The sequence below is a fragment of the Aegilops tauschii genome, chromosome 4 (assembly GCF_002575655.3).
Source record: "Aegilops tauschii subsp. strangulata cultivar AL8/78 chromosome 4, Aet v6.0, whole genome shotgun sequence".
NCBI classification, from domain to species: Eukaryota; Viridiplantae; Streptophyta; class Magnoliopsida; order Poales; family Poaceae; genus Aegilops; species Aegilops tauschii.
Genome location: NC_053038.3, coordinates 477,390,649 through 477,445,850, shown reverse-complemented (window position 1 = coordinate 477,445,850; position 55,202 = coordinate 477,390,649). Strand labels below are relative to the sequence as shown.

Here is a 55,202-nt window from a genome sequence, read left to right as displayed (position 1 = left end):
ATTTAATAAAACTGGATGTGGTCACCTTCTAATGGAGAGGTCAGGGACCCCGAGGTGTAAGGGTTTGTAGCAAGCACAATTTTTCTTAAGTGGCCTCAAGGTTTATCAAACCAACAAGAGCTTATTAACATAGCCAATGATCAGCACTTGCACACACACAGATGCAAAAGTACCTTGGCTCCCAACAAAACTAGCGAGGCTGTCAACCTCACTAGCTTTTCTACTTACGAGGATTTAAAGCACAAGTGTATGAAAGATTTTATTGTAACAAGAAAGTAAAAGCAAGGAACTGAAAAGAGCGTTTGATTTATATTGGAAGGTTATAAGATGAAGATGGACCGGGATCCATAGGTTGGCTAGTGGTTTCTCTGCATATGAAAGCATGGTGTGGTGAACTAATTCTATTTGAGTATCGATTAAATTGCAATATTTATGACTATGACTATTCATGTCATAATTAACATATGAGCATCACGTCACAATATCTAGTAGACTGTTATCCAACTACATCTATAGTTAATACTCCACACAAGACCGTTATCCAACAAGCATAAGTGATAAATAGATCAGAAAGCATATATGGATAATAATCATGTACCAAAGAAACCAAATAGATCTAAAAAAGATTGATGGATAAATCTGATCATAAGTGATAAATTCACCACAACATAACAAACACACAAACATATTATATCAGATGGATTCAACCACGTAAGAAAGCTCATGTGATCATTGTATTGAGAAACATGGGAGAGAAAACCAACTAGCTACTATTATGGACCCATAATCCAAAAGAAACTACTCACGGGTGCCCATGATAGCCTGCAAGTTGATGGAGATGACTACCATGAAGAATCCTCCACTGCAGCGGAGCTCCAGAAAAGGCCTCCAATTTGGAGTCTTCATGGAACAGAGAGGTATGGCGGTGAAAAAATAAATTTAAAATTCCAGGGCTATTTTCAGGTATATATATATTGTAGGCATCGAGAGGACGTGGAATGGAGGTCCATGGGCCCCAGGCGGCCCCACAAAGCCCATGGCCGCGTGGTGGGGATGCGTGGGGCTATAGCCCCCCTCTGCTGCTTCTTGACTCCTTCGGAAGCTTCCCAATGCAAAATGTCATCTTGTTTTTTTTTGGAATTTTTTGGGGCCTATAAAATTGGTTTTTCTGAAAATCCAAAAATATGCAGAAAACAACAACTAACACTGGACACTAAGTTAATAGGTTAGTCCAGAAAAATCATAAAAGTTGATGCCAAAGCAGAAAACAACTACGACAGCTAGTCAGCATGCTCGCGGCTGCGGCTAGCATGCACACGCGGCGGTTGCGTGAGGTCGTTAGTCGCCTACCCCGCCATCGTCCATGCCGTCATCAGTAGCCTCCTCTACCCACCCTGTCGCTCCCACAAGGCACCACCTCCTCTGTCGGCATTGTTGCATGCTCCACCCGAGAGAGAGAGATGATAGAGGAACAAGGGTTGGGTGGCTACAGGTGGGACCATGTGGATGGCTATGACGTGAAGCGGGGTGTTCGGGCGCGTCCGGCTGCCCTTATATTGCCCCCCAGCTTTGGTCTCGGTTTGAGGTACGTCGGCCAGTTTAGATGTTTAGGGAGGAAGTGTGGGGTTTGGTTAGGTCACCTATTTCTTTTGACCGGACACTGACCGGGGCAAATGTTTCGGACGTTTAGGAAGGAAACAAGGGCTAAGATGTAGATGTTCTTAGGGCATAATGTTATTAGGGCATCTCCCCACAAATTTGCTTTGGCATCTGTCCACGGACAGGGTAGGCCAATCCATGGACACTGATGCCGGAGACCGCCATCTAACGCTGCCCGCATACATTTCAACAATTAATTGAACTAACCAGACGAAATTCACGCAAACTTGGGCGGATTTCATTCAAGTTTTGATATAATTACATAAATGGGCGATCTTTCAACTGTTTTACTAAATACTATAAAAAACTAAACCCTATATCAGACGACCACCTCGTAAGTGTGGCTACCCTGTCCTGCTGCACCGTCGTCGTCGTCGCTGTCGTCCTCTAGCGGTGCAAGGATGCCGGAGGGCCGCCACAACCTTATCCAGCGGCTGCATGCCGCTTGCGGTCGAGCCGCTCCACCTCTTGTTACGCGGTGTGGAGAGCTGCGTTGGCAACTACCGACGATGCCGGCGGAGCTCTGGCAGCGGCCTTGCCCCTGTCGGCGTTGGCGGAGCAGTTGCTAAGCAACCACTACTTGCCGATCTTGGCGAACTCGCCATCAAGGTGGTGGCGGCACTTGGCGGATGTCACCGCGGTGGTGATGGAGCGGTCGAGCGCCCACGCGGCGACGAGGTCAGAGTCCTTGTGGACCCATTCCGGTGCCACGTCCGCCTTGGCGAATGTCGAGTGGTGACCTACACTGTGCCGGTCGTACCTCACCTACTGCCATGCCACGCGCTCCGCCTCGGATACCATGGCCCGAGAGCCGGAGGCACCACCGTAACTGCATCCTCCGAGGTAGTGGAGGATGCGGCCATGCGCCTTCGCGAACGCGGGCGGCAGCTCCTCATTTATCGGGCGGCGGTGGCGTTGTGGTGGCGACAAGGGCCCGTCGATCTGCGCGTAGCGACTTTGCGGCCGGGTCGATGTCGGCTCGTCCATCACGCGGCGGTGGCGTTGGGGAGACGCCGTCTCCTTCGTCATGTGGCCATCGATGTGGAGGCCGCGGTTGCTCGGCGAGGACGCCGACTCGCCCTTCACCTGCCGGAGTGGGGATGTCGTCTCCTGTTAGGGAACGTAGTAATTTCAAAAATTTCCTACGCACACGCAAGATCATGGTGATGCATAGCAACGAGAGGGGAGAGTGTTGTCCACGTACCCTCGTAGACCGAAAGCGTAAGCGTTAGCACAACGCGGTTGATGTAGTCGTACGTCTTCATGATCCGACCGATCAAGTACCGAACGCACGGCACCTCCGAGTTCAGCACACGTTCAGCCGAATGACGTCCCTCGAACTTCCGATCCAGCCGAATGTTGAGGGAGAGTTTCGTCAGCACGACGGCATGGTGACGATGATGATGTTCTACCAACGCAGGGCTTCGCCTAAGCACCGATACAGTATTATCAAGGTGGACTATGGTGGAAGGGGGCACCACACACGGCTAAAAGATCAAACGATCAATTGTTGTGTCTCTAGGGTGCCCCCCTGCCCCCGTATATAAAGGAGCAAGGGGGGAGGTGCGGCTGGCCAGGAGGGCGCGCGCCAGGAGGAGTCCTACTCCCACCGGGAGTAGGACTCCCTCCCTTTTCCTTGTTGGATTAGGAGTGGAGGGGGAAAGAGGAGGGAGAGAGGAAGGAAAGGGGGGCGCCGCCCCCTTCTCCTTGTCCTATTCGGACTAGGGGGGAGGGGCGCGCGGCCCTGCCCTGGCCGCCTCTCCTCTTCTCCACAAAGGCCCACTATGGCCCATTAAGCCCCCGGGGGGTTCCGGTAACCCCTCCGGTACTCCGGTAAAATCCCGATTTCACCCGGAACACTTCCGATATCCAAATATAGGCTTCCAATATATCAATCTTCATGTCTCGGCCATCTCGAGACTCCTCGTCATGTCCATGATCACATCCGGGACTCCGAACAACCTTCGGTACATCAAAACATATAAACTCATAACATAACCGTCATTGAAACTTTAAGCGTGCGGACCCTACGGGTTCGAGAACTATGTAGACATGACCGAGACATGTCTCCGGTCAATAACCAATAGCGGAACCTGGATGCTCATATTGGCTCCCACATATTCTACGAAGATCTTTATCGGTCAGACCGCATAACAACATACGTTGTTCCCTTTGTCATCGGTATGTTACTTGGCCGAGATTCGATCGTCGGTATCTCAATACCTAGTTCAATCTCGTTACCGGCAAGTCTCTTTACTCGTTCTGTAATACATCATCCCGCAACTAACTCATTAGTTGCAATGCTTGCAAGACTTTAAGTGATGTGCATTACCAAGTGGGCCCAGAGATACCTCTCCGACAATCGGAGTAACAAATCCTAATCTCGAAATACGCCAACCCAACAAGTACCTTCGGAGACACCTGTAGAGCACCTTTATAATCACCCAGTTACGTTGTGACGTTTGGTAGCACACAAAGTGTTCCTCTGGTAAACGGGAGTTGCATAATCTCATAGTCATAGGAACATGTATAAGTCATGAAGAAAGCAATAGCAACATACTAAACGATCGAGTGCTAAGCTAACGGAATGGGTCAAGTCAATCACATCATTCTCCTAATGATGTGATCCCGTTAATCAAATGACAACTCATGTCCATGGCTAGGAAACTTAACCATCTTTGATTCAACGAGCTAGTCAAGTAGAGGCATACTAGTGACACTATGTTTGTCTATGTATTCACACATGTATCAAGTTTCCGGTTAATACAATTCTAGCATGAATAATAAACATTTATCATGAAATAAGGAAATAAATAATAACTTTATTATTGCCTCTAGGGCATATTTCCTTCAGTCTCCCACTTGCACTAGAGTCAATAATCTAGTTCACATAGCCATGTGATTTAACACCAATAGTTCACATCACCATGTGATTAACACCCATAGTTCACATCGTCATGTGACCAATACCCAAAGGGTTTACTAGAGTCAATAATCTAGTTCACATCGCTATGTGATTAACACCCAAAGAGTACTGAGGTGTGATCATGTTTTGCTTGTGAGAGAAGTTTAGTCTATGGATCTGTCACATTCAGATCCGTATGTATTTTGCAAATTCCTATGTCAACAATGCTCTGCACGGAGCTACTCTAGCTAATTGCTCCCACTTTCAATATGTATCCGGATTGAGACATAGAGTCATCTGGATCAGTGTCAAAACTTGCATCGACGTAACCCTTTACGACGAACCTTTTTGTCACCTCCATAATCGAGAAACATATCCTTATTCCATTAAGGATAATTTTGACCGCTGTCTAGTGATCTACTCCTAGATCACTATTGTACTCCCTTGCCAAAATCAGTGTAGGGTATACAATAGATCTGGTACACATTATGGCATACTTTATAGAACCTATGGCTGAGGCATAGGGAATGACTTTCATTCTCTTTCTATCTTCCGCCATGGTCGGGTTTTGAGTCTTACTCAATTTCACACCTTGTAACACAGGCAAGAACTCTTTCTTTGACTGTTCCATTTTGAACTACTTCAAAATCTTGTCAAGGTATGTACTCATTGAAAAAACTTAGCAAGCGTCTTGATCTATCTCTATAGATCTTGATGCTCAATATGTAAGCAGCTTCACCGAGGTCTTTTTTTGAAAAACTCCTTTCAAACAATCCTTTATGCTTTGCAGAATAATTCTACATTATTTCCGATCAACAATATGTCATTCACATATACTTATCAGAAATGTTGTAGTACTCCCACTCACTTTCTTGTAAATACAGGCTTCACCGCAAATCTGTATAAAACTATATGCTTTGATCAACTTATCAAAGCGTATATTCCAACTCCGAGATGCTTGCACCAGTCCATAGATGGATCGCTGGAGCTTGCATATTTTGTTAGCACCTTTAGGATTAACAAAACCTTCTGGTTGCATCATATACAACTCTTCTTTAATAAATCCATTAAGGAATGCAGTTTTGTTTATCCATTTGCCAGATTTCATAAAATGCGGCAATTGCTAACATGATTCGGACAGATTTAAGCATCGTTACGAGTGAGAAAATCAAATCGTAGTCAACACCTTGAACTTGTCGAAAACCTTTTACGACAATTCGAGCTTTGTAGATAGTAACACTACTATCAGTGTCCGTCTTCCTCTTGAAGATCCATTTAATCTCAATGGCTCGCCGATCATTGGGCAAGTCAATCAAAGTCCATACTTTGTTCTCATACATGGATCTCATCTCAGATTTCATGGCCTCAAGCCATTTCGCGGAATCTGGGCTCATCATCGCTTCCTCATAGTTCGTAGGTTCGTCATGGTCAAGTAACATGACCTCCAGAATAGGAGTACCGTACCACTCTGGTGCGGATCTCACTCTGGTTTACCTACGAGGTTCCGTAGTAACTTGATCTGAAGTTACATGATCATCATCATGAGCTTCCTCACTAATTGGTATAGTAGTCACAGGAACAGATTTCTGTGATGAACCACTTTCCAATAAGGGAGCAGGTACAGTTACCTCATCAAGTTCTAGTTTCCTCCCACTCACTTCTTTCGAGAGAAACTCCTTCTCTAGGAAGGATCCATTCTTAGCAACGAATGTCTTGCCTTCGGATATATGATAGAAGGTGTACCCAACTGTCTCCTTTGGGTATCCTATGAAGACACATTTCTCCGATTTGGGTTTGAGCTTATCAGGATGAAACTTTTTCTTATAAGCATCGCAATCCCAAACTTTAAGAAACGACAACTTTGGTTTCTTACCAAACCACAGTTCATAAGGTGTCATCTCAACGGATTTAGATGGTGCCCTTTTTAACGTGAATGCAGTTGTCTCTAATGCATAACCCCAAAACGATAGTGGTAAATCGGTAAGAGACATCATAGATTGTACTATATTCAATAAAGTACGGTTATGACGTTCGGACACACCATTATGTTGTGGTATTCCAGGTGGCATGAGTTTTTGAAACTATTCCACATTGTTTTAATTGAAGACCAAACTCATAACTCAAATATTTTCCTCCACGATCAGATCGTAGAAACTTTATTTTCTTGTAACGATGATTTTCTACTTCACTCTGAAATTATATGAACTTTTCAAATGTTTCAGACTTATGTTTCATCAAGTAGATATACTCATATCTGCTCAAATCATCTGTGAAGGTCAGAAAATAATGATACCCACCGCGAGCCTCAACACTCATCGGATCGCATACATCAGTACGTATTATTTCCAATAAGTCAGTTGCTCGCTCCATTGTTCCGGAGAACGGAGTCTTAGTCATCTTGCCCATAAGGCATGGTTCGCAAGCATCAAGTGATTCATAGTCAAGTGATTCCAAAATCCCATCGGCATGGAGTTTCTTCATGCGCTTTACTCCAATATGACTTAAACGGCAGTGCCACAAATAAGTTGCACTATCATTATTAACTTTGCATCTTTTGGCTTCAATATTATGAATATGTGTATCACTACGATCGAGATCCAACAAACCATTTTCATTGGGTGTATGACCATAGAAGGTTTTATTCATGTAAACAGAACAACAATTATTCTCTAACTTAAATGAATAACCGTGTTGCAATAAACATGATCAAATCATATTCATGCTCAACGCAAACACCAAATAACACTTATTTAGGTTCAACACTAATCTCGAAAGTACAGGGAGTGTGCGATGATGATCATATCAATCTTGGAACTACTTCCAACACACATCGTCACCTCGCCCTTAACTAGTTTCTGTTCATTATGCAATTCCCGTTTCGAGTTACTACTCTTAGCAACTGAACCAGTATCAAATACCGAGGGGTTGCTACGAACACTAGTAAAATACACATCAATAATCTGTATATCAAATATACCTTTGTTCACTTTTCCATCCTTCTTATCCACCAAATACTTGGGGCAGTTCCGCTTCCAGTGACCAGTCCCTTTGCAGTAGAAGCACTTAGTCTCAGGCTTAGGTCCAGACTTGGGCTTCTTCACTTGAGCAGCAACTTGCTTGCCGTTCTTCTTGAAGTTCCCCTTCTATCCCTTTGCCATTTTCTTGAAACTAGTGGTCTTCTTAACCATCAACACTTGATGCTCTTTCTTGATTTCTACCTTCGTCGATTTCAGCATCGCGAAGAGCTCGGGAATTACTTTCGTCATCCCTTGCATACTATAGTTCATCACGAAGTTCTACTAACTTGGTGATGGTGACTAGAGAATTCTGTCAATCACTATCTTATCTGAAAGATTAACTCCCACTTGATTCAAGCGATTGTAGTACCCAGACAATCTGAGCAGATGCTCACTGCTTGAGCTATTCTCCTCCATCTTTTAGCTATAGAACTTGTTGGAGACTTCATATCTCTCAACTCGGGTATTTGCTTGAAATATTAACTTCAACTCCTGGAACATCTCATATGGTCCATGACGTTCAAAACGTCTTTGAAGTCCCGATTCTAAGCCGTTAAGCATGGTGCACTAAACTATCAAGTAGTCATCATATTGATCTAGCCAAACGTTCATAATGTCTGCATCTGCTCCTGCAATAGGTCTATCACCTAGCGGTGCATCAAGGACATAATTCTTCTGTGCAGCAATGAGGATAAACCTCAGATCACGGATCCGATCCGCATCATTGCTACTAACATCTTTCAACTCGGTTTTCTCTAGGAACATATCAAAATAAAACAGGGGAGCTAAACGCGAGCTATTGATCTACAACATATATATGCTAATACTACCAGGACTAAGTTCATGATAAATTAAAGTTCAATTAATCATATTACTTAAGAACTCCCACTTAGATAGACATCTCTCTAATCCTCTAAGTGATCACGTGATTCAAATCAACTAAACCATAACCGATCATCACGTGAAATGGAGTAGTTTTCAATGGTGAACATCACTATGTTGATCATATCTACTATATGATTCACGCTCGACCTTTCGGTCTCAGTGTTCTGAGGCCATATCTGCATATGCTAGGCTCGTCAAGTTTAACCTGAGTATTCTGCGTGTGCAAAACTGGCTTGCACCCGTTGTAGATGGACGTAGAGCTTATCACACCCGATCATCACGTGTTGTCTGGGCACGACGAACTTTGGCAACGGTGCATACTCAGGGAGAACACTTTTATCTTGAATTTAGTGAGAGATCATCTTATAATGCTACCGTCAATCAAAGCAAGATAAGATGCATAAAAGATAAACATCACATGCAATCAATATAAGTGATATGATATGGCCATCATCATCTTGTGCTTGTGATCTCCATCTCCGAAGCACCATCATGATCACCATCGTCACCGGCGCGACACCTTGATTTCCATCGTAGCATAGTTGTCGTCTCGCCAATCTTATGCTTCTACGACTATCGCTACCGCTTAGTGATAAAGTAAAGCATTACAGGGCGATTCATTGCATACAATAAAGCGACAACCATATGGCTCCTGCCAGTTGCCGATAACTCGGTTACAAAACATGATCATCTCATACAATAAATTTAGCATCATGCTTTGACCATATCACATCACAACATGCCCTGCAAAAATAAGTTAGACGTCCTCTACTTTGTTGTTGCAAGTTTTACGTGGCTGCTACGGGCTTAGCAAGAACCGTTCTTACCTACGCATCAAAACCACAACAATAGTTTGTCAAGTTGGTGATGTTTTAACCTTCGCAAGGACCGGGCGTAGCCACACTCGGTTCAACTAAAGTTGGAGAAACTGACACCCGCCAGCCACCTATGTGCAAAGCACGTCGGTAGAACCAGTCTCGCGTAAGCGTACGCGTAATGTCGGTCCGGGCCGCTTCATCCAACAATACCGCCAAACCAAAGTATGACATGCTGGTAAGCAGTATGACTTATATCGCCCACAACTCACTTGTGTTCTACTCGTGCATATGACATCTACGCATAAAACCAGGCTCGGATGCCACTGTTAGGGAACGTAGTAATTTCAAAAAATTCCTACGCACACGCTAGATCATGGTGATGCATAGCAACGAGAGGGGAGAGTGTTGTCCACGTACCCTCGTAGACCGAAAGCGAAAGCGTTAGCACAACGCGGTTGATGTAGTCGTACGTCTTCACGATCCGACCGATCAAGTACCGAACGCACGGCACCTCCGAGTTCAGCACACGTTCAGCCCGATGACGTCCCTCGAACTGCGATCCAGCCGAGTGTTGAGGGAGAGTTTCGTCAGCACGACGGCGTGGTGACGATGATGATGTTCTACCGATGCAGGGCTTCGCCTAAGCACCGCTACAGTATTATCGAGGTGGACTATGGTGGAGGGGGGCACCGCACACGGCTAAAAGATCAAACGATCAATTGTTGTGTCTCTAGGGTGCCCCCTGCCCCCGTATGTAAAGGAGCAAGGGGGGAGGTGCGGCCGGCCAGGAGGGGGCGCGCCAGGAGGAGTCCTACTCCCCCTTTTCCTTGTTGGATTAGGAGTGGAGGGGGAAAGAGGAGGGAGAGAGGAAGGGGGGCGCCGCCCCCTTCTCCTTGTCCTATTCGGACTAGGGGGGGCGCGCGGCCCTGCCCTGGCCGCCTCTCCTCTTCTCCACAAAGGCCCACTATGGCCCATTAAGCCCCCGGGGGGGTTCCGGTAACCCCTCCGGTACTCCGGTAAAATCCCGATTTCACCCGGAACACTTCCGATATCCAAATATAGGCTTCCAATATATCAATCTTCATGTCTCGGCCATCTCGAGACTCCTCGTCATGTCCGTGATCACATCCGGGACTCCGAACAACCTTCGGTACATCAAAACATATAAACTCATAATATAACCGTCATCGAAACTTTAAGCGTGCGGACCCTACGGGTTCGAGAACTATGTAGACATGACCGAGACACGTCTCCGGTCAATAACCAATAGCGGAACCTGGATGCTCATATTGGCTCCCACATATTCTACGAAGATCTTTATCGGTCAGACCGCATAACAACATACGTTGTTCCCTTTGTCATCGGTATGTTACTTGGCCGAGATTCGATCGTCGGTATCTCAATACCTGGTTCAATCTCGTTACCGGCAAGTCTCTTTACTCGTTCTGTAATACATCATCCCGCAACTAACTCATTAGTTGCAATGCTTGCAAGACTTTAAGTGATGTGCATTACCAAGTGGGCCCAGAGATACCTCTCCGACAATCGGAGTAACAAATCCTAATCTCGAAATACGCCAACCCAACAAGTACCTTCAGAGACACCTGTAGAGCACCTTTATAATCACCCAGTTACGTTGTGACGTTTGGTAGCACACAAAGTGTTCCTCTGGTAAACGGGAGTTGCATAATCTCATAGTCATAGGAACATGTATAAGTCATGAAGAAAGCAATAGCAACATACTAAACGATCGAGTGCTAAGCTAACGGAATGGGTCAAGTCAATCACATCATTCTCCTAATGATGTGATCCCGTTAATCAAATGACAACTCATGTCCATGGCTAGGAAACTTAACCATCTTTGATTCAACGAGCTAGTCAAGTAGAGGCATACTAGTGACACTATGTTTGTCTATGTATTCACACATGTATCAAGTTTCCGGTTAATACAATTCTAACATGAATAATAAACATTTATCATGAAATAAGGAAATAAATAATAACTTTATTATTGCCTCTAGGGCATATTTCCTTCAGCTCCCGCTTCACGCGGACACGCGGCGAGGACGGTGGCTCCTCCTTGACGCGCGGCGGCTATGGTGGCGCCGGGCCCATCTGACGGTCTGTCAAAGCTGCCTCCGAGAGGAGACGGGGCAGCTGTTGCTAGTCCTCCTCATCGCCGGAGGAGATGACTCTCTCTTCCTTGCCGGAGGAGCCCACCACCATGGATGAAGATGGTCCCGGAGAGCGAGGGCAGTGGCGCGACGATCCGCCTGAAGAGGAACTTCCATCGGCGCTGCTTGCCGGCGCGAACAAGCAGGACTTCGGCATCGCCGCTGGGCTCGGGGAGGAGGAAGGGCTCGGTGAGGTGGCGGGGAGTAGGAAGGTAAGGATGACGGTGCTCGGGGAGGGGAGTGGGCTCTGTGCGTCGCCGGCGCATGGCTTAAATAGCCGCGATCAGGCCAGGCGACACTGGCGGAGCTATGTGTAATGCTGCAGGTGCCACAACCGCCCAGCCTTGGGTAGTTTGTGAAGGAAAAAAATTTGGGGAGGGCTGAGATTGAAATAAATAGGTGTACTGCCCCTGAAAATTGGTGTTTTATCATTTTGCCCCCCCCCCCCCCCCCCCCCCCCCGCCATTCCCGTCTAGCTCCGCCACTGCCAGGCGAAGCGGCGGTCAGGAGCGAGCGTGGCATTGGTCCGGATGCCCATAAAGCCCCCTGGTTTGTCTCCGAAGGACCGATACATGTTTGTGTTGGATAACACAACTTGTTCGGACCACGCGATCTGAATGTATATAGACGGTTTGAGGGTCGACGTTGGAGATACTCTTATAAGATGGAGATATAGTTTATTTGCAAAGCAATCCTTCATGTATGTGTAATTCAAGGACAGTTTTTATTCACGGGGAAGAAAAACAAGCACGCACTGATTTTGTGAAGAAATCAGTCGGGCCACAAGCCGTCCGATCCGTCGCACCGCTTGATGGGTCAACGCTTATCTGCATCGATCTCCTCTGATCACGTCAATCCGCACCCCCGGTTCGTTCTCCTATGGGAGCAGCAACCCAACACGGCTTCTCGCTGTCGCCCAACTGTCGCCGTTCTGCAACACAACATCGCCGGAAGCCATTGCAGCGACGCCGCTTGCCACAACGCCGACACCCACAGCGGCGCCAAGCTTCATTGCAGCGCGCCGTCCTCAACTTGTCGCATCGCCAGCAGCAGCACCCGCTTCATGGCAACATCGCCGGCAGCAGCACGCGCTTCATGGCAACATCGCCGGCAACAAAGGGCCGCTTCATGGCAGCGCCGTCGTCCTTGACTTGTCGCGCCTGGACGGTAGCATCCGCTTCATTGCAGCGTCGCCGGCAGCAGCGCCTGGTTCATGGCAGCGTTGCCATCCTCGCCTTGTTGCGTCGCCGGCAACGGAGCCCAGCTTCATTGCAACGTCGCCAGCAGCAGGGCACGCTTCATGGCAGCGTCGCCGTCGTCGCCTTGTCGCGCCGCCGGCAACGGCGACCCGCTTCATTGCAGCATCGCCGGCAGCAGGGCACGCTTAATGGCAGCGTTGCCGTCCTCGCCTTGTCGCGCCGCCGGCAACAGCGCCCCCGCTTCATTGCAACGTCGCCCGCGGCAGCATACGCTTGATGGCAGCGTTGCCGACGGCAGCAACAAGGAGACGGAGATGCTCCCGTTCCACCGGAGACGCTGCATTGGCGAGCTCTGAAAAAACACTGGGCGCTCCTTCGCAGCACCACCGACACTGCACCGCCGGGCTCACAAACACGGGCGGCAGCGAGGCTAGCGCAGGGAGCTGCAGGTCGATGCGGTCGTGCTACAGATTGCCGACCGCTGGAGTGTTGCATCGCTGCCTGGTGCCGCAAGCCGTCCCACCGGCTGCTCCGGCGAGGGCCAAATAGCGAAGTGGAAGATGGTGGTTGCGTGATCTCGCTGGCAGAAGAAAGGAACGAGCGGTTCGGCTTTATGCTAGGGATAAGGCAGCGGCGTGGTGGGCCACGAGGACGCGTGGCACGCGGGCGAGACGGCTTATTTCCTGTAGAAATCATCCGGTAGATTTTAAACGTTTTCCATTTTATTAAACCCTGTAATCCATCGTGTATTGCACCAAGTCGTTGACACCTCAACCTCGTCCAGGCAGCGGCACGTCGGAGGGAACGTCCTGGTGCCGACGGTCCGGTCGCAGCACGTGCACGGCCACTCCTCCTAGGCGCACATGGGCCCTGGGTCGCCACGGTACCAGTCGTTGCAGACGTGGTTGATTCCGGACGGCTCGCACAGTTCGCACGCGGCGGCGCACTCCTTCACCTTGTCCAGGCAGCGGCACACCGGCGGGAGCGACTCCTTGCACACGGTGTTGTTGCAGCACGCCCACGGCTTCTCTGCTTCGAGGGCGCCGCCAGCGCTCTCCGTCGGCGCCACTACTTTGTCAGGAGGCGTCTGCTCCTCGCCTCCCTTGTTCGTTGCAAGACCTGAACCAACGACGTACGTGCTCAGTACGTACGCTAAATGAACTACTAGCAGTAATTTAAAATTTTGTTGGATCTTGATGCATCACCATCGCCGCCGTCGCTGGGGAGGCGGATGGTGTCCGCGTCAACGCCGTCGGCGGCGACGAGATGGGCCGCCGCCGGGAGCGAGAGCATCAACACGAGGATAGCTGCAGCGCGTCCCGTCATGGCTGGTTGGTGGTGCTGTGGCGTTCCCGTCGCATTTCTCCCTGTATATGTAGCACCGTCGGACCATCGGCGAAGCTACGACAGATAAGATCGGATGCGTGGCAACTGCCATTATCTTGTGTGCAATAGTCCTACGACAAATAGTCATACGGATAAGCTTGTGAACCGGTTATCTTGTGTGTATGAGTCACCAACTGTCATGTTGATTTGGATTATGTAATAAAGTTTGTAAATTGCTGAATTCGGTTAAGCTCGAAAATTCTCAATGTATTTGCTACATTGGGAAGTTGATCTTTACCTACTAGTATAAAGATGTCAACCATTGGTGCTAGTCCGTTCGTCTTCACACTCGACTGGGATTTATCATTCCCGTACATATTTCATGGATATGCTGCTCTTAGGCAGCAGTGCTCAAGCATCTTGATTCGAATCCAATGAAAATACACCGTCTCGGGTTCAGAACTGGTTCGGTTTACATCGCAGGGGAGCCACGTCGCCTTTTTTTCGAAACGAAGGCAAAAATTGCCTCATCTATTAATTAAGCAGAAGAGAATTGTCCAGTTAATTACGGAAAACGGGCAAAAACCGGAACAACAAGGGCCAAGCCCACTCCCATAGACTGAAACACACAGCGCAAAACCCACCCTTATTGACGACACGTCGACCTGCGGCCAGACAACACAGCTCCGACTCTGATGGAGAACTCAGAAGAACAATACCAGGCACGACTGGCGCCACGGAAGATCGCCGAACGGACCACCAACAGCCAGTCATCGTACACCACAGGGCCCCGCCGCCACAGCTTTGACTCCACAGCAACAAGCAAACCAAGGCAAAACCGTGGGCACGCCGGAGAAGAGCCGACTACCGCAACCATTGACGTGTCGCCGACATCGCTCCCACCATCATCGTTGCCTCAGTAGTCTGGTCGCCACAGTGATTCTCTCGGGGCCGCCTCCCCGACATCCACCGCTCCCTCGCGCCCAGCGCAATCAACCGGCACCACCTTTCGGGGCGGCCACCGCTCCCCTCGAGCAGCAACGCCGCACAACCCAGCTGCCTGCAGCCCACGCTGCTCAGGGCAACCGCTCGCAGACCACGAACGTCACACCACATCCGGGGCCGCCGCCCCGACGTAAAGTTAGATCGCCCCCTCTGGGGCGCATCGACCGAGCCGACACCCCTACCGCCCAAGCGGGACAAGGATGCCACCCAACCAATGTCGAGATAGAGCCCCACCTCATAGAGTTGTCACTCACATTGTTCCCGAGATCGCCATCTCGACGCACAATCAGAAACCACTCGAAGCCGCCGCCCCGACGTCCACTATCCCCGACGATGAAGAGATCCATGCAAACTGCAAATGCTGACTCTCCAAGGCGATGCCTCAAAGAAGGAAACGACGTAGCAGCCATCATCGCCCGCCTCGACCATCCGAAGCTAGGGATTTCTCCCGGAGAGTCGTGTAATGGAGCTCTATGGCAACACCTTCAAGAAAGGGAACGACACCACGGCCATGGCGCCGCTGTTGCCGGCACCGACCCAAGGTCAGTGCTGGACTTTCGCCCGGAGCTCCTCCACACCTCCGAATCCGAGCAGATCCGAAGCACTGCGCAACACACAATCCCCATGGTTGACGCCCACCGGCTCCACCTTCCCGCTGCGCCAAGCTACCTCCATCGTCGACCACCAAGCTCAGGCGCGTCACCACCCCTCGCAGCACTTCCATCCAGAACGAGCCCATTCCGCATCCACGCCAGGCCACCGCCACATCGGCCAACCCCCTGGCCACACCCCTCCTTCACACCAGAACCAGAAGCGCCAGACCACCGCCGCCCGCCATCGCAGCAGCACCACGCAGAGCCGACGAGCAGAGTCGCGCGAGAGGTCCCCGCAGGTGCCAGATCCAGCCGCGCCCAGCCAAGCCCAGTGACCATGCACGCGCCACCAGCACCCAACCTCCGGAGCACAGGGACGCCGACGAGCACCGCTGCAAATCCGGAGGGGACGCCGCCCGCAGCCGAAGACCGCACCTCGCGGGATCCCGCCCCGAGCGCCGCCTGGATGCAAGACGCGACACCTCCAGCTCCGGCCGCCGCGCTGCCCGTGCAGCCACAGCAGCCGCCGGACCGCAAGAAGGTCCCGGGGCCGCCGCCCCGGCGCCCGCACACCGCTGGCAGAGCTCGCCGTCCAGGACCAACGCGCTGAACCAGCCGGTGCCCTCGCAGCGCGAGAGAAGGTGGCCCGCCGCCGCCGGCCGCCGCGCGGGCTTTGCCCGGTGGCGTCTCCCAGCGGCGGCGAGGGGAGGGGAGGAAGGTGGGTGGGGGGGGGGGGGGGGGGGGGGGGCGGCGGCGGCGGCGCTAGGGTTCGCCGGAGCCGCCCCCTGGGAGCGACGCGGACTGGCTGGACAAAGTGCCCCTGTGTTCATATTTCAAGCACAGGTGTCTCCGTCGCCCTCTAATAACATGCAATTCTCCACCGAATAATCACGAGTGGACATACCACCACGCGCGGTCGGTATCCACACCGCATGCTGCCACGCGATTCGTGCAACTTTAATACCCTCCGGCCGTATAATGACTTCCCCTTCTTGTATAGCAATCGGTATAGCCGCGTATATGTAACTGACACATGCAGCGCATGGCCCGCGAGGCAGCGCTGGATCAGAACGCATTGAGTGTTTGTCAGTCTCAACGGCTACTTGCAGCACGCTCCTTCGGTTCTTTAAAACGTTCTGCCTGCTTGTTTCGGCTGCCCAACTCGTCTTCTCTTGCCCTCATTGGCTCACCGTAGTTGAGAAGCATGTGTTCTATCTTCATCCATGTCTGCGCTCTACAACGCCTGCCTCTCATGTCTTCGCCAACCAGGTGGCTCCTCTCCACGAGCTACGTCATCTGGTTTGTTTCTGCCACAGATCAAAGCCTGGGTGGCATTTTTACAAGTGCGAACTTTGGTAGTTCATCATCCACCTTTTCTCCTTCCATCTAATACCGTTCTCTGGCCGACTAAAGATTTGTTTTGCAGCATGGAGAATGCAGGTTCTGGCTGTGGGAATGAACAGGAAGTAGAACCTTCTCGTGGCTTACGAACTTTTTCATCATGTGCATCGTGGCCATCGCCCTGTTCTTTGTCCACAGCAACTAAAGCTCAACCCCACTGCAAAAAGATGGTCGCCATCGTCATTTTTTAGCACTGAACCCATTAGATGGTCTGATATCTAGTACTAGTATTTATTTCATGCACCATGTCCCTCCATGTATCTACTAGTGGGCTGTGCGTGTTCATGTACCGCGTATTCATTTTCGTTGGGCAGCTAACCATGCAAGTCTAATCTTAATCATCATGTGAAACGCACCAAATCAGCCGGGAGTAGACCCACATAATTCGTGCCCCATTCAAGCCACCCGATATAAATATCTGATGCGCGGCCTTTAGTCGTTTAATTAACAGCAAGGCAGCGTAAATGCCTCTGACAGCCATCAAGCTACCCAGGAGGGATTAATGGACATACAGATAATGTGAAACCACCGCTCATGCTAAGGACAAGCAGAAGAAACAGATGAAGATGGGCTACATTACTGACACACACAGGGAGGGAGAGGGGGGGGGGGGGGGGGAGAGCGAGCAGGGTGACGGTGCTTATGGACAGCTGCGTCACGATGTGAGCACCCCGCTCCTGAACCCTCCACCAAAAAAGTCGACATGCTAAGGTAGGATGAATTGTTCGGTAATACCCAAGAGGCCTGCTTCAGTAGACCCCCCTCCACAAACCGTATAAGGGCGGTATAGTCATTTCATCAAACCGTATACTCATACGCTTATGTGACACATACGAGACATCATACCCACTTTTTATTAAATACGAGACATCATACCCACTTTTTATTAAATTTTAAAAAATAGTGCAGGCACCTTGTATCAAACTCAAGACCTCTTGGTCTAAGGAAGACCACATTAACCAACTAGAACAACCTAATGTTTGGCTGTTTTTATTTCTTTTTTTATTTTCTTCTACTTCAGTTCGCGGCTGGGCCGGTCCATTGTTGAATCGGTACTGTTATTACTATTTCTTTTTCGTTTTTTCTATTTGTCTTTTTTCATTTTTGTTTCTTTTTTATTCTCTAAAAATTCTCACACTTATTTTTTTTAATTTTAAAAATCGCTTTTCAAAATTTTGTTCATAAAGTACAGATATTCGCATTTCAAGAGAATTTTACAGATATGTCAAAAAATTGTTTGTTTAAATAGAAAATGCTCACATCAATATGATTAAATTTCTGAACATCTATTAAATAGAAAAATTGTTCATTTAAACAAAAATGTTTGTTTATTGTTCGTTTAAATAGGAATATGCTCACATAAAAGAATCGGACACTTTTAAAATTTCTGAGCATCTATTAAATAGAAAAAGGAAAATGAAACTAAATCATTCAACGACCGGTTTACTGTTCTTTTTTGTTTCTTTTCATTCTTGTTGTTTTTCGTTTTTCGTTCTTCATTCTTTTTCTTTCAAAAAATGCCCACATAAATAAAATTGACCCAATTTTTTTTCCACACACTAGTATCACCATGTCAAGCATCCATGATAAGTTTCATTGAATTCTGACCTTTTATACATTTTCTAGGGTTTTCCTAGTGAAAAAAACCCTAAAACACTAGCCGAACGTGATGCAACGAGCGTTCGGTGTCCAAATTTCTTCAAATTTTTTATGGAGGCCTGCCATGAGCATGCTCACATGCTGGCAAAAATTGGTGTTATTTCATGCATGGCAAGAAGCACACCATGTTCAAAGGTGGTGGTTTGAGTAGGCCGGTAGGGCAAGTCTGGTTGAACTTTTATTTCACACCAATAAAATGAAACCAATTTTTTTCGAAACACTAACATCACCATGCAAAGCATCCATGATAAATTTCATTGAGTTCTGACTTTTTATGCATTTACTAAGGTTTTCCCGTGAAAAAAAAATCCTAAAACACTAACCGAACGTGACACAATGTGTGTTAGGTGTCCGAATTCCTTCAAATTTTGCATGAAGGCCAACCATGAGCATGGCCACATACTGACAAGTTTTGGTGTCATTTCGTGCATGGCAAGAAGCATATCATGTTCAAAGGTGATGGTTCGGGTAGGCTGGTTGGATGCACTTTTTCACATCAATAAAATGGATTCGAATTTGTTCCACACACTAGTATCACCATGCCAAGCATCCAAGATGAATTTCAAAGAACACTCATTAAGAAAGAGGATGGAGTTTAATTACAACTTGATTATTGACCTTTAGATAATTTTTAAAATAAATAATTAGGAATTCAAGAAAGTTCACAAAAAATTTAAAAAGTTCACTGGATTTTAAGAAAGCTCATTGATCAGAAAAAGTAAAACAAGACTTCATCAATTTTCGGAAAAGTTCACAAATTAGAAAAAAAGTTTATCGATTTTGAAAAAAAGTTCATTGATTTTTAAAATCAAATTCATCATTTTTATAAAAAGTTCAATATTTTTTTAAAAAAATCACTGATTTGAGAAATAGTTCAGGAATTTGGGAAAAAAACTTCACCATTTTTGGAGAAAAAAGTTCACCCACTTTGAAGAAAAATTCACGAATTTAAATATCTTTACGCATTTAAGAAAGAAAAGGGAAACAAATAAAGAAAAGGAAAAATAAAGAGGAAAAGAAAACCAAACAGGATATAGTGCGCTTTTCCTGTGTTCTATTTTTAGTCAAAACAATATATCTACCACAAGCTGTTCGGTTGCCCAGTTGGTTATTGCGCCTGTGCTAATTACTGCTGGAGTGCGGTTCGGTCCAGCGCGGGAGGATGTGCGTGTTCATTCATGGACTAAAAAAAATGTTTAGCGTATATGTATGGCGAAGAATTTATAAATATGACTATCATGCCCCTTCCTATGAAGAGGTATGGGCTAATCTGAGCCGTCCTTGTGTTTAGAGGGGGTCTACCGAAGCAGAAGTGAACAAACAAATATCCATTTATGTTCATTTCCTAAATATTTATCTCTACTATTATAGGGGAGTACATACATCTTTTCGTTTCATTTCGTCTCGTAACTCCTTTGTCCAACGATGTCGCCAGCCCCAGATCAGGTCTCTGTTTTGCTTATCTTGGTAAGACCAATGCTGCAGATTTGGTCTCGGTTTCGTTTATCTTGGTAAGACCAATGCTACATGGTTCCAGTCCGCGTCTCTGTAGTTATTTTTGGCTGAAGGTGTGCATGAGTTAAGCTAGAACCGTGGAAGTTGTCCCTTTTTTATAAATAATTTCATGTGGAAAATTATTCTTAGGGAAACAAGGTCAAGAATTCACATTACTGGTTGGCTGTGTATATATAGTAAGTTTGCACGTTATACCGGTTAGCAGGACTTCACATAAATTTATTAGAAGGAGTTGCAACAGCCTTGATCAAATATTATTTTTATTATCCCTTCTTGGTTTTAAACTGGGGGTGGGGAGAAGATGACGGGAAATTTTTGGGATGAGAAAATTTGAGAGAGAGGAGATGCTACTGCTCCTGATTGTTGCTGCCGATGTCTATGGGAGAGAGATTGGGAATGCGATTTATCATATGCACATCCATGTACAGCTACTCATGGATTGCTCTGAATTCCTGGTAATTATCGAAGGATAGAGGATTATTTAGTTTAGGTGTTTAGGTGCACACGTCCTATGTGAAACCAAAATTAAGAGCTGAAAATAATATATTGTGTGCACAATAAGAGATGCAAGTATTTGACCAATCTGAATTGGTTAACTCGGTTCTAAAAAAATGAATTGATTAACTCAAGAGCAACAATACCATGTATGACTAATAACAAATACCAAGATAAGCTGGGCACTGAAGCCATATTGAGTTACTGACACAACCCCATGATGAATGAGATGTGAACCAAGTCTTGATACACGTGACACAACTCTGTAGCAAACTTGCTACAATAGTTACTTTGGTTTCTGAAGCTTAGTGTATAGGATTTCTGGGCACCGGAGCCATACTGACACAGCCCATAAAGAATCTTCCACCATGCACTTCATTTGACCAATATGTAGTTTATATTCAAGGGTTCATGTGCTGGAGAGATAAATCATTGTAATCTTGACTATTGTATACTGCTTTGGAACCTTGCCGAGCGCAAATCTGCATACGTGTGTTATTTTCCGATCCTACAATTATTGTTTTAAGAGAATACATGATTGACCACGTTTATCCAGTTGGTACATGTACGTTCGTTAAGTGTTTTTTCGGCTTTCTTTCAGATTATGCATGGAGCCGGACGCAAATACTGAAGGCGTTATAGTTTAAGACTTTAGGTGGTCTAATACTTCATGTATGGGGCCATGGGAGCACAAAAGGAACTAGCTAAGTAAGTTTGTGTTTCTTTTAAATCTCTGCTTTCTCTTACTGCACATATCCCGCCTCAGTTCATAACCTAGCTAAATCATGTAGTCCAGGTTCTTAAAAGTTATAAATTGTTCAATTCCTCTTTTGCTTACATGCTTAATTAACTTTCTATTTATTCTTGTAAGCATGTGATGGGTGCAGATTTTGGGTGGAGATGGATGGTTTTGCAAGCGGAGGATGCCAGGGATTGTGTCTACATCACACCACTGCATGTCCACTACACCATCAGTGTGCCATCTTCTACTTCCATAGATTTTTGGCCTTCCAATGCTGCAACTATGGGTCTCCACTCTCTTTTTTTACAGTATATGGGCGTCCTGTTAGCAGTCATTTGTGACTTCAAATGTTTTTGAATTTTAGAAATTAGAAATGATCATTGCCGACAATGAACGAATAAAAACGGAGATTTTGAATCTTAGCGAGTCGATGGGCAATACCGTACCCACTACATTGCCTTTTTTTTGATAAAGGGCGATTTTATTATCTCAGAATGTAGCATCAAGGGGATACAAAACATTATGAGTAACACCCGGCCTCTGCATAACTGAGATGCACACAGCCAAATTCAAAAGTCTGACAAAAAACATGAAATATAAACCGACATATCGGCAACAGTAAAGTCCTATAGACCGACACTATGCCTATGTCGAAGGTGGTGGTGGATCGATCCGGAGGTTATGCTGCCACCCACTACATTGCCTGGCACACAGTTGGAAGGATATTCCATCCTTGCCTTTCATCCTTTGGTACAGAAGCGTTGGTACTAACTGTGCTGAAAGGTAGGCCAATATTGATGAGTTGAAGGAGAGAAATAACTACCACACCACCCAGCAACTCGCACCTTCCAGTTATGTTATTTGTTTATGCAGGGTTGTACTGGTTAGTAGTTAGTATATGAAAAAGCATGTTTATGCTCCTTTTTTTTCTCATTTCCAGGAAATAGTTCATGTTGTATGTGTTGCTGAATTTTTGTTTTGGTGATATAGAGGTACTATCTCAACCGTTTCACTGTACCTGCTTCTCTGAGTCTCTGTCATCTTCTTCGCCTTCAGTTCAGAAATCCTCTCGGTTTCCTTCTCTGCTCCCCTTCCTTGTGCTCTCTGACCCGAATATTGGTTGATGTGGATCTTGTGATGCAAGCGTCGATCTATCGCTCTTGTGACGTCAGCCATCAAGCTATGGCTCTTGTGACACCGGCCATGGAGCTGGGGCAAGATTGTTTGGTTGTGATGTTCATAGTGATGTGGTATTGTCATGTTCTAAGGAGAGATTCAGAGAAAATTATAGAAGTTAGTATTAGATGATAATAATGTCATGTCGGAATACATGTTAGCTACACAGGTGTACCCTGCAAGAAATTACTTTACAATGGAAATGAACTGCGACATCCCTAAAAATAGACTTCAGTCTTGGGAGTTAAGAATTGTTGTGGTGTTTCTCTGAAGCGGTATGTCATGTCTGAATGCTTTCTTAATTTAGGTGTACATGTAGATAAGAGAAAAAACTGAAACACACTAATTCTAAGATCAGGTTTGGGCATACAAATGGCTCTCAATTATATAGAAAAGCAGAAATATGTACTGTCGTAGCATATGTTCTGGTTGAGGGTGAACATGTTATGTATAGGAGGATCCATTGACAACAATAGAAAGGTTCTGATTTTGGATTTTGTCAAGTTCTGTTTGAGATTTAATTATACTTCCTCTGCACTATTTTTTGTTGTTAATTTCGAAATTTTTGTCATGAATTTTGGACATCCATAAGTGTTTTGGAATTGTTAAGGGTTGTCAGCAAATATTTTATTATACTAACACTTATAGGATTATTATATACTAACACTTGATTAGAATTATCCAAAATTCACGCCACATCAAGTAGATGTTAGTTTATAAGATATTAGTTGTATCATTGCTCTCCATGCATACTAAGTTGCCACTTCGCATCCTGCCAAAACCTAATCCTCTTATTCTCTAGCTAAAGTTGGGCTCCTTAAGAATTTATGATACTTCTACTTCGACACAAAAATAGTGGTAATGACTATCTTTTCTATAAACATGAAATTTGGTGTGCATTATGTTTATATACAGAATGACAAAGAAAGCTAAAGGGTTGTGGTAATGCACGGGCATTCAAATTTGAAAGCATAATAAATGTGTTGGTTAACACTTCATCATACATTTAAAGATCAAACAATATGAGTGGAATCAATCGTTTGTTCTATATTGTTTTTCTATATATCTCCCAAACAAACAAAGTGAGTTTGTTCTTGATTTTTTTTACAGATCTACATATTAACATACCACTTTATATACAACGTAGGCTCTGGCGAGAAATACCTCGCTGCGATGGGAATGGGAGGGTCCTGCAGGAAAAGGGAAGGGTGCATCGTGGGGTGGGTTTTTTGTGTAGAGACCATGTGTTAGAGATAACATGGCCGATAGTCTGGACAAACACATTTCTTCCTCATATATGGTGTGATTTGTCGGAACCTGGACTGTTCAGATGGTTGAATTTTAGGGAGCCTGCTAGCCACCCGTTTAATGTATGAACATACACAAACGTATGAGCGATAAATGAGATTCGACCTTGAAGACGACCTTAATCACTGGTTTGATTCATTTGTATGCACTATAGCCCGTAGCAACGCACGAGCATTCTACTAGTTTGTAATAGGTCAGTTGCATGTCTTTTTTCGCGAGATAGTTGCATGTCCTTTTTTTTGCGAGATAGTTGCATGTCCTTCTAACTGAGTAAAAGTATATTCCTGATTTTTTTTGACATTTTGTCCCCCGTGTTTCCAAACCAGGCACAATTCGTCCAAAACTACCGAAGCGGTATGGAGCTGATGTCACCCCTTTTAGAATCCGACCTGCCAAATGGCGATCAAAGTCAGACCCATCAGTTCTGACTTTGTCAAACTAGACCATGGGACCCACAATAGGATTAATTTTTTTAAATGGGAAGTGTTTTAACTAAGCGCTTGTGCCACTAGTGAGTGACTTATTAGTACTAAGCTAATCCACTAAAGGGTCGGGCTAATCTCCCCTCGCCTATCGCGTCGCCCCCCTTGTGGGCGACACGAGGGAAGCCAACCTCCGCCGCCAGCGACCCGCTCCGTGCCCGTCCTCCCCTCCGCCGCCGCAGTGGTCGGCGCCGGGCTAAGCCCGTGCGTGCGACGCGGTGACGGAGGGCCTCTCCCTTCTCCCCGGGATCAATGGGTGGCGCGGGCGCCCAGATCCGCGGAGGTGCGGCCCCCACTTGCCCACGGCGGCGCAGCGTCCCAACGACGGCGCCTGTGGTGGTGCCGGTGGGAATCGGCCGAATGCACAGGGGGCGACGGTGGCCGGGGCGGCGACCCCATGGCTGGGTGGCGGCGTGCCCCTTGGTCCGACCGGATCCGCCGGATCTGGTGACTACCGGACGGCACCGGGGGGGGGGGGGGGGGCGGCGGCTGCCCGGCGTGGCCGTCGATCTGGACCCGGTGGTGTCGGCGGCTCTTCGCTGGCCTGCCGAAGCTCCAGGGGTTTCATCGTCTCCGACTCGTTCTGCTCCGGTTCGTGCTAGCTCCTGTCCTGGGAGACTGGTCGTCATCCCCGGTGCTGACTGCATGGATCTGGCGGCGGCGCTGGATCCTTTTGGTCTAGTCTCCGACGGAGAAGGCGGCGATCCGTACACAAGAAGCTGGATGGAGTTCTTCGAACAAATCTGCGTGAAAACCTGCTCTTGGCTAGATGCCAAAGCCGGCGATGGCGGCGCTCTACTGTGTCGTTCCCTTCTTGAAGGCATTGCCGTGGAGAAGTTCTAGACCACTATCTGCTACCTTCGGGGAAAACCCTAGATAGGTAGATCAGAAGACGGCGGCGCGCTTGTGTCGTTTCCCCTTGGGGGCATCATTCTTGGAGGTGTATACGGGCTCGAGGGACCAGTGGACGACGCCTTCGGTGGAGCGGTGCTTCATCATACACATTGATGGTATCGGATCTCGATGGCATGGAGCCCTGGAGACTAGGCGCCTGATGTGCGATGATGGACTCGCGCAGGAGGGTGAGCTGTCTGGCGTCGTGGTGGCGTCGACGGCAGCTAGACCGGGCAAGGTTGATACATCAGTACAGCTCTGAAGATGGATTGGCAGGTGGCGGCGGCCTCTGAGTATGCGTCGGACCGGTGGGTGCCCCATACCCGGTAGGTGTCCCGGTTGGGGCCTCAGGTCTTAAATGTTAGGTTTGGCTGCGAGATCTGTTTGGTATTAGGCCTAGACTATCAGCATCCTTTCATCAATTGGATAGGAGTAGCGACAGATGTTGCCTAGATGGTGGCTTCAGTCTTACTGATGTATCATTTTGTAAGGTCTTTTGTGCATAATTAATAAAGTGGTTGTATGCATCATCCAGATGCAGAGGTCGGGGGTCTTTCTCCTAAAAAACAAAAACTAAAGGGTCGGGCCTCACCTGACAGTGATTCCACCGGTGTTTGAACGCCGGTGAGCACACGTGCACGTCAAAGGTGTGCTTGGGCACAAAGCGCAGGTACAAAGACACGTAGAGCGACATGGTCGATAGGGGAAACTGTTGGGTGGCCCGAGGCAGGGCTGATGGCGAGCTTCAATGGCTAGTGTGGATGTTGTTCTAGGTGTTTGGCCTTGGTGATGTAGGTGAGGAGCTGTTGGTTACCGATGTTGGTGTCTTGCTGACTTTCATCCTGTTGCTATCTCGTGTTTGCTTTATCACTGCTTGGTTGTAAGCTGTTTCAGCTCTCTGTATCTTTATCGTTTCTTGTTTCTTTCATGTGTAACCGTTCAATTATAGTTCTGGCCAGTTGATGACTTTGTTAATTTAAAATCGGGCCAGATTCAAGGCTTCTTTCAGGATTGGCCTTAAGCCTTTTCTCTTAAAAAAAACAAGGGTGCCATTTCATGCTACGGAGGAGTTGGATGGAAAGAGTCGTCGCTCTGTATGATGTCCATGAGTGTGATATCTCAGCTTACCCGATCCTTCTTTTGTATATCAGTCAACATCATCGTTATTTTGAGAACAAGTAATACTCATTCTTGTGACTGCGTCAGTGCAGACATCTTGAAAAGCAACCTTCCTCTGGTTGTGCACCCTTCAGTTCCCAACGTTCTATTTGTGCAATGTGCGCTCTGCTTATGCATCCATTCTCTGTGGCAACTGGTAAGCTCGATGATGTCCTTTAATCAATACGGAGTACAGATTTCATCCTCTTTCTCAGCTTAGCCTTTCTAAATTCATATCTGATTTGCAGACGCAGTGGAAGTTCTGTGATGGGCTTAGAGGGGGAACTGTTGGGAAGGATTGCTTCCTGTGAATATATACTGCTCTTTTTCTACAACACTCTGATCAGTGGCTAATTAACATAGCTATATTCAGGTACTTTCGCTAGTTATGATAGCGTTGTTCAGTGGTAATTCTTGAATTCGCTGAACCGGCTTTCTTTCAAGGGAAAGCATGTACTATATCTTCTCTATTTTCCTTTTCTTTCTTTTCTTTTGCATACCTAGCAGTTGGTGTTCATCTCCTTTGGGCCTGGACCATCGAGATCTTAAAGTAGTAATGGGTTGTTAGAGATCTTAAAGTGGTGATGGTTTGATTACTGAGCGATTTCTTTCCCCGAGATGATTACCATTGATTCTTGTTATCAACCCTTTGTTTTGTACTGAAAAATAGGTTTTGCACATATAAAAGATTGACCATAAAAATAGGTTTTCCTTGTTATGAACCCTGGAAGATTGAACATAAAAAGAAGAGCTGTCACTAAGCAATCATCACCATTGTAACTAATTGCAAAGCTCTCATCACTAATCTGGCGCTTCGAAGAAGGGGGCAAGAGCCACCAGCTCCGCCTACTGGCTCTTCTTTGCGGCCAACACTCATTTCGGCTGTGCGTCTGCAATCTGGAAATCCAAGGCCCCTCCTTGGCTCAGGTTCTTCATGTGGCTTGTGCTTCATGGCCGCTGCTTGACCGGATCATTGAGAAGCTCAGATCATGGCGCGAGGCAGGATGCTTTGCCGTCACCACGGCCTTTTAGCCAGCTATCTTGCCTCATAGTGGAGCTTCCCTTGCCGGCTGCTGCTCACTTAGATGTGGCGTTCTGGCTTCAGGCTTTGGCAGGCTGCTCTGTGGCGTCGCATGTTTGTACTCCTGGTGGCCTTTGCCGCTATGTAAATGTTCTTTCCAATCTTAATAAAGACCGGCTTCGGCCCTTCGATAATTGGAAAGCTAAGTGAAGAGAGTTGATACTTCAATTGATCCTCCACTAAATTTTCAGACGAAGTATATGCCAAAGGAACTGTTTTTTTTTTTTTACTAAAGCCGGAGTAGCAAAACGACTAAAGTACCAGCTCTTGCTAAATCTACCAAACATGGATGTTGATCTTTTTCCTTGAACTTTTTCGATGCGCAGTGAATTAGCTCATCACCCACATGGACATGCATATGCATTGCTTATTAACATCCATGCTAGTGTACCCTCCACTATGTATGTGAAACAAATTGTCTGGTCCCATTGTTCTGTACTTCCTTCAGCATACATGTGTTAAATGTCAAAACCAATGCTGTACACTAAAGCCACTATTGTAGTTCTCTAGTTCCAGTACATTAACTAAATTTAAATAACAAACATGTGGCATCATCTCTGAATTTGTGTGACATGTATATGGATTAGTGCAAAAAATTCTAACTTTTACCATCTTAACACATGCTGTGCATCCACATTGCCACACTTCCAGAGGAGTCGTTTCATGTTTTTTGTGGATCAACCTCATCAAGTTTATCCAATGGCAGCCATACTCGATTTCCTTGTTCGTTCATGTGCCAAAAAATTGCAAGAAATCATTACAGAAGAGGTAGTTCTGATCCTAGGAGTAAAAGAAGACCTCAAAGCACTACAGCGAACAATAGTCCAGATACAATGCTTTCTCAGTAATGCTGAGCAAAGGAGGATCGAAGAGTCAGCAGTCAACAATTGGCTTGGTGAGTTGAGAGGTGCTATGTTTTATGCTGATGATATTATCGACTTGGCGAGATCTGAAGGAAGCAAGCTTCTAATGGAACGCCCTTCATCATCAAGAAAGTCAAATAATTGTGGTGGCATTTTGTTTTTCAATTGCATTCCTAATGTTCAGAAGCGTCTCAAGATTGCTGTTCAAATCCGAGACTTCAATGCGGAACTTGAGAAGATTTCAAGGCTGGGTGAAAGATTTCTAAAGCTACAGAATATGCAGCCTAAGGAAGAAGTTCCGAGTGTGAAGCATATCCGAACTAGCCACCTCGTGGAGCCTAATCTCGTGGGAAAGGAAACTTTACATGCTTGCAAAAGATTGGTTGAGCTAGTTCTTGCCCATAATGAAAATAAGGTGTACAAGGTTGGTATTGTTGGAACCGGAGGGGTCGGAAAGACAACTCTAGCTCAAAAAATATACAATGACCAAAAGATAAAAGGTGCTTTTAGCAATCAAGCATGGATCTGTATATCTCAGGAGTATTCTGGAGTTGCTCTTTTGAAAGAAGTTCTTCGGAATTTTGGGGTTCATCAAGAACAAGGTGAAACTGTGGGAGAGCTCAGCAGCAAGCTTGCGGCAACCATTCGAGGGCAAAGCTTCTTCCTTGTCCTTGATGATATTTGGCAACCTGAGGTGTGGACCAATCTACTGAGAATCCCATTGCATGCTTCATCCAGAGGTGTAATTATGGTAACAACTCGACATGATACTGTTGCTCATGCAATTGGGGTGCAAGATATGCATCGAGTTGATCTAATGTCAGCAGACGTAGGATGGGAACTCCTTTGGAAGAGTATGAGCAGTAATGAAGAAAAAGATGTGCAGAGCCTGCGCAGTATAGGCATGGATATTGTACGTAAATGTGGTGGGCTTCCTTTCGCAATCAAGGTTACTGCTACTGTTCTAGCAAGTAAAGAAAAAACAGAGAATAGCTGGAGAAAGGTTCTACAAGAAGCGCATGGTCTATGGGCAATCTTCCTACTGAGCTCAAAGGTGCTTTGTATTTGAGTTATGATGATCTACCACGGCATCTAAAGCAATGTTTCCTCTATTTATCCTTGTTTCCAGAAGACTGGTACATGTCTCGTGACGATCTTATCAGGCTCTGGGTTGCTGAAGGTTTCGTGGAGGAGCATGACGAACAACTTGTAGAAGATACAGCTGCAGAATATTACAACGAGTTGATTCATAGGAATCTCCTTCAACCAGACCCTTTATGGTTTGACAATTATAGGTGCAAAATGCATGATCTTTTAAGGCAGCTTGCACGTCATATTTCAGGACAAGAGAGTTTTTGTTTTGTGGCGACCCACAATCAATGGATGCTACAACTTTTTCCAAACTATGGCGTGTTTCAGTTGTCACTGAAAAGGATTCTGTAATGCTCCCTGATGCAGACAAAGGGAAGATCAGAGCGAAGACACTGCTAATTCATTGTAAGCACCCGAGGGTTGAAAATACAATTTTCAGAAGAATTCCCCGCATTCGTGTTTTGGATCTGACTGCTTCATTTATACAAAGTATCCCAGATTCCATTGGAAGTTTGATCCATCTACGGTTACTTGATCTTGATGGGACTGACATACCTGGTCTTCCGGAGTCTATCGGCTCTCTGATAAACCTTCAGATACTGAACTTACAAAGGTGCAGATTTCTGGGAACTCTTCCTTGGGCTGTCACTAAATTGTGCAATCTTAGGCGCCTTGGTCTTGATCATACACCAATAAATCAGATGCCAAAGGGGATAGGTAGATTGGAATTCCTCAATGATTTGGAAGGGTTTCCTGTTGGTGGTGCAAGTGATCATACAAATACACAAGAGCCTGATAAGGCGGCTTTCTATGATTAAATTGGAAAGGGCGGTTCCTTGCAATACAGAATCCTTGCAATACAGGAAACTGTGCGATGACCTAAAATGGGACAATGGTTTCAGACTCTCTGCAAACGGAGACACTTCGAATCTACTCCAAAGGATATCTTCAGGCGAAGCAAACCTGGGGTGCTGAGAAGCAGACCGTGGGATGAGAAGAGCCCATGGTTCCCTTATTATTATCATTCAGTATTACTTTTCATTACACTGCGTATCCTACTTAATTCATGGTATACCGGATCAGGATTGTTATCAGCCAAGTTCTTGCAATTTTCAGATAAGGATGGGCACAAGAAACTGATGAGGATTATTACAGCAGAATCTCCAGGCCTATTGAATTATTTTGGTCTAGAGGCCCTTAAAAGCTTTTGTGGCACAGAAATTGCAGGATCACTGCAGTTAAGCCAAGGATCACGCATGGTCGATAGAAGAGGCATCTGGGTGCAAGAGGCAGGGTTGGCGGCGAGCTTGATCGGCGGCCACAGAGAGTGGCGCTGGGTGGGAGGGAGCCAACTGTGAGAGGGGAAAGCACGACGAGCTCACGTCAACCACGATCCACGATCCACGACCACGTAGTCGGTGGAGGCTAAGGAGCACGACATCTGCATTCTCGTCGGCAGCGACGAACGACAGGAAGCGGCATGTAGTGGCATAGGCTCGGAGACGCATAACTCGGTGGGTACAGCGGCATTGGGTCTGTAAACGGCTAAGAGCATCCGCAGCCGGATGCCTCAAACTCGTCTCATACATTCGGACGGGTCGTCCGATCATTGTCTGGTCATGATTTTTTGACCCAAACAACCCCTCAAGCGGTCCTCAAACGCTCGGACTGACCGGCACCTTTTAAATCCAGCCTAAATATGGGGTGGATATGGGGGCGTCCGGACGCGCCCGGACACGCCCGCTACGTCGGACTGACGAAGAGGTCCCAACCAAAAACAAACTGAAACCCGGCGGTCCGAAGCTTGTCTCCTCCGTCGAACCGGTGGCACAGCTCCGGCGGGCCTCGTCGTGCATGGATGAGGTCAAGCGGGAGGAGGATGAGCCGGAGGCCTCCTACCCGCCCACCCAGCTGGCGCCCGGCACCTTCTCCTCCAGTGAAAACTAGCTAGAGTAGTGCGTAGTATTTAGTACATTGGATTTCTTTGCATGCTTTGTATGGATTTAGGGGATGAAATATGTGAGAGGTGGATACAAAGTTGCTAATTTAAGGCATGACCGATCACTGTCCGCGGACGTGCCCGGTCGTATCCGTGGACATTTGAGAGATCGGATTTGCCAAATCCGGCTGTAGATGCTTTAAGATTGACGACGAAGCTGCATGGAGCTAGGATGAAATCACGACAGTGAATCGTTCGAGCGACACCTGGCCAGAGACGAAGAAGATGAAGACCAAAACCAAGGAAGATGTGTGTGACATGGTGAGATCAAAGCTCAATGCCGGTCCACATCAGCATAAAACCATTCATTTGGACAAACTTACCTGATTTGTAATACGAGGTGCTAAATGTCGAAAAGAGGTTGACATACCTTAGAAAGAGAACAGAGGCTAGGGTTCCCCTCCCGCCGCCGCCGGCCTCCTCGCCTGCCTCCGTCGTCGTCGGCCGCCGGGCGAGCACCTCCAGGCTCTCCCCGCTCCCCCACCCCCCACGGCGCGCCGGGGGGGGGGGGGCGCTTCTGCTGCGCCTCAGTCCCTCCTTCCTCCCCTCCCCCCCGCCGTCGCCGGTGAGCTCCGTCGGGCAAAGCCCGGTGGACGCGGCGGCGGCGGGGCCCCTCTCCCCCTGCTCGTGGGACGCCGGCGCGGGGCGGCCTCCTCGAGCTACGGTGCTGGACTTCGCGGGGTTCAGCAGCTCGGCGGCGGGCTCGCGGGGCAGCCGGCTGGTGGCAGCGCACCGGTGCCCTGGGTCTCGTGCGTGGCGGGGCGGCTGCGGCGCTCCCATCTCGGGAGGTGGCGCGCGGTCGGCCCCTGCTGGATCCAGCTAGATCTGGTGGTGGGGGTCGGCCGGCGGCGCGTGGTGGCGGTGGTGCGTGCCCGGCGACTCCGGCGCCATGAGCTCGCCAGGCGACGCGGGTAGGGCAGCGGCCGGGCGTGGCCGTTGCTCCGGCCGTGGGCGGCGACGTGTGGAGGTCCGGCGGTGATGGATTCCCGGTGTCGTGGCGGTTCCAGGGTGGCTTGGCGGATCTGCTTGCGGCGGCGGCTAGCTTCTCCGGCGTCGGCTTGTCTGCGATCGGACCGTTTCGGCCTTCACTCCATCTCCTCGGCGCTCGGTCGCTTCTCCCTTCAAAGGGCTGGCCCTTTCCCAGCTACGGTTCATCGCTCGTCTCGCGCCCGGTGCAGCTGGACTGAGCTCGTCTCGCGCACAGTGCCGCCGGACCGAGCTCGTCTCGCGCACGGTGCAGCAGGACTGACCTCGTCCCCGCCCCACGGTGCTGCAGGACCGATCTCGTCTCACGCTCCGGGCTGCAGGATGGGTCGATGGATGCCAGTGTTGGCCGACCTGTTGGGTCTCGATGCTGGGGGTGGGCCAGGGGTGCAAAGGCGGATCCTTTTTTGCTCGTCTCTTTGGTTGGGGTAGCGGCGGGTCTCGGGTGCGGTGGTGTCAAGGTCTTGGATGCCTGGGTGGCGGCCCTGGTGGCGGTGCACGGTGCTCTTGGGCAAAGCCCGTGTCTTGGCGCTGCCCGGTGACCATGGCCGTGTGGGCGGCGTGGTTGCCGGGGTGTAGCGTTCGGCGGCGGTGAGTGTTTGCCGGGGTGAAAACTTGCTCTTTCTTCGGACAGACCGGCGATGGCGAAACTCGTTCCCTTCTTGAAGGCGTCGTCGCGGCTCTCACCGCCCGTCGTGCGGCTCCAGGGGAAACTCTGATCCTCGGATCAGGCGGTGGCGGCGCTCCGGTGTCGTATCCTTCCTGAAGGCACCGCCTTGGAGTCCACGGTTCGTTATATGCGGCTTCATCTTTTCGTGGTAGTGTGCTAGGGGTGGTGTTGCTGCGCTCAGCGCTTTTGTATCCTGTCTTGGGTGTGTGTGGTGTTGGCGTGCGTTTGTATTGGATGATGTGGATCTTTGCTTTATATATAAAGCGCGGTGAAAGCCTTTTTCGGTAATGTCGAAAAATGATTAGGGATTAAACGTATACTTTGCGTAAATAGGGACTAAAACTAGATTCCCTCAATATAAGGGGCTTCAATTTTTATAAAAATCAAACATATATACGTTTGAACAAGATTGTAAAATAAAATATCAAATATCATCAGAAAAAATCAGATAGTACAATTCATCAGCAAGACGAATGCCTCGTGAAGTATCTCTGAGTTCACGGCACTAAAACTGGGGTTTGTACCACCAACTCTTTCCAGGAGCTTCACGCGTCTCCTCTTTAAAAAAGTTTAGGGTTCCTTTGCATCTTGCCAGCGGTTCGCCTCGTCTTCGGTGGGTTTAGGGTCATGAGGATGCGGTGGATCTCGGTCCTTGTCAATGGGAGGGCTCCGTTTTTAGTTCTTTTTTCGAGTTTTGTTAGGGAAAGGCGAGACGGCGGCGGTTCCTGAAGATGGAATAAAATTCTTCCCACCTAGCCCCTGTGGGCATGTGGATGTGTGTCTTTGGCGGTTCTGTCTTTGATGAATTTGCTCGGATTTGGTTATGGTTTGTCTACGTTCGTGTGCCTTCACGTTAACCGGTTTATGCTACTCTTTATCGACGGCGGTTGCTATTCTGGTGCGCTGGTCCTATAGAGGCTTAGCACGACGACTTCACGATTGTTTACTACAACAAGTTTTGCACGGCTCCTACGAGGGAGAGGCGATGACGACGGCACGTTTTTGACTCGCTTCAATGCTTGAGTCATTGCTATATGGTCTATGAATTTAAATGTAATTTTTATTATTTTCCGTGTTCGTTGTGCTGTAATGATTAAAAATGAATGGATCCAATGTTTTCAGAAGAAAAAAGAGTTCACGCACTGAACGCACAAACAATGGGCGCCCACAAGATTTGCAACCAGCGCAAACGGGAACAGGCGAACAACCATAGTTTAAGCAGCACAAGGCCCAACCACCTCACCTCGCTATCTACAAAGTTCGGCACGGCATGCATGAGCTAGCAAGACTCCGGGTGAAAAATCACAAAACTGGCCCTTTGGCCAAAGTTCAGCACAAAATGGCCCTCTTTTAAAAATATTTCATAAAATGGCCCTACACGCATGACGCCCGCACCCGGGGCACCATGCTAGATATCATAACGCCTCGGTCAAGGGTGCCATACTGGTCAGCGCTGACTTGCCACGTTGGCAGGGCATGCCACCATGGCGCCCCAGGCCAAGGCGCCGTGCTGATGGTCATGACGCCCCTGCTCAGAGCGACATGCCCCTTGCGTGGACAAAACAGAGTCTCCCATGTTTTCCCCTCCACAAACCCTCACTTTTCCCCTTCTCCACCCCGGCCGCCCCACTCAAGCCCCTACCTAATGCCCACAAAATTTCGTGGATCGGAGCTCCAAATCGGTGATTTATCCTTCCCTTCGACCCCTCAAGGTATTCTCCATAATTCCTCCTCTTTTTGTTGGTTGAAATCTCCACATTGTGGGGATTTGGGGAAACCCTAGGTCATCCAATTTTGCTATTTTTGTTGATGCATTTTGGTGTTTATGATTCTAGATGGCGAGGATCGTCAATGTGCATCATGTGGACTTTGTCTCCTTTGAGAAGGGAGACGCGGAGTATGGTGACCCGAAGAAGAAGCCGGTAGTGATGGTGTTTCCCACAAGTCCTAGCCTTGAGGAGGTTTTGGTTGAGCTTCGAAGAAGGTTGAATTGGATGGAAGAAAGTGATGGAGTAGACTTAATCGAAAGGTATAATGTTGGGTATGGGCAACATATTCGTTGGAAGATAATGCCTCTTGACTCCGAGTTTCATTGGGAAGCATATAAAGAGAGTGTGTTGGCCTTACAAGATAAATCATTTGAGTTATTTGCCACAAAGGTTGTTCGTGCTCGGCTGCACGTTGATTTGAATCGGTGTGCATCTTCATATGATGTTAGAAGCCCGGTTGGAGATTCAACACATGTCACTCCGGATGTGCATGACACAACAATGAGCCAACCTCCAATGACCCAATGTTTGAGCCCCGGCGGGAATGACCAAGTTGATAATGAAGACTTGCACATGGATGGTGGTGAGTTTGAGGGTGATGAATCGAAGGCTTATCTTCATGACCATTATGTTGGTGATGTTGAGGCAAATTGCATGGAAGAGGACATGGACCATGAGATTCCATACAATAGGTCCTATGCGTGGGACTCGAAGGATGAAGGCCCGGATGAAGAAATAGATGAGGATGGTTTGACGGCTAAAGAAGCCAATGCTTTCAAGAAGGTAATAGGCCGTAGTCACAAGACATCATTGTTTCGTGATCTAAGCCTAGCCGATAAGGCGATTGTTGATGGTGGCACAAGTAAAATTCTTGCACCAAGGTTAACTTCAAAGCGAGATACCAAAGCAAGTGTGTATGGTGTTAGTGAAGGAACAATCTTTGAAAGCTTGACAGAACTTCAAATATGGGCCAAGGACTACGCGGTTAAGTTTCATCGACCATTCATTGTGGAGAAGTCAAACTCGAAAGTGCGTTATGTGGTCAAATGTGAGGAACACAAGAATCATTGCCCTTGGGTTATCCGTGCAAGATGTGTCAAAGGCGGGCCACAATGGAAGATTACAAGTTCCGTGTTTCACCATCGATGTAGTGGCAAGGATATTGATGATGCTAATGTAAAGGATGATCACCGTCAATTGACCTCCAAATTCATTGCATATCGATTTTCAGCCTCCATAAAGATACTCCCGACATATCCCATTCGGGCTTTGATGGAGATGGTGAAGGAGGTTTTTGGGTACGAGGTGAAGTATGGGAAGGCATGGAAGGCGAAGCAAGCTGCCTTTGAGATATTGTATGGTGGTTGGGAAGAATCATACAACCGCCTCGCGATGGTGTTGAAAGCGATGGCGGCAGAAAATCCTGGCATGTACTATATGGTGGAGCCAGATGGCATGAGAACAAGGATATACAACGATGCAAATGTTCGTATATTTGGACGTGCATTCTGGACTTTTGAGCCATGCATTAGGGCCTTCAAGCATTGTAGGCCGGTTATGTCCGTGGATGGCACATTTCTGACCGGCCAGTTCAAGGGCACATTGTTGATCGCCGTGGCTAATGATGGTGGTGACAAATTGGTTCAATTGGTGTTTGCTTTGGTGTCGGCGGAGAACAATGAGAACTGGGAGTGGTTTCTTAGTCTAGTGAGGACTAAGGTAATTGGACTTGAAAGAGAGGTTTGCATCATCTCGGACCGCCACCCAGGGATACTCAATGCAGTGGAGATTGACATTCCAGGACATCCTCGCGTGCACCATAGGTGAGGCATTTTGTTTCCAACTTTTACCGAGCATGTGGAGACAAGGAATTGTCTGACCTTCTTCATGATTGTTGTCTCACATTCACCACTAGACATTTTGAGAAATTGTGGGAGAAAGTGTATGCCAAAGCAAACAATGGTGGCAAAGATTTCCTAAATAGGAATCTTGCCGATAAAGGAAAGTGGGCACGGGCTTTTGACAACGATGGAGTGAGGTACGGTGACATGACAAACAACATGGCTGAATGTTTCAACATGGTGCTAAAGGGTGTCCGTGCATTGCCGGTGACAGCAATAGTAGAGTATACATTCCAGAAGTTGAATGTCTATTTTCAAAAGTATAGTGAAGAAACATCCAACTTGATGTCCGGGAAAAACAAGGCCAAAAAGATGTACAAGTATCCACCAAAGGTCGACGATTGGATGGAATACCAAGCAAGGAAGGCGGATTCACACAAAATCCATGTCCTTTGATAACATAGAATTGATTTACCAAGTTGATGAGCACGGTGGAATGTCGCATGACGGCGTGCCATATGGAGGTGGCTCCTTCAAGGTTTATCTTAAGATGGGCGTGTGTTCATGCGAGAGGCCTACATTGTATCATCTCCCGTCCTCTCACTTGATGGCTGCATCTCGCACTAGAAATGTGAGTGTCAACATGACCAACAATGTAAGATTGGAGGAGTATTCGATCAATGCGGTCAAAAATACATGGGCTGCGAGGTTTCATCCCTATCTAGACCAATCTAAATGGCCGGAATACCATGGACCCCCACTATACCCTGATTTGGAAATGAAGGTGGTGACACGTGGAAGATGGAAGACAAAGCGTTTCTTGGGTGACATGGATGATTGGGGTAGTGGATTCCGTAAGGAATGGGGGAGCCAACATTTCGCAGAGCCTCGTGATATCAGCCGTTGCGGTGAATGTAACAACGAGGGGCACAATAGTAGAGGTTGTAGCTCAAGGGGCAAAAGAAAGAGATCAAAACGAGATGGTGATGGTGGTGATGGTGGTGTGAGCCACGGTGATGGTGTAGCTCAAGGACGTGGCCGTGGTGACGGTGAAGCTCGAGGACGTGGCCGTGGTGACGGTGGAGCTCCAGGACGTGGCCGTGGTGACGGTGGAGCTCCAGGACGTGGCCGTGGTGACGGTGGAGCTCAAGGACGTGGCTTTGCTTACTGGCTTGGGGCGTGAATCTTATGTATGTGTTGGTCATGTTAGGTGTGTGGAATGTGTGAACTTATGTATGACGTGATCCTTTTGTATGTCCCGCATTTATGTGTGACATGAACCGTTTGTATGTCCATGAAACTTTCTATGTCCCGCATTTATGTGTGAACTTATGTATGATCTGATGTCTTATTTGTGTTGAATAATATGGATCAAACTAAGTTCTTAATCTGCGGGAAACTAAGTTCAAAAAATGTGCAGTACCATGGCGCCCTGGGAAAGGGCGTCATGTAAGTATGCATAGCGCCCTACCTTGGGGCGCCATGCATGGCGCGGTGACTTAATTAGCATGACGCCCTGAACATCAGAGAGCAAAAATTTGGGTCCTTAGCCGTTTCTGCAGTCCCAGGGCGTCATGTGAGTATGCACAGCGCCCTACCGTGGGGCGCCATACATGGCGCACCGACTTAACTAGCATGACGCCCTGAACATCAGAAGAGCAAAAATTTGGGTCCTTAGCCGTTTCTGCAGCCAACAGGCATGGCGCCCTGCCCCAGGGCGTCATGCTGTCAACAGGCATGGCGCCCTGCCCCGGGGCGCCATGCTGTCAACTAGATATTTGCTGTTGCTGCTGCTGGCTATTTGCTGAGTACTGCTGCTGCTGTTGCTGGAGTTTTGCTGATGCTTCAAGAACATTAAGTGGAAGAGAACCATCACAAATGCATCAAGTTTCATACATAGTTTACCACAAATGCATCAAGTCTCATACATAGTTCAAGACAAAGTTTCATACATAGTTCACCACAAATGCATCAAGTATCATACATAGTTCACCACAAATGCATCAAGTTTCCTACATAGTTCAAGACAAATGCATCATTTCCTTCCTTTCCCCCTCTTAGCCAGTGCAGCATCCTTCCCCTTCACTAAGCGCCTTCTCCTCTGCAGTGGCACCTCCACCTCCTCCTCCTCTGAAGCGGCCTCGATCACCGGGGCCTTACGTGCCTTCCTTTCGTATTTGTGCGGAGTATACTTTCCACGCCTTTGACTAGGCTGGGGTGCATCGGGCATCTGCAAGGTGTTGATCTCATCATGCGTCTGTTCATCGCCCTCCTCCCCCTCGCCATCAACCGAGTCATCGAGTGGGTGTTCTGTGGCACTTGATGATGATCTCGACCTCGACGTAGAAGGCATGGCGACATCGATGGAGCGGCAGACTAGTAGAGCACCCAGGCCACGTGCCCAAGACTTGCTCCGCTGTGAAATCAACATGTCAAAGTAAGGAGATAAACATTAACAAGTGTGTATGGAAATCAATTTACGAAGCGTCATACCTCAACAAAAGCTTTTAGCTTGTTGTACGCCTCATCACCTGGAGGGTACTTGAGTGCCTCGCTAGCGTCGTTCACATGCTTCGAGAGCTCAGATTGCTGTTCAAAACGACAAAATAAATCATGTTCGGTTCAATGTTTCTTATGGTTCCGACTAGAGATAACGGTAACTTACCACAAAGCAGACAACGGGCGCCGATTCATACCGTCTACCATCTCTTATAAGTTTGTTGTACTGCATGTTGGCCATCCGGTCGAACCCCGGATTGGGTTCATGCAATATGTCATTTGGATCAAATGCCGGCGTTTTTATTTGAGTACGAGTAACGGAACGAAACCACACGAGATAGTGGTTGAATGCTTCCGTATCGAAAGCCAGCGGGGGAGGCTTAGAAGTAGGTTCACGCAATGAGAGCTCAATATTATTGATCTTGTGCTTGAACTCCTAGATAGAAGAGTCATGCTCACGATTCCACTTCTTTATACTCTTCTGCTTCATCTTGTCCAAGCTGCTTATTCAAATTCATCATGTTCGTTACTAGCATGAAACAATGAAAAGAATACCTTCAAGTAGTATTAGGCATTTACCTATGCAGATGTATCAAAGTGTCCTTGTACTTTGGCGGGGTCTCCTGATATAAGCCAAACTGTGTCATAACCCGCTGTGGCTGATGAAACTCAACGGCATAGTAACAAATCAATGGGCAACGCATCCGCCATAGGTTTGCTTCTTCATAACACTTTCGGTTCAATCTGAAAGTGAGACTTCTGCCAATATTGCCTGCCGTTCCGTATGGCTCCCAGGTCACCTGTAGCGTCAAATAATAAAATAGATGCTTACTATGATTTTTGGAAAACCGAAGGGGCAACACAGTCAACAAACTAACCTACTCCGGGGTCATGATGTCGAGCTCGTTGCAATAGTGCAAATACATGGTCTTTGAATTGCCAACAAAACCTTCAACCTTGTCCCACTTATACGCCCATGTAGGCATACGGTCCAGGTCATCATGATCATCCCATGGCTCATAACCAAGACCCGCAGGCGTTGGCCGCCCAACTGGCAAGCATTCCCAACTCCAGACCGACAAGAGAAGCATGGGACCACCGATATTGGCTTCCTTTGCCTTGGCGGTGTTCTTTGGATCCACGCCCCTACGGCAAGCCTCGTCCAACTACACACAAATAGTAGATATGTCAGTACAAACCATATAAAATATCTACATTGTTAAGATACTATGCAAAACTAGTTACCTGCCGATACAAATAAGCTAGTGCCGCCGTACCCCAACTCAGTCCATGTTCCCACCCAGCAAACAACTTTAACCACATAAAGGAAGCATTCACGCCCGTGCCATCCGAGAAAAGAGTCCGGCTGACTACATACCACAAGTATGCCCTGCAATACTGTTGCACCGTTTCATCATCAACATCATCCGGGTACTTACTAAAGTTCTCAGCAATCCAATGATAACTTGCACCGGCGGACTTCCCTTGCACCCCCGGCTCCTTCCCAATGAGTCCCACCATAGTCTCACGCCATCCCTTTGAATCTGTGCTAAAACAAATAGGCTTTCCTTTGATAGGAAGTCCAGTGATCATTGTAACATCCTGCGAAGTCACCGTCATCTCTCCAGCAAAGAAGTGGAAAGTATGTGTCTCAGGGCGCCATCGGTCAACTAGTGTCGTGATCGCACAAGGATTCATCTTCGGCATCGAACGAGACACGAGTGAGACAAATGGGAGAAGCCCAGTCTTCCGGATATACTCCGTGTATCGCTCGTCATATTCCATCTTCTCATGAACTGCACCAGACCTCAAGTGAAGCTGATCAAAAACCCTTCTTTCATCTGCCATGAACCGTGCACGATGAAGTAGATCGTACGATGGATGGATCAGAGAAGCCATCCTACAAATTACAATGTACATCGTAAGCCTCCTTTTCATTTGTAAATATCCAGAATAATGGAAATATAAACATACATACAGGTGCAAATATCCATATCCATACAACAAATGGATACATACAACTATAAATCTGTACCTAAGCCAAATCATCATACAAGTGAATGTGCACACACACATTTGCACACAACCTTCTATTCTCTATGTCAAATTTGCTACCAAATACATAAAAACTAAAAAAACTACTATAAGTACCAAATACTAATCATACCATACATATCCCTACCCATACATTTCTAATACAAATGCAAATATCAACAAATTTTGAAAAAGGGGATGAACTAGGGTTTCTACACATGGGGTGAATGCAACAAAATTAACCAATAAAAAGAGGAGAAAGTTGGGGGATTACCTAGAGGATTAGGAGGGGAAGAAGATCCACCGGTTTTCCCCTTCGATCTGTCCTTCTTGGCCGCGGATTTGGAGGAGGGAAGGGAGGGGCGGCGGGCTGGGCGATGAGAGGAAGAACAGAACAGAGACGAGCCCCTGTCTCTCTCTGTAGTCAATCATGGCGGCAGGGGTAATTTCATCGAAGGGGCATGGCGCCCCTGTCCAGGGCGTCATGGTCACGGCCATAGCGCCTCCGCCCCTGGGGCGTCATGCAACCACAGATGGGCCCAGGCGTACAGACGTGGCTGGTCAGCGCCGCGACATGGCGCCCTTGACTGGGGCGTTATGATGTCTAGCATGGCGCCCCAGGTGCGGGCGCCATGAGAAAAGGGCCATTTTGTGAAATATTTTTAAAAAGGGTTCATTTTGTGCTGAACTTTGGCCAAAGGGCCAGTTTTTTGATTTTTCACAAACTCTGGTGAGAAAGTGCAACCAGCGGCGGGCAGGATCAGCCAAGAAATGTGTGGGGGTGCCATCCTCGCGAACCTCACCCCCGACCGGGTGCGCCGGCGGCTGATGGCAGCCCAGCTCTGGCCGGACGCGTACTTCCCGGCGGAGAGGGCAGCCTCCGGCAGGAGGAGGAGGAGGGCCGCTGCCACGACCGACGACGAATTCGAGGCAGAGTTCCAAGTTTTTGCGGAGGAGGAGGACGACGACTATGCGGCTCCTCCGGCGGCGGCGTGTGCAGCCGTTGCTTTGAGCTCCAGGCGGCGCCGCGTAGCCGGTGCCAAGAGCACCAAGTACAGACGCGTACGCCGCCGGCTGTCGGGCAGATGGGCGGCAGAGGACACCCAGCAGCGGCAGCGCGTGTGGCTCGGTACGTGCGGCGGCGACGCCGAGGAGGCCGCCCCATTGTACGACAGCGAAACCCGTCGGGTGCGCGGGAAGAGCGCTAGGCTCGACTCCCCGAACGAAGGCTGTTCTCGCCGGCGAAGCCTGCCGGGGATCATCGACCTCAACCAGCCGCCCGCCGTTTCCGATGACCACATGGTCAGTGCCGATGCAGACGCGTGCAAGACGAAGATCATGCAGCTGATCGCGGAGGGTCCTCGCGGGGAGCGGGTGGCGAGCCTCGTGTCCGAGCTGATGGACGGAGCGCACCAAGGGAGCGAAACCAGAGCGTCCGTGGTGGTGATGCGGTGTGCGGCGTTGATCTCCAGATGCAGCCGCGAGATGGAAGAGGTTGCTGCGCTGAGGAGGGACCTCGAGAACCGCGCGAGGCGGCTGGATGAGCGGAAAGATCAACTCGTTAGGATAGCTTCTCTTCTGGGTTCTGAACTTCTGATTGACTGATATCATCGGGTATGTTTGAGCCTGTTTGTTCGTGGAAGTGGACGGTGGAACTCTGCTGACCGTATGAACACATACGGACCTATGAACAGTGATATTAAAAAAAAGGTGTGGCGCGAACCAACCTGTGGTTGGATGGTTATAGGGACTGTGGTATTCCCAGCCCACCAGGATTCAAATCCTGGTGCTCGCATTTATTTCTGAATTTATTTCAGGATTTCCGGCGATGCGCATTCGAGACGTTCCCGTCGACAACGAGGTGCCTACGGTGATTTCGTAAATTTCAAGATGATACGCCGGCTCAGTCTTTCGGAGGTGCTCATAGGGGTAGGGTGTGCGTGTGTGCGTTCATATGGGTGAGCGTATGCGCGTGTATATGAGCGCTTGCGTCTGTACTATGTTAAAAAAAGGTGTGGCTAGGTCACTAAGTCTGAGACTTAACGAATTCTCAATCAAATCATGGAACATATAAAAAGGAAAAACAAAAGAAAGAAAATTTACACGGATCTCCACATAAGATCTAACAAATATAGCATCTAAGCCTGAGCGGTGGTGGCGGCGGGCCCGCTACCGAAGGGTGGCGGGGTTTCTTCTTCTAGGGGACACCTCCTTCGTGTGGGGTGATGGAGGTCAAGGGCGAGGGATCTGGGGCGGCGGCCCTGCGGCGGGTTGGTGGAAGACGGCGATGGGAGCCTGCTGGTATGCGGTGCGTCCCGCGATCCTCTCGAAGACTTCACGCCATGTCACCACTGAACCTCCACAGTTTCGGCGCGGCTGTGTCGACTCTGCCGGGCCTAATAGGGCCATCACAAGGTCCGGTCTGCTCTTGCTACCCAAGGACACCGCCTCCTGCCTACTGATCCGCCATGAAGCGCCTCTGATGCGGATGCATCGCCTACACCATAGAAGGCTGCGTGCTCGGGTGTTTGGTGATTGTCAACAGCAGATTGTCACCACCTTGGAAACATCGGCATCTACACCTCCAAGGCCCCGATTCCGAGGTGTGGACATGGGGATTCAAGGCGGTCGTGGTTGAAGATCATTAGACTCTGAAGGTGTTATCTTGCATGCTTATGTTGAGTTGAGATCATCTACTATCGGTGGATGTCCAGGGAGTACTCGCAATGGATAGGGAGAGATGATGATCTGTTGCGCATTGTGTTGGTGACTTGCAACTGCGGCCTCGGCAAGCGGGGGTGGCAGCATGGGAGGACTACAATTTTGGTGGTGCTCCTCGAGTACCGAGTCTCGATTCCCAGGGTGAAAGCCCAAGGTCTGGCCTTTATTGGTTGTACCTCGCAATGGTCTTGTTGAAGGCATTGTTTTTGGGTGAACTCAAACTTTCTGCAGGGTGAAAATCCAAGATCTTCGATCGAGCAACAACAACGCTTATGCATTGTTTCCTTTTTGGAGGTGTTTCTTTTGGAGAACCTCTCTTGTATTCCGGGTGTTGTCTTCGGTGGTGGTTAGAGTGTTGCTGATGCTAGTGATTCATCACCGTGACATGGTCTTTTTTCTTGTGTTCCTTTTATTTTGTTTTTTGGATGTGTGTATCCTTGATGCCTTTGGACATCTTGTTGATACAGAGGCTGGGTGTAATTGGTATCTTCGTGATATTAGTATATTCTCTTTGTCAAAAAAAAAGTCTCAGTCCAATGAGATTTAGCAATCCCGCGAAAAAAATGGTAGTGAAATTTTAAGAAAATCCTGAACATTTTAGCCAAACATCGCTGAATGAGAAACTTTGTAACTACTCAATCATTCTATCATGTTTGCCAAAAAATAGTTTATTTTTATTTTCTACCTTTTCTTTTTGAATTTCCGATGGCTGCATCTGTACTTGCGAGTATAAGAGGACTTCCGTTGAATGTGCTACTTAGGGCATCTCCAACACTGACCCACAAATTCCTTCCTTGCATTCGTCCCCCGACATGGTGCGGGAATTGGCAATCCAACGCTACACGCATACATTTCAACTACTATTTGAATTAAATAGATGCAAACACGTCGGATTTTATATAAACCCAACGAAATTCATTATATTTCGAACATTTTCTAACTAAAAACTATACTGGACTAAGTAAAATTAGTCTATGGCCGGCGCCGGCGGATATCCATTCCCATGACACAGATACCCTTGACTAGTCTACGGCCGGCCGCGGTGGATCTCCATTGTCTTTCCCATGTCTGGCAGCCAGCTTATCGGACTGCCGTGAGCCCACAGAGGTATATGCTTCGGCGCAAAGGGCGGCTCGCTTCCCCATGTTCGGCAGCACCGCTCATCGGAGTGGCACCGTGATACGTCTCTATCGTATCTATAATTTTTTATTGTTCCATGCCAATATTATACAACTTTCATTTACTTTTGGCAACTTTTTATATTATTTTTAGGACTAACATATTGATCCAGTGCCAGTGCCCGTTCCTGTTTGTTGCATGTTTTTTGTTGCGCAGAAAATCCATATCAAATGGAGTCCAAACGGGATAAAAACTGATGGAGATTTTTTTGGAATAAATGTGAATTTTGGGAAGTGGAATCAACGCGAGACGATGCCCGAGGGGGCCACGAGGCAGGGGCGCCCCTGACCCTCGTGGACACCCCGTAAGGCAGTTGGTGCCCTTCTTTCGCCGCAAGAAAGCTAATATCCAAATAAAAATCGTGTTCAAATTTCAATCCAATCGGAGTTACGGATCTCCGGTTATAAAAGAAACGGTGAAAGCGGAGAATCCAGAGCGTAGAAACCGAGAGATACAGAGAGACAGATCCAATCTCGGAGGGGCTCTCGCCCCTCCACCGCCATGGAGGCCATGGACCAGAGGGGAAACCCTTCTCCCATCTAGGGAGAAGGTCAAGGAAGAAGAAGAAGAAGAAGGGGGGCCCTCTCCCCCTCTCTCCCGGTGGCGCCGGAATGCCGCCGGGGCCATCATCGTGTGACGGCGATCTACACCAACACCTCCGTCATCTTCACCAACATTTTCATCACCTTCCCCCATCTATCTACAGAGGTCCACTCTCCCACAACCCGATGTACCCTCTACTTGAACATCGTGCTTTATGCTTCATATTATTATCCAATGATGTGTTTCCATCCTATGATGTCTGAGTAGATTTTCGTTGTCCTATCGATAATTGGTGAATTGCTATGATTGGTTTAATTTGCTTGTGGTTATGTTGCTGTCCTTTGGTGCCCATCATATGAGCACGCGCGTGGATCACACCATAGGGTTAGTTGTATGTTGATAGGACTATGTATTGGAGGGCAAGAGTGACAGAAGCTTCAACCTAGCATAGAAATTGATGCATACGGGATTGAAGGGGGACCAATATATCTTAATGCTATGGTTGGGTTTTACCTTAATGAACGTTAGTAGTTGCGGATGCTTGCTAATAGTTCCAATCATAAGTGCATAGAATTCCAAGTCAGGGATGACATGCTAGTGGTGGCCTCTCCCACATCAAACTTGCTATCGGTCTAGTAAAGTAGTCAATTGCTTAGGGACAATTTTGCAACTCCTACCACCACTTTTCCACACTCGCTATACTAACTTTATTGCTTCTTTATCTAAACAGCCCCTACTTTTTATTTATGCGCTCTTTATTATCTTGCAAACCTATCCAAAAACACCTAAATAGTACTTCTAGTTTCATACTTGTTCTAGGTAAAGCGAACGTTAAGCGTGCGTAGAGTTGTATCGCTGGTCGATAGAACTTGAGGGAATATTTGTTCTACCTTTAGCTCCTCGTTGGGTTCGACACTCTTACTTATCGAAAGAGGCTACAATTGATCCACTATATTTGTGGGTTATCAAGACCTTTTTCTGGCACCGTTGCCGGGGAGTTATACCGTGGGGTGAATATTCTCGTGTGTGCTTGTTTGCTTTATCACTAAGTAGTTTTTATTTGCTGTTCCAAGTTGTTCTCTATCTTTAGTTATGGATATGGAACACGAAATACCAAAAAAATTAGGTGTACTTGCTACTCATGGAGATGGGGAACCTCCTAAAACCCTCGATGCTCATTATGTGAAAGATATTATGTACTACTTTGATAATCCTGAGAAAACCCCATTCAACTTTGTAATGGGAGACACGTTGGATCAACGTGAATACTTTAGGGATTATCGCTTGACTCAAAAAGGGAAACTATTATGGGATCAAATTTATATGTTGCATTGGTATGCTCGGCAACTATGTTTGAGATATGATTATACTTGTTGCTCTAGGATGAAGGCTCCACACCTTCCCTTTTCATGTGAATTTAATGATAATGAAACCTTAGCTTCTTATGCTAATGGTATATATGATTACTATGATGTGGAACAAATAGAAGAGTTCGTTGCTTTTATGGGTGCTTATGAAATTGAATCTTTGTTTAAAGAGTTTGAAGATTTTGATGATTCAGTTTATAGACCTGAAAATTTTGCTATACTTAAATATTGCTATGAGAATTATGAATTCAATTCCGATATTGATGATTTTATTGAGAGAGTCTCCGCTGTCCAAGAAGAGACTAATATTTTGCAGGAGTTTATGGAAGAAGAAATTAATGACATTGTGAGCTCATTGGATGAAAAGGATGAGGAGGAGAGCGAAGAACAAAAGGAGGAAGAGCGGATTGATCACCCGTGCCCACCTTCTAATGAGAGTAACTCTTCAACTCATACATTGTTTAATTTCCCTTCATGCTTACTGAAGGATGAATGCTATGATGATTGTTATGATCCCGTTGATTCTTTTGAAATATCCCTTTTTGATGATGCTTGCTATGCTTGTGGCCAAGATGCCAATATGAATTATGCTTATGGAGATGAACTTGCTATAGTTCCTTATGGTAAACATTAAATTGTTGCTATTGCACCCACACATGATAGTCCTATTATCTTTTTGAATTCTCCCGACTACACTATATCGGAAAAGTTTGCCCTTATTAAGGATTATATTGATGGGTTGCTTTTTACCGTTGCACATGATGATTTTGATGAATATAATATGAATGTGCTTGCTGCTCCTACTTGCAATTATTATGAGAGAGGAACTACATCTCCGCCTCTCCATGTTTCCAACACGATAGAATTGCAAGAAACTGCTTATGCTATGTATTGGCCTTTACTTGATGTGCATGAATTGTTCTTGTATGACATGCCGATGCATAGGAAGAGAGTTAGAATTCGTCATTGCTTGATATATGTTGTTTTGTGCTCACTACTAAATTACAAATCATTGCTAATTAAAATTGGCTTTGATATACCTTGGGATCCGGGTGGATCCATTACTTGAGCACTATATGCCTAGCTTAATGGCTTTAAAGAAAGAGCTGCCAGGGAGACAACCCGGAAGTTTTAGAGAGTCATTTATCTCTGTTGAGTGCTTTTATATAGTTTAAAAACAAAAAAGTAAAGAGGGGAACCCAGAACTTTTCAAAAAGGAAAGTGAAAGTGAGAGAGACAAGCATTGTTGAAGTGGGGGAGCTCCTTGAACTTTGTTCATGCTCACGGAAACTTTGTGAATCTTGATTACAGAAACTTTTCAACAAAAATAATTATTCCCTTGTACAATTCCATTGTATTATAAAAATAATGTGCCAAGGTTTGCCTTTAGGATGTTTACATTGCTTGTTGGTTTGTGCGGTGCAAAACAGAAACTTTGGCTGTAGTGCGCGATTTTACATTTTTTACTGGAACGTCAAACGGTTCTGAAACTTTTTGCACTGTCTTTATATACAATTTTTTTTCTTCTAATTTTGGCAGAATTTTTGGAGTACCAGAGGTATGGTGAATGTTCAGATTACTACAGACTGTCATGTTTAAGACAGATTCTGTTTTTGATGCATAGTTTGCTTGTTTTGATGAAACTATCAATTTCTATCAGTGGATTAAGCCATGGAAAAGTTATATTACATTAGCTACAATGAAAAACCAAAATATAAATTGGTTTGCAACAGTACTTAGAGTAGTGATTTGCTTTATTATACTAACGGATCTTACCGAGCTTTCTGTTGAGTTTTGTGTGGATGAAGTGTTCGAAGATCGAGGAGGTCTCGATATGAGGAGAAGGAGGAGAGACAAGAGCTCAAGCTTGGGGATGCCCAAGGCACCCCAAGTAAATATTCAAGGAGACTCAAGCTTCTAAGCTTGGGGATGCCCCGGAAGGCATCCCATCTTTCTTCAACAAGTATCGGTATGTTTTCGGATTCATTTCGTTCATGCGATATGTGCAAATCTCGGAGCGTCTTTTGCATTTAGTTTTCACTTTTCTTTGATGCACCATGATGGTATGAGATAGTCCATGGTTTATTTATAGAATACTCTTTGCACTTCACTTATATCTTTTGTGTATGGCTTTATAGAATGCTTCATGTGCTTCACTTATATCATTTGAAGTTTGGATTGCATGTTTCTCTTCACATAAAAAACCGCCATTTGTAGAATGCTCTTTTGCTTCACTTATATTTGTTAGAGCATGGGCATATCTTTTGTAGAAAGAATTAAACTCTCTTGCTTCACTTATATCTATTTAGAGAGGTGACAGGAATTGGTCATTCACATGGTTAGTCATAAAATCCTACATAAAACTTGTAGATCACTGAATATGATATGTTTGATTCCTTGCAATAGTTTTGCGATATAAAGATGGTGATATTAGAGTCATGCTAGTGGGTAGTTGTGGATTGTAGAAATACCTGTGTTGAAGTTTGTGATTCCTGTAGCATGCACGTATGGTGAACCGTTATGTAACGAAGTTGGAGCATGAGGTATTTATTGATTGTCTTCCTTATGAGTGGCGGTCGGGGACGAGCGATGGTCTTTTCCTACCAATCTATCCCCCTAGGAGCATGCGCGTAGTACTTTGTTTTGATGACTAATAGATTTTTGCAATAAGTATGTGAGTTCTTTATGACTAATGTTGAGTCCATGGATTATACGCACTCTCACCCTTCCATCATTGCTAGCCTCTTCGGTACCGTGCATTGCCCTTTCTCACCTCGAGAGTTGGTGCAAACTTCGCCGGTGCATCCAAACCCCGTGATACGGTACGCTCTATCACACATAAGCCTCCTTATATCTTCCTCAAAACAGCCATCATACCTACCTATCATGGCATTTCCATAGCCATTCCGATATATATTGCCATGCAACCTCCATCATCATCATATACATGACTTGAGCATTTATTGTCATATTGCTTTGCATGATCGTAAGATAGCTAGCATGATGTTTTCATGGCTTGTCCGTTTTTTATGTCATTGCTACGCTAGATCATTGCACATCCCAGTACACCGCCGGAGGCATTCATATAGAGTCATATTTTTGTTCTAGTATCGAGTTGTAAGTAAATAAAAGTGTGATGATCATCATTATTAGAACATTGTCCCATGTGAGGTTATCAAAATAAAAGTGGCCAAAGAATCCCCCCTCCAAAAAAAGAGAGAGGCCAAAGAAGCCTACAAAAAAAGAAAAAAAAAGAAAAAAAATCAAAAAAAGAGAGAGGAAAGAGAGAAGGGACAATGTTACTATCCTTTTACCACACTTGTGCTTCAGAGTAGCACCATGTTCTTCATATAGAGAGTCTCTTGAGTTATCACTTTCATATAATAGTGGGAATTTTTATTATAGAACTTGGCTTGCATATTCCAACGATGGGCTTCCTCAAATGCCCTAGGTCTTCATGAGCAAGCAAGTTGGATGCACACCCACTTAGTTTCAGTTTGAGCTTTCATACACTTATAGCTCTTAGTGCATCCGTTGCATGGCAATCCCTACTCCTCGCATTTACATCAATTGATGGGCATCTCCATAGCCCATTGATTAGCCGCATCGATGTGAGACTTTCTTCCTTTTGTCTTCTCCACACAACCTCCATCATCATGTTCTATTCCACCTATAGTGCTATGGCCATGGCTCACGCTCATGTATTGCGTGAAAGTTGAAAAGGTTTGAGAACATCAAAAGTATGAAACAATTGCTTGGCTTGTCATCGGGGTTGTGCATGATTTGAATATTTTGTGTGGTGAAGATGGAGCATAGCCAGACTAGATGATTTTGTAGGGATAACTTTCTTTGGACATGTTATTTTGAAAAGACATGATTGCTTTATTAGTATGCTTGAAGTATTGTTGTCTTAATGTCAAATGATAGACTATTGCTTTGAATCACTTGTGTCTTAATATTCATGCCATGATTAGATTACATTATCAACATTATGCTAGGTAGCATTCCACATCAAAAATTATCTTTTTTTATCATTTAGCTACTCGAGGACGAGCATGAATTAAGCTTGGGGATGCTGATACATCTCCGTCGTATCTATAATTTTTGATTGTTCCATGCCAACATTATACAACTTTCATTTACTTTTGGCAACTTTTTGTACTATTTTTGGGACTAACATATTGATCCAGTGCCCAGTGCCAGTTCCTGTTTGTTGCATGTTTTTTGTTTCGCAGAAAATCCATATCAAACGAAGTCCAAACGGGATAAAACCTGACGGAGATTCTTTTTGGAATAAATGTGAATTTTGGGAGGTGGAATCAACGCGAGACGATGCCCGAGGGGGCCACGAGGAGGGGGCGCGCCCCTAACCCTCGTGGACACCCCGTAAGGCGGTTGGTGCCCTTCTTTCGCCGCAAGAAAGCTAATATGCAGATAAAAATCGTGTTCCAATTTCAAACCAATCGGAGTTACGGATCTCCGGTTATAAAAGAAACGGTGAAAGCGCAGAATCCAGAGCGCAGAAACAGAGAGAGACAAAGAGACAGATCCAATCTCGGAGGGGCTCTCGCCCCTCCGCCGCCATGGAGGCCATGGACCAGAGGGAAACCCTTCTCCCATCTAGGGAGAAGGTCAAGGAAGAAGAAGAAGAAGGGGGGGGCTCTCCCCCTCTCTCCCGGTGGCGCCAGAACGCCGTCGGGGCCATCTTCGTGTGACTGCGATCTACACCAACACCTCTGTCATCTTCACCAACATCTTCATCACCTTCCCCCATCTATCTACAGCGGTCCACTCTCCCGCAACTCGCTGTACCCTCTACTTGAACATGGTTCTTTATGCTTCATATTATTATCCAATGATGTGTTGCCATCCTATGATGTCTGAGTAGATTTTTGTTGTCCTATCGATAATTGTTGAATTGCTATGATTGGTTTAATTTTCTCATGGTTATGTTGCTGTCCTTTGGTGCCCATCATATGAGCGCGCGGGTGGATCACACCATAGGGTTAGTTGTATGTTGATAGGACTATGTATTGGAGGGCAAGAGTGACAGAAGCTTCAACCTAGCATAGAAATTGATGCATACGGGATTGAAGGGGACCAATATATCTTAATGCTATGGTTGGGTTTACCTTAATGAACGTTAGTAGTTGCGGATGCTTGCTAATAGTTCCAATCATAAGTGCATAGAATTCCAAGTCAGGGATGACATGCTAGTAGTGGCCTCTCCCACATCAAACTTGCTATCGGTCTATAAAGTAGTCAATTGCTTAGGGACAATTTCGCAACTCCTACCACCACTTTTCCACACTCGCTATACTAACTTTATTGCTTCTTTATCTAAACAGCCCCTACTTTTTATTTACGCGCTCTTTATTATCTTGCGAACCTATCCAAAAACACCTACAAAGTACTTCTAATTTCATACTTGTTCTAGGTAAAGCGAACGTTAAGCGTGCGTAGAGTTGTATCGGTGGTCGATAGAACTTGAGGGAGTATTTGTTCTACCTTTAGCTCCTCGTTGGGTTTGACACTCTTACTTATCGAAAGAGGCTACAATTGAGCCCCTATACTTGTGGGTTATCACACCGCCGAGATATGCTTTAGCCAGAGGGGGAGGGTTCCCTCCACTTCCGTGAAGCACGGATCAAGGTTGGTTTTTGGGGCAGGGGACGACAGTGGCCTGCGAACGGGCAAGACACCGGTTGTGTACGCCGGCGTCGCCTCAGCGGTGGCCTTCATGGACCCAAGCGGCGGCATCCTCCCATGTTTCTACTTCTCCTTGATGATGGCGGCGGGCGCGGACGTGCGGGCTACCGCCTCGTCGATCTCCATGAAGCCAACTTCTTTCTCCGCTAGCTTCTTTTCCACCAATAGGGGGCATTTTACGCAAATGTTGATGACGGATGGCGCGGTCGTAGGCACGGGATGAGCGATACGACACGACGTCGTCCACGACAGCCACGATGCCCATGCCACCGTGCTCCCCTGTGTGCTGGCCTGGAGCAACTCGCCACTCCACGGCAAGCTGGCTTGGAGCGGCAATTTGCTGAACGACGCGTCGGCTTGGAGTTTCTGCCTCCGTGAGCTGGCCAGCAATTTCCTAGCTCGTATCCGGCAGGCTCGACAGGCCACCCAGATGTCTTTTATGCCGGAGAACTCCTCTTCCTGCTCGCCGGATGCCATGGAGATTATGGAGAAAATGGTGCAAGGAGGAGATCAGAGCGGAGTGTGGTGTGGTGCGATTTTTGCCCGGCGTCTGGCATCATTTAAATAGCGGGCAGACGATTGAAGCCAACCGACGTTGTGTTTAATGACGGGCGGCTTGCGAATGAACGTGTGGCCAGAATAGGTTTCTCAGCACACACGCGGGTTTAATCACTACTAGGGAAAAGCCTAGCAGTAGCGCGGGTATTTGGTGTATCAGTAACGCGGGGTGCCGCGCTACTGATACGGCGCTACAGCTAACATGTATCAGTAGCGCGTGTTGCCCCACGCTACAACTATACATGTCTAGCAGCAGCGTGCTTTAATTAGTTCAACGCGCTACTGCTAATAGCTGCATCGCTTTTAAATAGGGTGCGCTACTGGTAAGAGCGCGCTGCTACTAACTTTTATTCCCCTTGCTACTGTTAGTTTTATTAGTTTTTTTCTGCATATTTGTTTTGTATTTGAACAGGCTTTATACAATAATCTTTAGCATATCATACACATAAAAATGTAATCATAGCATCAAATCATGTCATCATCATAATCATCATCCAACACAAAGTGGCCTCTTTGTCATCCTCTCGAAAATAGCAATACAAGTCTCGATTACTTGCAACTACATCGTCATCCATCTAAACAATGATATACACGAGAAGAGTCATCACTGTGAGTGAGAGCGGAACTATGCAGTACATGAGTTTGTATCCCTCTCTTGCATTAGCGTGAACCTAAACTAACACCTGGGCCTGACACTCCGGCCACTCGTCGTATACTCCTGGTGTTGCACTTCTTCGTCATCGATGATCTATGCACCTGCATCGTCACATGAGTCGATGATATGCAACATACATAGTTGAGCAACAGAAAGAGATAGACTTGGCAAAAATAGAAGCAACATATCATAAGCATAAATAACAAAGTTCATCGTACCCAAAATGCCCTAACCAGAGTGATCTTCGCTAGTTGAGGAGGACAGTTTAATTACATCACAAATAAAGTTTCGTCGTGCATAACTCAAAGTTTCTTCATTCAGAAAGTATGGACTAAACGGACACATTGTCATATATCGACAATCACTCCAACATGTCGTTCCATCCATCCTAGGCAGGGAGATAGTCCCCGAGCTTAGTGAAAGGCTTCAGGTCTAGACGCTGAGCGGCTACGCGTGTTCGGACGTCTTCCCGCGACATTTCCCCTTCCTCGTAGAACAGACCTGTTTTGTCAAGGACCTCCTTCACAATGACTTGGGAAAGTTCATGCTGGATGTGATAGAACTCAGCTTGAAGTCGATGATCCGGGATATCTCCTACGTTCTTTGCCCATTGCAGAATATGGGCATCGCCGGATTTAGGTGACATGCGAAGGTCCTGATGATCCCGTTTGTACTCCAGCATGTGGTGACATAGAATCCATCACTAAGAGAATCACTCAGTTGTTGGATGCAGCAGAAGTCGGTCTTATGGCCGAAGGCGGGCCTGCCGTCCCTTTTCTTCTTGTCCTTGGCCTCTCCACCCCGTACGCCGTAGTAAAACATAGCACTTTCGAGAACAGACTTGATGTGGGTGTAATCCTTTTTCTTCATGTTCTTTGACGAGTACAAGTAAAGAGCGTGGGAGTATCGGGGGTAAAGGATTATGAGGACGGCGTGCCCGCCGCTTCGCAAAATAAGTACACATCAAATTAATTAGCCTCCACCGCGCAAATGAATGATTGAAATCGAAGGAAGGATATCCGCGCGAATGACTTACAGGGGATGATAAGGCACGAGAATCGCCTCCTTGTCCTTATTGGCGACCATGAAACCGGTGATGTAGTCCCTTGCGTATTTACGGTGCTCTGCGCAGATGGCAAGAAGCCCTCGTGCATGAAGTACGGGTCAGCGACACGCATATAAGGTATCTGCTCAATCCCGATGATGTAGTTCATGTACAAGGCATAA

The 55,202-nt window shown here is 47.0% G+C and overlaps 2 protein-coding genes, 2 long non-coding RNA genes and 1 pseudogene across 5 annotated transcripts; 4 read left to right on the top strand and 1 right to left on the bottom strand.

Moving 5' to 3' along the window:
- Positions 1–13,357: 13,357 nt before the first annotated feature.
- On the bottom strand, positions 13,358–14,019 carry LOC109769166 (uncharacterized). Its single transcript, XM_020327914.4, has 2 exons — positions 13,863–14,019; positions 13,358–13,776 (listed from the first exon to the last, which is right to left on the bottom strand). Exons 1-2 carry the CDS (start codon positions 13,981–13,983, stop codon positions 13,511–13,513), a joined length of 387 nt encoding a protein of 128 aa, XP_020183503.1. The 5' UTR covers positions 13,984–14,019; the 3' UTR covers positions 13,358–13,510.
- A 2,745-nt stretch (positions 14,020–16,764) lies between these two features.
- Positions 16,765–17,228, top strand: LOC120962600 (uncharacterized). Of its 2 annotated transcripts, none has more exons than XR_012182885.1 (2): positions 16,765–16,924; positions 17,008–17,228. It is a non-coding gene; the product is annotated as an uncharacterized lncRNA (long non-coding RNA). The 2 variants fall into 2 exon arrangements; XR_005753327.2 differs by having other exon boundaries at positions 16,765–16,936.
- Positions 17,229–20,518: 3,290 nt separating this feature from the next.
- Positions 20,519–22,318, top strand: LOC109769165 (uncharacterized). Its single transcript, XR_002234255.4, has 3 exons — positions 20,519–20,611; positions 21,253–21,359; positions 21,539–22,318. It is a non-coding gene; the product is annotated as an uncharacterized lncRNA (long non-coding RNA).
- A 4,149-nt stretch (positions 22,319–26,467) lies between these two features.
- LOC123493799 (putative disease resistance protein RGA4) lies at positions 26,468–30,335 on the top strand (annotated as a pseudogene).
- An 11,653-nt stretch (positions 30,336–41,988) lies between these two features.
- On the top strand, positions 41,989–43,491 carry LOC109769163 (ethylene-responsive transcription factor RAP2-2-like). The gene has a single exon (XM_020327912.4). It carries the CDS (start codon positions 42,015–42,017, stop codon positions 42,846–42,848), a length of 834 nt encoding a protein of 277 aa, XP_020183501.1. The 5' UTR covers positions 41,989–42,014; the 3' UTR covers positions 42,849–43,491.
- Positions 43,492–55,202: the final 11,711 nt, after the last annotated feature.

Excerpts from the sequence above, each read along its gene's own strand:
- LOC109769166 (XM_020327914.4), bottom strand. The coding sequence starts at position 13,983 with ATGACGGGACGCGCTGCAGCTATCCTCGTGTTGATGCTCTCGCTCCCG. Across the intron at positions 13,777-13,862 it reads CCCCAGCGACGGCGGCGATG|GTCTTGCAACGAACAAGGGA; the intron begins GTGATGCATCAA and ends TCGTTGGTTCAG.
- LOC109769163 (XM_020327912.4), top strand. The coding sequence starts at position 42,015 with ATGTGTGGGGGTGCCATCCTCGCGAACCTCACCCCCGACCGGGTGCGC.